The sequence below is a fragment of the Elaeis guineensis genome, chromosome 4 (genome assembly GCF_000442705.2).
Source record: "Elaeis guineensis isolate ETL-2024a chromosome 4, EG11, whole genome shotgun sequence".
Classification (NCBI taxonomy): domain Eukaryota; kingdom Viridiplantae; phylum Streptophyta; class Magnoliopsida; order Arecales; family Arecaceae; genus Elaeis; species Elaeis guineensis.
In genome coordinates, this window is record NC_025996.2 from 4,518,198 (window position 1) to 4,579,523 (window position 61,326).

Here is a 61,326-nt window from a genome sequence, read left to right on the forward strand (position 1 = left end):
ACTCCACCCGGACTCCTACGGGAGCCGGGTTTCGTCCTCAACTCCAACAGCTACAAGCAGACTTCGTCCGGATTTCTACGGGAGCCGGACTCCGTCAACAACTTCAACCGCAAGTGGACTCCGCCCGGACTCCTATGGGAGCCGGGCTCCGTCCTCGACGTCAGCTGCCGGTAAGCCTTGTCTGGACTCCTATGGGAGCCGGACTTTGCATCTGATTTTGATTGCAGGGGATTCCACCCGGACTCCCACGGGAGCCGGGCTCCACCCACTACCCCAACCGCAAGGAGGACTCCGCCCGGACCCCTACGTGGGGTCAGACTCCGACCACAGCCAAACTTCAGCCGACAAATCTGCACTCCCAGGCCACAGTCACGGCCACGATTCTGCTACACTTCCTGCGGCGGATTCCGCGCAGCTCCACCACTCCCTGACAGGCCGCAGTAACGATCGCAGCACTGCTCCACTCCCTACGACGGATCCCACGCGGCTCCATTACTACCTGACAGGCCACGATAAACGGCCGCGATCCTGCTCCACCTCCTGCAATGGATACCGCGCGATTCTCCCATCCGCTGGCAAGTCACGACAACAAACACCGCCCCACTTCACGCGGCAGACTCCACGTGGCACGCCCCAGTGATAGCCACGGGTCCATTCCACTACTCTTCGCAGCAAACTCCGTCTGACCCTGGGCAGCCCAATGCCAGACGATTACAGATACCGCCATCAATCCGTTATCTCCCCCGTCTATAAAAGAGGACCCAGATACGTTATTCTATAAGCTCATTTCTTATCTCAAAACTCTGCTAAATTCTCCGTTCGAGCGCTCCATTCTTGTTGAGGCAGAGAACTGACTTGAGCGTCGGAGGGTCTTGCCGGAGCAACCCCACCTCCGGTTTAGACTTTCCTTGCAGGTCCCTGCGGCGATCGTGACTTCCCCGACTTCAGCTTCTCCGACGCAAGCGAATTTTGCACCAACACTGACAAAATCGGTTAAAGATTAAATGTCCATAAGTACCGACAATCACAGCTGAGCAACAATCTTGATGTGGATAACGAATGGCGATGTACCTTCAGAGAAGAACGGAAGGCTTCTTGAAGATCTTTAAAGCAAGCACCGAAGTGAGGTGTAGAAGACACCATCCAGCAACTCATATCATCATTGTATGCTGCATAATGCTTATCCCTCAATAAGAAAATAATAGTACCGAAGTTGATGCCCTTATAGAAACTGCATTTTGTGAATTTGTTGAGGAAAATGTCAGCATTGAGTCCAGAAGATAGTTATGGCTTGAAATTTCAGGAATGCAAGTTGTACCACTGACAAGATCCTTGTTGCACAAGTGCAGAAAAAAATAGAACCTTGGAAAGCACAATGTCAGCAGACATGACAGATTGGAAATATGTCACCGCAAGAAGAACAGTCTACAGAAGGAAAATGACAATAGTTTAAAGTAAACCAGCCATAGAAGAACAAACCTACAGAGTGTGAGGCTTTATTAAGATTCCCAACATAAATTGAGTATAAAATTCCTGTAATTGTATTCTCAGATTTTTCAGAAAAATTTCATGGTCCAACAGGATATACAGATTGAGTGATAGTTATGCCAGCGAACTGCGTAATCAAAACCACTGATATTATTCCATGTATCCACTTAATGAAGCATGCCCGCATGATTATCACCAACGCTGATTGCTAAGGTTACTTTAAACTTTACACCAACAGCTTTGACCAGTCCACATACATAAATGTAATGCTGATTTTCCACTTCATGTAATTACCATGAGGATCGAATAAAGAAACAGAATACAGACAGAAGAACAGTAGCAGAATAACTACTGCACAACCAAGCTCTTAGGACATACATTAGGTATCATCCTCTCAAGCAAATGAATGCAACCTCCACAATGATCAGAACCCATACTACATGAGGTAGGAGTGCCTGCCCTTCCCTTTATCTAACCTCGTCTTGATGCTTGGAGTATCAGAGAGACAGAAATGCTAAATTCTTTGATAATTTACTAGGCCTCTTACACAAAATTTACGCACCGCATGGTTAGAGTTGAAATTATATATATTGAAGCTAATTAGTAGAAAAACAGGATTCTAGTTGTGCTAAATTTTGATTATACAATGGAAACAATCCAACAATGAAGCATATAGTCCTTCGAGTCAAGCTTCAACTAACCGAAGCATCCAACTGAAACATGTAGTTCTAGGACCTTGATCTGGAATGCATCTTATGCCTTGAACTATTAAGACATATGTCCAAAATAAATAAATAAATAAATAATATAATTAAGGTATAGGGAAACAGATGCACCAGATCCAGTAACTACTCACATAAATAGGAAAATTCCAGACAGTTGGAAAAAAATGGTCTACCTTGCCCCACAAACAAGTTAAACAGATGCATACTAACAGCAACTCCTGATGGACTTTTCATGTACACACAAACAGTATGTAATTGATAGAATAAAATGGGCACAATACATGTTTGGACGGATAAATTAGCAAACCTGGGAATTGCCAGTGATACTTTATTTGCAATTTAAACGTTATGCAATACCCAGAGCCAACAAAATAGCCATCAGCAAAATGACATAAATATCAATCAAACCAGCTGATTTAAGTATATGAGAAGGAAAAATGGAAACGAACTTTAACAATCAAGCGGGGAATTGGTGAGCTGCACTCTATGAATTACTATTTTCATGTATTATTTAGGAATCCGTATTGGTTATTTTGACCATGATCATTAAGTATAAGTCTTGCATGTTCAGATTACGATTTAGGAACTCAAAGCATATAGAAATTTTTAGGTCACCCTTTGACCGGCCACTACAAAACATTTTCATCATGAGTTACAGTGTAGATCGATATTTATCTATTCTAATATATATATTGTTGCTGCAGGCAACCAGTCTAACGCTAGAGCTGGTGAATCTAGGATGGCTGGAGTTTGATCTAGCACCGATAGAAAGAACCTGCAAACCAAGTCCCTTACCAGAGTTATTTCCAGTGGGAACCCTTTGATGCTCAAGTCAATCACCAAAAAATAATGGAAAGGAGAAAGAATGTTTGTCTAGAGAGCATACTTAGAGGTTCCCCATGCCCCCTATTTATAGGTGGCGGAGTGGACCATACTGCTCCTGCCTTATCTGGCCGAGGTGGACCATTATCCATTAGTTTTAGGACACATTTAAAATGTGACGTAGATAAGCTAGGTATTCAGCACGAAAATGCTGCCGCAAATCTCGGATCATCACCTCGGCTCAGTTCCAACTGGACCAACCAAGTCGCCATATCACCGAGGTTCTGAGATTGTTGGTCTCAACCGAGGTAAACTGTTATCCCGTATCATATACTATAAAGAATGCACGGACAGAACTCTAGACAGTTCATAAACCTAAATATATTAAATAAAATCTTACAGAATCCTAAAACACATGAAATGGGTAGCAGGAAGAGCTGTTCAACCTTTCTACTAGATAAATAACGAGTATCAGGAAGTAAAAACGTATTTGCCAAAAATAAAAGTGTAAAACTAATAAAAAATACATAAATGGAACGTGTGAATTAAAACCTGGTTGAAAAACTTCAAAAGTCAGATGCCAAAGAGGATCGGATGACTTGGAAATATTGGAGTCATAACCTTAATTCAAACTAAAAAGAGCATATTGCCGTGAAATTAAAATTTCCAAAGAAAGACCTAATGTTAATCTAGAGCAGAACTTAGGTAGTTCAACTTCAAAAGAAAGGCTATCATCACATTAATTCAATAACGAAAATAAAATTTTTCCAATGGTTAGACCCTGAAGGGATCTCACACATCTTATATAGTGCAAACGAGTACAACAAATTTGGTTTTCTAGGGTTAGAAGCAAGAGGATTTCAGAAATCGCACATCTTGACAAAAAGAAGAATTATACACGTCCTTCTGCGGTTATAACAAAAATAATCTCAAAATCTCAGGTCTATGGTTTCTCACGTTGTCAAAGTGGGTTTCTAGGGTTTTATCTATGGATCTTGGGTCAATCCAAGAAAAAGGAGTGGAAATAAGAAAGAGTGGGAGGTCATACCAAGAATCATTCAATAGTTGCTTGGCTTGGCAGGAGATGACACGGCAAAGCTTCTCTGCTCAGGAATCAGTGGATCTTTTCTAAGGAGGAGAAGAAATTGTGCAAAGGAGTAATAATTGTTTTTTAGGTGGAACCGTAAAGGGTCATAGAAATCAGAAACAGTTCGCAAGAACCCTAGATCAGTTCAAGAAGAAAAAGAAAGAAAAAAGGAGAAAAAGAGGTATCAAGAAACCTTCATCTACTTGAAGGAATCAGCAGTGGCTTCAGACCTTCGAGGAGATCGATATCGGAAATTTTCTCGACCAAGAACCCGACCGATCTTTCAAATAGATACAAAAAAATCAACACGTTCCTCAACGACGAGATCTGTCGAACTGGAACAAGAGAAAGGATTAGGATCGAAGCTTACCCTGGGGAAGATCGGCGGCACCTGTTGAGCCCTAGCTCGGCCTCGAGGGTTTCGACAAGAAGGCGAAAGCGGGGAGAAGAAAGTCGAGGAGGAAAGGAAACGAGGTTTTCTCCCAAAAGGGAGGAGCGGGCTGGGAAAGATTCAAAGGAAGGGTGGGTCCCGGTCGCTCATGGGGGCGGGAGGAATTGGTTGTTCTTAACGCGGTGCTTTAGATTAACGCGGGAGGGCCGGGCATGCATCAGATTGTGAGAAAAATTTTATCCGTTGAATCGAATTAGATTGCAAAAATTACAGCTCGCCACCGGTTGTTTAATATGTATATATCATTTGAAATCGAGATCAACGATTTATAATAAATTCAGATAAATTATATTGATTTGGACTCAATATTAACACAATATTAATTTTAAATTTAATATTAATTTATTTAAATTTATTTATTTTTTTATTAATTTAATATAAAAAATTAAATCTTATAAATTATAAATTTTAGATTTATTTTAAATATATATAAAATAAAATAAAAAAATAAAAAATTTATTTATCTAAAAATAACTAGACGTGCTTCCATCAACAATTCAATATTAATATTCTCATGAATCCAAATAAATGATGGGATATTTTTTACAATGAAAAATTGAAGTCTAAACGATATCGTTCCAAAATGAGAATGAGTTTGAAAAATATTACATCGGTTAGATTCGATTTCATACAGATTAAAAATGTAAGAATCGAATAGATCGTAAATAACTGATTCTTTTTATAAATTCCAATCTGATTTCATCCGATTTATATCTTTCAACTGATCGAAATCAATATTTATTGGATCGAATTGGATGAATTTTTTTGGATTTTGGTTATTTGCTCAACTAACCATTATAACACTTTCGAGTTTTTTTTCGTTATGTCATCATGGGAAAAAAAAGTTATTTTTTTAAGTAAGGTAATGGTGAAAACACCCAAATGATCACAAATTATGTTGGACCAACAACTCTATGTAAGTTGTTGGAGCTGGGCCTCCAACTACTGTAGCTAGCTAAGCATGATCACCGACACTAGGCGCCCAGGACACCTTGCAACATTTCAACCTAGCCAACGTTACGTCGAATATTATAAATATAGCAAAATTCTTTGTGCACCGTGGGTAGTATAAAAAATCTGACGTGAAGCACACCATCTTGTCTGATTAGTCTACACAGTCATCATTTTTCAATATGCATTTAATGCATGTAGATCAACTTTTTCATTTAAAATTTTGTATGACGAAAATAATTCTGTTTTTTGAAAAAAATTATGATATTCTATATCCATATTATGACATCCTGCATCCAGAAAGTCATAATTTTTATCTACAACATGTCACAATATAACATAAGATGTCATAATATGCACAGGATGTCATAATTTTTTTCAAAGAATAGGAGCATTTTCGTCATTCAAAATTTTTAAAAGAAAAAACCGACCTGCAAGCATTAAATATGCATTAGAAAGTGATTGGACAAAAAATACTTCTTTCATATTATAATATCTTAGGCCATATTATGATATCCTGGGATATATTATGCTATAGGATATCATAATTTTTTTCAAAAGATAGGAGTATTTTTATCATATAAAATTTTTAAGCGAAAAAGTCAACCTGCAGGTATTAAATATGTGTTAAAAAATGGTGACTACGTGGACCAATCGAACAAGACGGTATGCTCCACGTCAGATTTTCTACACCGCCTATGGTGCACAAAAAATATATATATATATATATATACATGCCCGATGTTAGCCATATCTTGTCAAGGTACTAGTCGAGGAATCGGACCAAGATTCTCGATAGCAGCTATGCATCGAATAATTGTCTTATCCACTCCATATCCCATATATGCTATAGATCGAATGGATAACAACTCACCTCGACTAGATGAGACAGAAGCAATGTTATTCTCTCAACCACTCATATTCTTCTCTTCAAAGATGACCAACCATCCCATCTATATATAAATAAAAAAGAATAGGAGACCTCCAGATAAGTTCTTAGGCTCCACTCTCTTCCTCCTTTCCATTATTCTCGGATGACCAACTTGAGCATTGGAAGGGTCCCATCGAAGACAACTATAATAAAAAACTTGATTTGCAGGTTCTTCTCCATCCGGTGTAGTATCAAACTTCATCCACTCCAAGTCTGCTCGCTTCAGCACTAGGTTGGCCATCAACAACAACAACCACAATATATATAGATATATATATAATGTGGTGTATGGCTACATTGATACACGTGATACAGTATATAATTTCTTTTAAGTGAGCCTATCCGAACTAAATGATGATATTGATGGAGTAAGATCCGAAAACAAATAAGGTTATTGTTGTGGGATGGGCATCGGAGACATCGAGTCCGAAAATCTCATACCGGATACAATCAAGAGAGCCTACTGCTTATTAGTACGAGTTCTCCCTCTCCCACGTGAGGCACCTTTTGCGGGGCAAAATCGTGAGGGTAGGGTGCTAACCGGATCAGAGGCCCGGGCTCCGCTCCAGAGCGGACAATACCTCACGATTAGGTGGAGGAGATAGTTCCGTACTGGTGGACAGTATATCTCAACAATTGGCACCGTCTGTGGGAACCCGTCCCCTACCTGCAGCAGTACGCTCCTTTGCTGGGGGACTGTTGTAGGATGGCATCGGGGACATCAAGCCCGAAAGTCCCATATCGGATACAATCAAGAAAGTCTACTGCTTATTAGTACGAGTTCCCCCTCTTCCACGTGAAACATCTTTTGCGGGGCAAACCGTGAGGGATGGGGTGCTGACCGGGTCAGAGGCCCGGGCCCTGCTCCAGAGCGAATAATACCTCATGATTGGGTGGAGGAGATGATTCTATACTAGTGGACAGTAGATCTCATTATCAAGAAAATACCAATAACCCCATGCCGGTTGTATCGGTTGTTATTAATAATTTCTTTTTTTTTTAAAGTCCTCTTGATCTGCACCTTGCCATACAATTGGATGATATCTCAAGCTTGCTCAACTATATAGCAGATTATGGAACATAGGATCTGAACAAATCTAATAATATATTTATTAAATACATTTTATTTATAATATATTTTTTATTATATTTGTTGAAAATTTATTTATTCTTCTATTCCATAATTTTATATTTGAATTTTTATTATCTTCTTTGCATGTCGCGTGGATATCATTCTTGCATCTCTCTTTGTTGGATGAATACTCCTGTTTGCTCGAAACCATCAGACCTTCCAAGCATCTAGCCGTACCAATTTTCAAATCCGGTGCTTTGCTTGTTACTTGGCCAAAGAATTGGTGTGTGGACAACACTCAGAACGGTTCACCGGCGGAATGGCTGGCTGGGCGAAGTGCCAACGTTGATTTCTCCGATTACTGCTTTCTTCCACCACAATATTAATAGCTGATAATGTAAGTTGTAATTTTGCTCGTCTCTAAACCTTTTTGAGGCCTCTGGCCTCCCGCTTTCACCAAAAATAGAAGTAGTGCGCCGAGTATAAATGGATGCAAAGCAAGTTTGGTTGATTAATCCCCACCTCTTCGTCACTGGACCAAATAGAACACCGTTGTTTCCTTTGATCCAACCAAGTGTAAACGATAATATGTATTGCAAAACTGAATTTGTGATCTTGAGGCGTGTATAATCACTATCCTTAAGGTGATTATTTCCCCCACTATAAACAGTTTATCGTGGGACTTTCAAATTGTAATTCACCTCCAGGATACAACAAGATCACCAGAAATCTGTTGACGACAAAACTAAAGATTTCTTCTCCTTGAACTTTGAAAGAAATTTGATTATAAGTGAAAGAAGAATGGAGAGAAGAAAAAAAAACTCTGAATTTTCTTATATCTGATGGAAGGTCGTAATTGCACTAATATAGAAGACTTATCTACCAACAGACGTGATTCGTCGAAAAATCATTTTCAAACAGATGTGATTTTGAAAAGTCATGACTGTTGAAAACCAACGGCCATTAACCGCAATCATTCATCCCCTTCAAATTTTGGAGGTTCCCTCTAAAACATTTTAAATAAGTAAAGTGAGTTCTTACTTTTAAACCAAAGAAAAATCTTATAATTTTTTAAAGTGAGACAAAAGAAGATAAGCTCTATCCACATCTCTCTTCTCTATACTTATGCTCGCTTTTCCTTTAATGCACAATCTACGTATATAAATTCCAACAATCCCCCACTTAGATAGTGTCATTAAAGTATCATGACAATCTCATGCATATAAGAATGTATCTTTCGATTTAAACCCTCAAGTAGTGTAAGTATTTCAAAATTTAAATGGAATCAATGGTGACCAACTGCTTAAATCAAGATTCCTTGTATCCGAACTGGAAATACCACACACACGGTCTCATCCAATTCCAATAATAAGTTCACCAAGAATTTTAGCACTATTATGGTCTTGTGCTACATCCTAGTTTCCTGAACATTTACAAAACCACACTTTTACTGGAAGCAGCACCACTTCTTATGTTCACATACATGAGATTCCTGTTTAAGCCCCTGTTAATAGTAATTTTATTTTACCTTATTAAGAGCATGAATACTCATCCTCCTTAAACATAACAGTTTTCACTAGCTAATCTGGAATGGCTATAAATAATTATTTCAATGCTAGTTCAATCACTTATCAGTAATTTGTTGTTACCCTTTAAACCTTTCGACTAGTTTTAACGCTAGAGAGAGGTTGGGTTCTCATTACTGGTGACCCTTAAATAAATGGTTTTAAACCCATTCCAATTGAGGTTGAATTTCCTATGTCTCTCGTAAGATCTTTTGTAAACGAATCCGCTAATTAAATTCTTACTTGATCTTACATACACAATGGTAATTACTCCCTCCAAAAGTAATTATCTAATGTACTCATGTGTAAAACGAATATGTCTAGATTTATTATTATATACTTTACTTAATGCTCTAGACATAGTAACTTAACTTTATATCTGACAAGAGATTTTTCAGCCATTCTATCTCTTTGCATGCTATGATCAATGCCACAAATTTAGGTTCCATGGTTGAATGAGTAATACACATCTATTTCTTGAAGGCCCATAAAATTGCATCTCCTCTTAAGTTAAACACCCATCCAGACATAATTTATTATCACTTACACTAGTTACCCAACTAGCATCAATGAATCCTTCCAAAATAGTAGAAAAATCACCATAGAAAAGTCCTATGTTGATAGTCCTCTTTAAGTATCCAAGCACCCTTCCAATTGCCTTCCAAATGAAAAACACCGAGGTTGCTTGTGTATCTAGAAAGTTTGCACACAGCAAATATTATGTCAGATCTAGTGCAATGCATAATATACATTAAGCTTTCAATCACACTAGCATATTCTAACTGAGAATTTGATTGCCCTTCATTTTCAGTTAGCTTACATAAAACACTATAAGGAGTGCTAGCTTCTTTGATTCCTAAATGCTTGAATTTAGTCAATACTTTTTCAATATAATGTGATTGACCAAGAGCATAAGCCCCACTATGTTTCCTAACTTTAATACCTAAAATAGTATCTACCTCACCCAGGTCTTTCATTTGAAATTGCGAAGATAGGTACTTCTTGGTTTCATTCACACCTTATATGTTGGTCCCAATTATAAACATGTCATCCACATAAAGGCATATAATCACTCCATATTCATTTGTAAATCTGGAGTACACACATTTGTCAGTATTATTATTGTAATAACCAGCCTATTGGGCCCTGGATCAAGCCCATCTAGATTTAGGTCCACTAAGCCCGCCAAAAAAAAAAAAATAGAACGAGAAGACTCCTAACGAGAGTCTTCTTCTTCCTCTTGCCGACTAGAATAAAGACTCCTAGGGCCATTAGGAACCCTAGGAAGACCTCTATAAAATCTTCCCTTTCTCCTCCATGGTCGGCCACGACGAGCACTATTTTCTTCCTCTTCTTCATTTCGGATTTTTTCGTTGAAGCCGTCCATGTCCTTCTCGTGTTTGCCTCAAATTCTAGTCGGAGATCTCATCGGAGTTTGAGGTAAGCCCCAGCCCTCCTTCCTCTCTTCCTTTCCCTCCTTTTCATGGCTTCGTGCATCCTCACCGGCCATCAGAATCACCAAAAAATCCATGAAAATGGTGAACCCCTATTCGGTTGGTCCACCTTCCTTTCTTTTTCGGTCACCGACACTGTCGGTTGCGGCGTCTCACCTCTAGGATAGGACCCTCATCCCTTTATCTCTCTTTCCTGAAGGTATTGGCCGTCGGTGACTGATCAATGATCAAAAAATAAAAGAAAAATAGTGATACCTTATTTTTTTGATTTTTCTTAATTTCTTGCCCATCGAACCTTGCCCCTGGCCATCCCTTGCCTCACCGTCATCGACCGTCACTGTCGGACATCTGGCCAAGCCACCGCCCCTCGTCAGAGCCAAGCCATCGAGTTCCCCTTGGTCCATCCTCTGTTTGGTCAGGAAAAGAAAAAAGAAAAGAAAAAGAAAGAAAGAAGAAGAAGAAAAGAAAAAAAAAGATAGAGAAAAGAAAAAGAGAAAGAGAAAAATAGAAAAAAAAATGAAAGAATTTTCTCTCTCTCCTCTCCCTCCTTTCTTTCTCTTTCCTCTCTCCTCTCTCCATCTTATCTCTCCATCTTCTCTTTCTAGATTTTTTCTCTATTTTCTCTCTCTAGATATTTTCTCTCTTTATGGATTTTATCTCTCTAGGATCATTCTCTTTTTTGATTGCATTATGGATCCTAGGATAAACTTAAGATGAAAATATGATGACCTGAGATTGCTTCAAAATTCGTGCAGTAGGTTGGATCCCAGTCCGACCCTTATTTGAAATTTATAATATCTACTCATAGTTAATCCATATTGAATCACTCTGATATGATCTCTGATAATCTCGATCATGATTACCTCATCTAAAGGATACGAAGACACTCTCTCCATTTTCTCTCTACTTTCTCTCTTCATGGATTTTCTCTCTCTTCATAGATTTTCTCTCTCTAGAAGTTTTATGAATCAATGCAGGGTCCAGATACTTAGACAAATCTCAATTTTGACTAATTCTAGGAGAGGTCCTGAATTTATATTATTAGGATCATTTATTCGTAATTTCTCCATAGGTGATTTTTATATTTAATCCTGATCATGTAAAGATGTAATTATTGTACAAGAAGATATGAAGCAAAATATTTTGATTTCGGATTCGTAGATTGAGGAGCTCATCAATTTTTATATTTAGATTAGTCATCGATAAAGATAAGAATCCCTATACATAATCACCATTATACATGCTATTTTATCATTTGTCCTGTATCGTTGATTTTATATCGTTGAATTTGTGATTGATGAATTTGTCATGTTTAAGACACCATTATTTGCTTATATGATTTTTAAGCACGAGTATGTTATGTCAATATATATATATGTATCAATAGTTAATGGTATGATTATATAGATATGACATATCTAATTTGATTACAGTGTAAATCAGAATTCATTTGGTGAAATCAACATATAATAATTAAATGAAAAAGAAATATGGTTTGGACTAGCCTTGTCATGTGGAACAACCCATCAAGAGCGTATGCCTGGGACAGCCTCCACTGGCTTATACGTAGATCAGCCGGCCAGGAGCTCATGCTTGGGACAGTCCACCAGGAGCTTATACCTGGGACAGCCTCCCCACGGGCTTTCATACGTGGGACAGCCGTCAGGAGCTCATCTTGGGACAGTCTTGAAAGGCTTATAAGAGAAAAATTATTCGAATAGTGACTGAAGTATAGACTTAGTTAGTCCAAAGCTAGAAAGAAAAAGGTTAAAGATCATATGATTATGAAAAGAAAAATGGAAGACAAGACATGAAACAAATGCTGAATAAAAGTGTTTCACCCATTAACATATGATGATGCATCTATTTTAACAAGACAAAAAATTTATGGATATTTGCATTATTCTGGATATTAGACATGAGATTTTATATTTTATTGCTTATCTTTATTTTTAGATTATATTATTATATTGGTGTGATATGAAAATTTTTACTGAACTGTAAAGCTCACACCCCTCCATCTTTTTTTTCTTCTCAGAGTTACAGGATGCTTATGATTGACTATGGTTTGGATTTGCGGGTGAACAGATATATAGATAGAGTGTCATGATACCTAATCAGAGGATTGAAAAAAATTTATTTGTAATTATATAAATTTTATAAGTTATTATTAAAATTAAATATTATGGATGTTGAGATTGTAAGAAATTATTTTTGACCTTGTATATTCTTTAAGACTTGCTCTAAGGAGTGTGCGGCCATCACGTATCCGAACCGACTGTTGGATTTGGGGTGTGATGGAATGGTATCAGAGCCTAGGTTATGATCATTTGGGAACTAGGATATACGTAATTAGGATATGATAGAATGATATCAGAGCTCAGGTTATGATTATTTGGGGATTATAATATAAGTGATTAGAATATGATAAAATAATATTAGAGCTTAAGCTTAAGTCATTAGGGATTATGAAGTAATATCAAAACTTTATGTAAGATCACTAGGATGTGACAGAATGGTATCAGAGCATAGGTTTAAGATCACTAGGTATTATGAAGTGATATCAAAACTTTATGTATAATCAATAGGATGTGACAGAATGGTATCAGAGCTCAGGTTATGATCATTTGGGGATTATGATATAAGTGATTAGGATATGCCAAAATGATATTAGAGCTTAAGTTTAAGTCATTAAAATTATGAAGTGATATCAAAACTTTATGTAAGATCAATAGGATATGACAGAGTGGTATCTGAGCTTAGAGCTTAGGTTACGTTCATTTGGAGACTATGATACAAGTGATTAGGATATGACAGAATAGTATGAGAGCTCAGGTTTAAGGTCACTAGAGATTGTGACATATGTGATATCAAAATTTTGAGATCATGATCAATAGAGTATGATTGATAATATCAGAGTTTAAGGTTATAATCATTAAGATATGATAGAATAATTTTAGAGTTTATTAGGTTATGATTACTAGAGAATATAACTTAAAGTATTTGATCTTAAAGTTATAATTATTCAGGATTGTGACTTTAGTGATATTTAAACTTAGGTTATGATCATAAGAAACATGATAGATATAAAAGAAAAGATTCAATATTTAGATTTTGAATCAATAGATACTATGATAAAATTTATGCATAAGTAGCATATGATGTCTATAATAGAATTAACAAGTTATATCTTAGATTTTAATTAGTGGGATTGATCTAAGTATGAGAAGTGTTGATCCTGAAATGAAGTGGGAGATATTGATATGTTATGTTGAGTATACTTGATGATTTTGAAATGCTAAACTTATATGGTTGAAGATCATGATAATTTTTTTAATTTCGATGATAATTGTCTGAGTATTATAAATTTTAGATTTATCAAAAAAAATTAATTAAGATATGATCTAAGAAGAAATTACATCATGTGAGAAAGAAATATTTTTGAGTATTAAATCTATAAGAGGATCATATATGAAACTCGAATTTAGATGAAAAATATGCTTGAATTTTATTATGAAAATATGAGCTACACATCTTGATAAAATTTTTGATTATTCAAAATATCATGTTGCATTAAATTTTAAGTCAAAAATTTGCTTTTAAGTGGATCAAAGGTATTTTGATATTGTTGTTAAATTGAAGAAAAAAATTTATTTTAGTATGATATATAAGTTATAATAAAATCTTTAATAATTCGTATTACCACCTTTGGATTAGATTCTTTAATTTTTTTTATAATTGTTGAAGATAGCGGAGTGTATTAATTATTTAAGTCAGAGTTCGAATTTCTGAGCTGATTTAAGGTATCTTGTTATTATTAAATTTTGAATGACTTATATAAAGGACAAGAATTTATATGGATTTATCTATTGATGCTACGGATTGTGATGAAGGGAGCTTTACAAAAAATAACTAAGTTAATTCTACTTACAAAGATGTTGGCTTGAGTTCTTCTAGTTTATTCGAATTGGAATTAATTTTTTTAAAAAGAAAAATTGATTTGAGAATTATCTAAATGATTGTAAGATAAATCTAAGGTTAACTTCAATTGATTCTAGACATATTGGATTCTTGAACAGTGATGAAACTTATGCAACAATTTCAAACATAGGAAGTGGATCAAGATTTAATTTTGATATGCTATACCCAAGGGATAGTAAAGATAAAAAATTTAAAATTTTGCTCTAAGATCTATATAAAAATTTGAAGGTTGGATCTATCTTTGATTGATCTAACATACAAAGATATTCTTATCTTTCGATAAACCTATATAATTTGATAAGTTGAGATCAGAGTGCACAGCAAAAGTATGATGGTTTAAAATTGATTAAAAATATTAATTCTTAAATTCAAAAGATATTATGGAATACATTAGTTATAAATAAGGAATGATTTTATTAATAATGAAAGGATACTACAGATTTTGATCTAATCTGATCATAGCCGAATAATTTTTATCGATAGATCATTTTATTGTAGATAATGCTAAGAAGAACTCTAGATATCTCAAGTTTATTATTAATAGCTCGATAGTTATGTTATTAGTGCAAACCAAGAATGACTTGACACAGATATTATTTTTTTCAAAATTTAACATTGTTACTCGAAATGACATAGAAGGGTGAGGTTTTCTTAAGATGAAAGTCTACTTATTAAATTTATTGAAAGGTCAAGAGAAGAAAGAAATCGATGATTGTGAAGACCTTTCTTTATTTTCAATCATAGGTAGTCTGAGATAATTATGAATTTCGAGTAGAATGTATTGGACAAATAACTGTGGTATGTTAATACAAGGTCAAAATATTACTGTTGTTCGAAAAAATATTGAGAAATCAATATAAAAAGAAATAAATTTGAGATTTTATATAATTTTGTTAAATCAAGATCATGAGAAATAAATAATATGTAAAATATTATCGGAAGAGAGAAAATGACATGATGAGTGTATATTTTCAAGTACGTATCTCAATAATATAACTTAATTTCGAGGACGAAATTATTTTAAGGATGGGAGAATGTAATAACCCAGCCTATTGGGCCCTGGATCAAGCCCATCTAGATTTAGGTCCACTAAGCCCGCCTAAAAAAAAATGGAACGAGAAGACTCCCAACGAGAGTCTTCTTCTTCCTCCTCTTGCCAACTAGAATAAGGACTCCTAAGGCCACTAGAAACCCTAAAAATACCTCTATAAAATTCTCTCTTCCTCTTCCATGGTCGGCCACGAGGAGCACTAGTTTCTTCCTCTTCTTTATTTTAGATTTTTTCATTGAAGCTGTCCACGCCCTTCTCGTGTTTGCCTCAAATTCTCGTCGGAGATCTCATCGGAGTTTGAGGTAAGCCCCAATCCTCCTTCCTCTCTTCCTTCCCCTCCTTTTCATGGCTTCGTGCACCCTCACCGGCCATCAGGATCATCAGAAAATCTATGAAAAGGGTGAACCCCTGTTCGGCCGGGCCACCTTCCTTTCTTCTCCGGCCACCAACACCGTCGGTTGCGGCGTCTCACCCCTAGGATAGGATCCTCGTCCCTTTTTCTTTCTTCTCTGAAGGTATTGACTGTTGGTGACCGACCAATGATCGAAAAATAAAAGAAAAATGGTGGTATCCTATTTTTTCAATTTTTCTTAATTTCTTGTCGGCCAAACCTTACCGTCGGCCATCCCTTGCCTCATCGCCATCAACCGTCACTGCCGGACATCCGGCCAAGCCGCCGCCCCTCGTCGAAGCCAAGCCACCGAGTTTCCCTTGGTCCATCCTCTGTTCGGTCGGGAAGAGAAAGAAGAAAAGAAAAAAAAAGAAAGAAGAAGAAAAAAGAAAAAAAAAGAAAAAAAGAAAAATAAAAAAAAGAGACAATTTTCTCTCTCTCCTCTCCCTTCTTTCTCTCTCTTTCTTCTCTCCTCTCTCTACCTTCTCTCTCCATCTTCTCTCTCTATTTTCTCTCTCTAGACCTTTTCTCTCTCTTTTTGGATTTTGTCTCTCTAGGATCATTCTCTCTATTTGATTGCATCACGGACCCTAGGATAAACTTGAGATGAAAATATAATGATCTGAGATTGCTTCGAAATTCATGTAGTAGGTTGGATCCTAGTCCGATCCTTATTTGAAATTTATAATATCTACTCATAGTTAATCCATATTGAATCACTCTGATATGATCTCTGATAATCTCGATCATGATTATCTCATCTGAAGAATACGAAGATACTCTCTTCACTTTCTCTCTACTTTCTCTCTCTAAATTTTTTTTTCTCTAAAATTTTCTTTCTCTTCATGGATTTTCTCTCTCTAAAAGTTTTGTGGATCAATGGAGGGTTCAGATACTTAGACAAATCCCAAATTTGACTAATTCTAGGAGAGGTCCTGGATTTATGTTATTAGGATCATTTATTCATAATTTTTTCATATGTGATTTTTATATTTATTCCTGATCATGTAGAGATATAATTATTGTACAAAAAAATATGGAGCAAAATATCTTGATTTCAGATTCATAGATTGAGGAGCTCATCAATTTCTGTATTTAGATTGGTCATCGATAAAAGTAAGAATCCCTATATATGATCATCATTACATATGCTATTTTATCGTTAGCCTTGTATCGTTGGTTTTGCATTGTTGAATTTGTGATTGACGAATTTGCTATGTTTAAGACACTATTATTTGCTTATATGATTTTTAAGCACGAGTATGTTATGTCAATATATATATGTATCAATGGTTGATGGCATGATTATATGGATATGACATATCTAATTTGATCACAGTGTAAATCGAAATTGATTTGGTAAAATCAACATATAATAATTAAATAAAAAAGAGATATGGTTTGGACTAGTCTTGTCATATGGAACAATCCGTCAGGAGCTTATACCTGGGACAGCTCCCACTGGCTTATACGTGGATCAGCCAGTTAGGAGCTCATGCCTGGGACAGCCTCCCACGGACTTTCGTACGTAGGACAGCCGGTCAGGAGCTCATCCTGGGACAGCCTTAAAAGGCTTATAAGAGAAAAATTATTCGGATGGTGATTGAAGTATAGATTTGGTTAGTCCAAAGCCAGAAAGAAAAAGGTTAAAGATCATGTAATTATGAAAAAAAAAATAGAAGACGAGACATGAAACAAATGCTGAATAAAAGTATTTCATCCATTAACATACGATGATGCATCTATTTTAACAAGACAGAAAATTTATAGATAATTGTATTATTCTGGATATTAGACATGAGATTTTATATTTTATTGCTTATCCTTATTTTCAGATTATATTATTATATTGGTGTGATATAAAAATTCTTACTGAACTGTAAAGCTCACACATCTCCATCTTTTTCTTTTTCTTCTCAGAGTTACAGGATGCTCATAATTGGCTATGGTTTGAATTTACGGGTGAGCAGATGTATAGATAGAGTGTCATGATACTTAATTAGAGGAATGAAAAAATTTTATTTGTAATTATATAAATTTTACAAGTTATTATTGAAATTAGATATTATGGATGTTAAGATTGTAAGAAATTATTTTTGACCTTGCATATTCTTTAGGACTTGTTCTAAGGAGTGTACGGCCATCACGTATCCAAACCGGCTATTAGGTTCGGGGCATAACAATTATATTTAAAGCTATGAGATAAAATTATCAAATTAAATTTTTCGTGCCACTGCTTAGGTGCTTGCTTTAAGCTATATAACAACTTTCTACAAACTTTTTTTCTCATTTCCAGGCAATACAAATCCTTAAATTGATTCATGTAAACCTCTTCCTCTAAATTATCATTTAAAAATATAATTTTAACATCTATTTGGTGTATCTCCAATTCATAAATTGATGCTAATGCTATTAGCACTCTAATAGATGTTATCCGAGCAACGGTGTATGTGTATCAAAATAATCTTTATCCTCTTTTTGTCTGAATCTTTTTGTGACCAATTTAATCTTAAAAGTTTGAATAGACCCATCGGAGTAATATTTTCTCCTAAATACCCACTTATATCCAATAGGCTCGACGGAGGCAAATCAATTAATGTCCAAGTATTATCAAGTATTATTGAATCCATCTCATCATTAATTGCCTCTTTTCAGAAGGCTGCATCTCTTGATGCCATTGCCTCACAAAAGGTTTTTAGATCATCTTCGATAACAACATGGGTATTTTATTAGTAATAGCACCTCTATTGCCTTCAACAAGAAGAACAGTAGAATCAGGAGAAATAAAACCTGGGTCTAAGCCCTTTTCTTTTCTAACTCTCTGACTTCTTCTAGGTTCACTAGGAAGCTCAATAATTTTCCTTTTGCCATTCAATAAAGCAACAAGATCGGCATTCACTTCAGGTATAGAAGTGGGTTCTACAGTAGGATTAGAATCACAATTATTAATGAATTTATTTTCAATAAATTCAACATCACTTGATTCAATAACTACATTTGAATCCAGATCCAATAACCTATAGGCCATTGAATTTTCTGTGTAACTCACAAAAACACTTCTCATAGCCCTTGGTCCTAATTTTGTTCTTTTAGGATCAGAAACTTTGTAGAATGCTAAACAACCCCTTACTCTAAAATAATTTATGTTGGGTTTTCTTCCTCTCCATAGTTCATATGGAGAAACTTTTGACTTCCTTGAGGGTATTCTGTTATGCACATGACAAGCCGTGAGTAGAGCCTCACCCCACAAATTAATAGAAAGTTTTGCATTTAAAATCATAGCATTTGTCATGTCAACCAAAGTTTGATTTTTTTTCTTTTGGCCGGTCCATTTTGTTGAGGATTATATGGAGCACTTGTTTGATGCATAATTTCATTTTTTTCATAATATGTGAAAAATTTCATGAAAAAATATTCATCATCTCTATCACTCCTCAAAATTTTAATTTTCTTTCCCATTTGATTCTCAACAATAAATTTGTAGCATTTAAATATATCAAAAGCTTGATCTTTGTATTTATCAAATAAACATAAATATATCTAAAGAAGTCATCAATGTAAATAATAAAATACCTATTTCCTCCTCTAGTCAACATGCTATTTAACTCACATATATCTGAATGAATCAATTCTAACAACTCAAAATTTCTTTCTGCCTTAGAAAAAGGTTTTCTTGTCATTTTCGTTTGAATACAAATTTCACATTTTTTTCTCATCAATTTTATTACAAACAATTAAACCATGATTCGATAACAATTTCAAAAAATAAAAAATAACATGTGCAAGTCTATTATGCCATAAAGTGAAAAGAGAATCGGCAATAAAAGCAAAAACTTGTAGCTTATTATTATTGATGTTACTCATACAGAGCTTGAACATACCATCACAACTATACTCTTTCCCAACAAACACTCCATTCTTAGATAAGATTAACTTATCGGACTCCAAAACAGCTTTAACACCCTTCTTACACAATAGAAAAGCAGAAACAAGATTCTTCCAAATTTTCAGGATATACAACGCATTAATTAATCTTAATTTCTTCCCATAAGTGAATTAAAGTTCCACGGTGCCTCTGCCAAGAACTTTAGCGGTATTCTGATTTTCCATCAATACGACTTCATCCTCGGCCGCATCTTCAAATTTCTTGAATTGAGATTTGTTATAACAAACGTGAACAGATGCGCTCGAATCATACCACCAGTCCGGTGATTTTATTACACCAGCCATGTGGACTTCAATAATATCAGAAATCATAGCCATAATTTTTTCATCATCTTTCTCAACAGTGTTCACGTTATTGGCATCATCTTGTTTCTGTCTCTTCCTAAACTCGCAATCACGTTGGAGATGATCCTTCTTTCCACGGTGATAATAAGTCATTCCTTTTTTATTCTTGTGAAGGAAGTTTTCAGCAAAATTAGAGAATTTTCTCTTATTTCCTTCCCTTTGAAATCTGGGACTTATTGTTTGTAGCAATGAAGTTTAATTTAGAACTAGATGCAGCAAATATTTTTGAATCTATTCTATAGCGAAATCTTCTGCGGTATGTAGTAATTTCTTTCTATAGTCATGCCAACTGAGAGGCAATTTTGCAATTATTTCTCCCACTTGCATTGACTCAGAAACATCCACCTTGAAATCCTTCAATTTAGAGACCAACACGAGCAAATCATGCACTTGATCCATCACAAGCACATTATCAATCATTTTAAAATCAAAGAACTTTATGATCAAAAACTTATCTGCACCTTGTTTTTCTGTATTATATTTGAATTCGAGGGCCTGCCAAATTTTCCTTGGGTACTTGATCGATGTGAATAGATCATAAAGTCGATCCGAAAGAGTGTTGAGAATGTGACCTCTGCACGGCACTTCATCGTCCTCTCACTTCTCTCTACTTGCTGCATGCTCTGTCTTGATAACATTGGTATCATCATCTCGGGATGCGGAAATTTCTGGTAATGCATTATCCAGCACGTAAGAGATCTTTAATGCCGTGAGGAAGAACATCATCCTGTCCTTCCAACGCAAATAATTAGTTCCATCAAATCTATCCATCTTGATGAAATCCTGGTTCATCATTTTGAATGCAGTCTCTGACCCGAACTCCATTGTCATGAATAATCACCTTAAGATTGTAAACAATAATGTATATTGCCAAACTGAATTTATGATCTCGAGGAGTGTATGTTGGGTGGATGTCTGATCAGGACACCACCTTCCAAGATCCTTTCAGTACCACGCGATGCAGCAGGAAGAAAGAAGAAACAAAACAAAAGGAAAAACAATCAAAATACGTGGATCAGCCATAAAAGGGCTCGTCTCCACGGGGCATGCAAACTTTACTATGAAAAGAAAATTTTACAAGAGGAGACCTCACCCTCAACCCTTGTTCACCCAATTCTCTCTCACATAAAGTTTCCCTCACAAAAGCTCTCTCTCTCTTGGAGACCCCCTGAACCCCTGAAGAGCCTGGCGACCGCTGTCCAGGAGCCTCCTGCTCCTTCTCTCACAGCACGCCCGCGTCTCTCTCTCTTCACGCTGGCTCGTATGGCTGTACGATGAGAATCCCGAGCACACCACTCTCTGTTTCAAGCACAGCCCTTTTAAAGGGTTAATCGGACTTTAAACCTTGATTAGAGAGGGATTAGGACTCCTTAACAAAGCCAAGAAACCCTCCTGACCGTCGGATCAAGATCGGGAGCGTCCTCGGCCCTTAGATCGCGCTCCGGTCCATGAAATAGGGCCGTGGACCGCGAGAAACGCGTGGGAATCGCCCACGCGGTCCACAGACCGCACGTGGACCACCCGGTCCACGGTGGACTGGGGCAAGGGCCAGCAGGCCTGCTGGCCTGGGCCGGCCCGCGCGCGCAGGCCTGGGCCGCGCCTGCGCGCGCCTGGGCCGCGCGCCCGCGTGCGCCTGGGCCGCGCTCCCCACTGGGCCGCGCGCCCGCCTGGGCCGCAGGCCCCCCCGCGCGCGGGCCTGGGTCGCGCGTCCCGCGCGCCGCCGTCTGCGGCCGCGCCGCTGCCGTCCGCCGCCGGTCGCCGGCGATCCTCCGCCGCCTCGATTTTCGTGCCGACTTCGAAAGCTCGTATCTCCTCCATCCGAGCTCCGTTTCAGGTGATCTTGGTCTCGTTGGACTCCGTTTTTCGCCGCGAACCTCGCTGTGGGCTCAATGTGGGCTGAATCTCGAGGCATCAAATCCTAACAGTGTATAATCACTATCCTTAAGATGATTATTGCCCTCATTATAAACAGTTTGTCGTGGGATTTTCAATATTGCAATTCACCTCTGAGATATAACAAGATCACCAGAAATCTGTAGGTGACAAAACTAAATATTTCTCTACCTTAAACTTTGAAAAAAATTTGATTGTAAATGAAAGAAAAATAAAGAGAAAAAAAAACTCTAAATTTTTTTTTATGTCCGATGGAAGGTCACAATTGCACTTATATAGGAAACTTATCTAGCAACAGATGTGACTCTTCGAAAAATCATCTTCAAAAAGATGTGATTTTGAAAAATCATGGCTATTGAAAATCAACTATCATTAATCATAATTTATTTTATTTTTTAAATAAAAATAAAATAAATTAATAATATAAATGTACACCTTCAATTTCACCGTGCAGTCCCACGGTGTCCCTGCCATAAGTGCCCAAGTACCCATCTAAATGATTATATATATAAATATACAATCATTCATCTCTTCAAATTTTGGATATTCCTTCCGAAACATTTTAAATAAGTAAACTAAGTTCTTACTTTTAAACCAAAGTAAAATCTTACAACTTTCTAACGTGGGACAAAAGGGTATAAGCTCTTTCCACATCTCTCATCTCTACACTTATGCTCACTTTTTCTTTAATACACAATCTACATAAATAAATTTCAACATCAAGCATCAGCTATTTATTGGTTGAGGCATGAGCAGTTAGTGAAGTTTTATTTTTAACTATCCCAAACCAAATATATATATATATATATATATATATATATATATATATATATATATATATTACTGAAACTAGCAAATGAACAAGCTACAAAACAAATTATGTTTTCTTATATTTTTTATCAAGTTAGTTTTCGGATATATTTTTTAAGTTGTCAATGATCAGTAATACTTAATAATCAAGAGATTGGAATATTAGTGGCACAGTGAAAATGATACTAGCTATAACTCATATATTTTTTTTTCATTGCGGGCATCTTCTCTGCTATCAATTTCGATTGGATCTGTCGGGTTGGCCCGTCCTGCGATGTGAATGAAATAGGTCGGATTCATATTTTAGAACTCATTTAAAAATGGATCAAATGACCCGTTCTGTTTGGATCGAGACGGACTGATCCACCTCTTTATATATATATATATATGTGTGTGTATTAAAATTACTATCGACCTCAAATCCAAATCTCCTTTTTTCTTAATCTCTTATCCCCTTTCATATTTCAACGAGAAAGAGAGGAGAGATCGAGAGAAGCCATTGCCGTCGCCGCATTTGGTGCCGTCTCCCAGTTTTCATCGCCCATGGTGGCATGGTGAGTCTCTTCTTTTTTTTTTGTATAACCTTGGTGAGCTCCTTCATGCTCCCCAGCGTCCGCATCACGGCCCCCGACCCCCCGTGAGCTCCTTCGCAACCCTCCACCTCCCTCCCCCGACCACCAACGCCCGCATCCCAGGCCCTGTGAGCTCCTCCGTACTCTCCGACACTTGTATCCGACTCCTCTCCACACCCACTCTTGGACGAGCTCCTCCTCCCAGCGCGGCGCTCCCATCCCCCCATGGGTGCAGGCGCATGCACCCCACCCCGGCGCTGCACCCCACCCTCCACGCCCTTTTTCTATGATGCTCCCCACTACCGCCACGCTCACATCCCCCCGCCTCCCTCTCCCAGTCTCCGACGGGCTCCTCCGCTCTCGCCCCTCACTCCCTCCCAACCCCTCCATCTGGCGCGCTCATGAGTCCACCCCACCTCTCCATCCGAGCTTCTCTGTGCTCATCAATTCCATCCGCAGAATTTTAATAATTTTTTTTAAAAAAAATTTTGATGAATTTATCCGTTTAACCTGTGGCTCATGGTGAATCAGATCAGATTAAATTTTTTTCAATTCATCAGTTAAATTGATCAGTCTATCTGAAACTGTTCAGAAGCAGGTCAGGGTAGATCGAATCAAAATGATCTGTCGTGACAGCTCTATATCTCTAAAGTAAATTCAATTGATTCGTAAAATCTTTTCCAAGTGAAGTGACAACCTCCAAGCTCGGGTTCTTATGAGTGGTGGTGTCTAAAAAATAGGAATTGGGATGTTCTTGTCACGACCATTGGCTCGATGACCTCACAAGAAAGAAATAATTAGAGAGACGGTATATATAGCCAGTCTTTGTGATCTTTTTATTTTTTTATTCGGCTTGTTTTTTATCCTTTGATGTTTCGTCTTCAGCTTTGACCGGTGCTTTGGTAGTCTTTTTCATCTATATATATATATATATATATATATATATATATATATATATATATATATATATTATTTTTAATTTTTTTTGGTTATTGTTTGAAGTCCCTGGCCCTCCCATCTGCATTTTTTTTTTTTTTTAGAGAAATCTGAAAAGTCTGATGGTTCTTTGGAAGCTTGATTGATTCTTTCTTTCTTTTTGTTTGTTGTTTCTTGTCTCTGTTTACCTTGATTGCATTTCATATGACTAATAAAAATGATTGATGAAGGTCTATCCCATGGTCATTTTAAGAAACAAAATTTATTAGATACATTGAATTTAGTAGGTGATGATGTAAAGTTTTTTCTTTTGACGATGGTAGTTGATGTTATAAAGTAAAACCACAAGAGATGACAATCACTAGGAGTGGCCGCATGCCTATAAGAAGGCGGTGCAACAAATGCTACAAAACCCATGCTACGGTTGGCTGTACAAGGCCGTCAACCAGAGGGTTGGGACTGCGATCTCTACAGATAATGACAGTTCAGACGGCTCTGCTTTCGTTTTGCTCAATGACATGACATGTCTTATTGATGGCGACGTACGCTTAGGACCACTCGATATGACATGCCTTGTTTCATTTTATTTTCTAAGATAAATGCTTGTTACCATGCAGGATCTACTTCATGGATTCTTAGGCGGATCTTTCTATCCAATTTTATAATATTTAATTTTAAACTTATATAAATATATCTATTCACGTTTAATTTAAATACTCTAATTTTTCAAAAAAACATTTGCTGGATATTAAACTATGCAAGTGTCACTTGAAATCTCACTAGATTATTGGATGATAATAAGCGTAAAGAATCATTAGAGCGCTACAAATACACATGTTTGTTTAAAGTACATGAACGTGGAAAACAGGAAAAGAGAAGAGGGCTTGAGGAAAGGGTGAGGCCAACACCAAACGAGAAAATTGGAGAGAAAAATCTTGTTATTGGGATAATTAGCAATAGAATCTAGAATATATCATCTTTAAATGGTAAGGAATTCATGAACAAAGCCATGGTGTGTACATGCATGGGCTTTTGAGAGTACATGAGAATGAAACTTGGTACCTCCATCGGTTAAGGTTTTTTTGTTAAAAAAAACTTTTTGAGAAAAAAAATACAATGGGGACACTTCTATTGAATTCAAGTGGAGAGGATAACCAATTAAAATTTGATTGATTGAATTTAATACCTGATTTTTTTTTTTGTCAGATTTAATACATGATGCCCTGACCATTATCATTTAATTTTTAGTACTGTACATATTTATATAAGAACTGTACACACTTACATAGTACGTACACTTATAGCAATTATTGGACACGATTTTATTATCTTTGTAAACAATTATGTTGTCTCTCCATATACTTATATTCGTGTATATATAGTTATTTATAACTATATACATATTAGATATAAGTACATATGATCGATAGAGATCGAGAATTAAAAAAAAATTTTAAATTTAAAATAATATTTTAATATTGAAACTAAAATTTATAATCCATTCAATTGAGAGACGCGTTATCGATTTAATTTAAAATATATGCTAGCCCTTATCACACGATCACCATTGTTCGGCTCCATGACAAAGCCTCTTCAAACCATGCACATCTGGATCTACATATTCTGACCGATCGGCTCTATACAAAGATTCAAAGCTTCTATCTACACCTACTATCTTAGTCTTATGATTTGATCAATACTTTCCTTCTATGTCAAATTTTTTGATTATTGCAAATGCAATCAATAAGACTTATTTATTTGTAATCCCCTCCAATCAGCCCCAAAGAAGAAGAAGGAGAAGAAGAAGAAGGCGTGCATGCTGTGATTTACTGGGCAGAGCAATCACTTCTGCTGAAAAGGTTAAAAAAACTTCTTTTTCATTTTTGTCCTACTTCGAATAAAAAGGGCATCGCATATATAAAAAAAATGCACTATCTGCTTTCATGTTGATGTAGCTTATAAAGGTACTCTGGAGGTGCAACAAATGGATAGGGGAATTTAAAAAAAAAAAAAAAAAAAACAGATATGTCAACTCTTGGAGCTCAAGCACTGTCCAAGTGCAATGATCTTACGGCCAATGTAATAAATAACCCGACCTATACTCGAAGCCTTTGAAGCAAATAAGATGCGAGTCGGAGTTGCCTGATCGCCACCTACATTGGCGGCACTGCATGCCAAGTGGGCCATGGGTTGGACCAAAGACCCCATGAATCAATCCTGCTGCATTTGGGATAAAATAGTGCAGTTTACAAGAACCAAGGGAATTATTCAGCGGGCCCCATCAGAATTATTCATAGTCCTCGAAGCAAAGTACTCATCTTCCCGTTATATTTTCTCTTCCTAAAAACTTTTATCTTTTGACAAAGTTCTAAAAAAACATGAATCTTAGGATAAGTATAAGGGGAAATCACGTCTTGTTAATTTGCACTCCACTCCACACGGTCGCTCGTCTTGTGGTCCGTGTGATGCCGCCAAAGACTTCAGGGACATCCATTAAATTAGCAGCTCAAGCTACCAGCTGCAAAACCAACCACTGCACAACCACATGCTGCATTCATGACACTGCCATACTGATTTAAAGAATAAGGAGTACTGCAGCCTCACACGGGCGCCATTCTGTCGCCTTTGCTGCATGAGTAGCCACTTTGTTAGGAAGGGATGGTTAATGTCATCCGCCCATGTTCTTTGGGAGCACAGAGTAAATCGTTTGGAAGCTTCTTTACATGACAACAGCACGTATCCAATTAACATATATTTTACTGCTGCTCTCAAATCCCTGTGAGAGTTGGAGCACGCATCGTACTTGCTCATTCCGCACACTTCTGAGCATAGTTATTAAACCCTATCCGGTCCGGTCGATCGGACCAAAATCCGATGATCCGATTATGAAATCGGATCATTTATCTAATTGATTCATTTATATATAAAATCTAATTAAATTTATTTAAATCGGTTGATTAGATCATGAATCATTTGTTCCGATCTAATCCGATTGAGCTAAAATTATTTAATCAAATTTTTTACTTATTATCGATCCATCTTTTCGACTTTTCGAGTTCAAGATTGAAGACTCTGTCAGCCCATCCGACTTCTTCGTCTTCCCCTTCCTTGGTGACGAAATCGACAGCGGCGGCAGCAAAGGAGAAGGACCGAGCAACCGATGGTGTTGACTGATGGGGACTGAGGATGAGCCGATGAAGACGATCGGAGCCTCCTTCTCCAGTGAATAATCGCAAACCTTTTTTTTTTTTTTGCAAATCTCCGATGAATAGGGCCAGGATCAGCCCCTCCGCCTTCTCTTCCTCCATCCGTGATCTCCTCCCTCCACTCGACTCCCTTCTCCCTCTGCCTCGCCGCCGTCCGAGATCTTCCTTTGCTCGACCCCCTCCACCCTCCACCTCCTCCTCCTCCACTGTCCGATCGGACATCCTTCCTCCGCCTCCTTCTCCGCCATCCAAAACATCCTCCTTCTACCTCCTCCTCCGCTTGGCTCCCCTCTCCTCCACCTCCTCCTCCTTTTTCGCATGGGATCTCCTCCCTCCGCCTTCTCCACCTCCGGTCGGCTCCCTCCCCTCTCCGCCTCCTCCTCCTCTGTTTGTGCATTGATCTGTTGGTTCAACCATTGATCCGACGGTTAGACCGCTGACCCACTGACCCAATGCTTTGTCTGGGTCTAGGCCCAGACCGGGCTTAATCACTTTGCTTCTGGGCTTTAATCCCACAATGTAATTAATTCTCAGGGTTGTAAGTTTCTTATAGTGTTTTTTTTTTCTACTGTTCCAATCTCCAAGTGCCATGACAATCCGTGTAGTCCATCATTGAAGCCTCGACGTAATTAACCCTTGTTTATATTGCAGTTTGAGCTTATTCGTTGCCCTTAAATTCTCAGTAAAGCTCATCTGCAAAAGGCCAAGTCTTGCACAGATATAACTTCTAAATTAGTTCTAAATTAGAACTATGAGGATGCTTCTTTAGAAGGTGAAGGGGGATTTCATCTAGAGGATCTAACTGGTGTATCTTTGGGTGTTTTAAGTAAATACCGTGGTTTTTTTATACTGATCTTGACCAAAAAAGAAGATGAGTTCCAAGTAATTAGAAAGGCCAAAATGCACGAGTAAGAAAAAGGCATTTTAACTTTTTCAAGTTCTTCTTTTTAGGGGTTTCATTAAGGCGGTTTTTTTTTTTTTTTGTGTGTGTGTGTGTGCCCCCGTGCGTGTGCGCGCGCGTGCGTGCATGCGTGCGTGTGTTTCCTTCATCAAATTTATCTTGGTCATTCTTCATGATTGGATCATAAATTGAATCCAACTCCCCGCTCTTCCCTTTTTAAAATCTAACCAGAAAAGTTACAAGGGTAATAATTATTTTTCATCCTTTGATTTAGCTGATAAAATCGTAAACATGGCCTACGTTTATCATTGAATTCATTGTTGCGTCCGCGCACCGAATGCCCCCACTTCATTAAAGCTAATTAGCCAGGAGGGGTGTGATGACTGTAAATAATTTTTGTTCATTTGGTAAATTATTTTTCCTATTTAACATTTTTCCATCATAAATATTGCTATTATCATTGAAATCATTCTTGCGTTCAACGAGTCCGCCACTCTGACTCCCGTTCCCTTCCTCTTTTTGGTAGAACCTTTCTCCCGCTTATTTACCCTTCCACTGTAATTGTGTACGTGTTTGCAACACTGCTCATGTCGTCATCGCCCATCCTATTTGACTTTTTATTAATTACTTTTGTTATATTATATATTACTTCTGGGCAGGGCATGAATGGGTTCGACTAGCTCTAGATAAGCTACAAGGCAACAAAAAGGAACTAAGATAAAGAGGGTCGGTTAATCGTAATGGGGCCAGCCTCCAAGGCGCATGGCCTTCACCCATATATAGTAGCCCAACCACAATAAATTTGGTGCTTGCTTAATTACCTTGTTTTTCTAGGGTTATCCATGGGTAACGTCGTCCATTCCATTATTTTCACTTTTATTTAACATGACATTGGATGTAATTAGATATATAGGCACCTAATCAAGTAAGTCCAAATTATCTGGGACATCGTTGGGCAAGCGCATGATCAAGATAATGGATGGTTAGAGTTGGTAATTATAATTTAAATCTTGATTGCCAAGGAGCAATAGCACATCATTTTGAATTCCCTGAGTAAACTATATATGCCTGAGAAATACAAACTAGATAGGTATCTGCTCGTTTGGAATAAGAGCAATGAGTAAATGCATGAAGATATAATCTAGAATATTGTACATAATGACCTTCTACTTAATTGATACATCCGCCATGTGATATCCTAGGAATTAACAGAATCCCCTTGAAATAATGTACAACACCATGCCTTTCTTTTTTGGGGCAGTTTATTGAAAATACCATTAATGTAGTCATGATAGAAATTAAATTAGTGTCATGATCATCTATTTCACACCAATACAATCTAACGTTGCATCAGCCCGGAGACTTGATCAACAATTGCGATGATGCTCGTCTATTATGGTAGAGGATACTGTGATGTGACGATCGGTTGATGTACGTGAAAGCTAAGGTTAACATGAAATTCATTAATTCTACAAGCAATATTAATGTCCATAAAATATATCTAAAGTTGTAATGCTAATTCATGCATAGCAAATATTTAATTAAGTTGATGTGCTTGTTTGCAATGGAACAGGATTAATGAATGGATGAAGGAATATGGGTGCAAATTGATCGCTGAGTGTGACAGGAAAATAAAGGATTCATTTATGAAATTTCTTTTTGCTGCTTTCATGACGACTCCTTTTTATAATGATGATTTTTTTTTCCCCCCCGCAAGATCCCTTAAGTATTCAATGGTTTTGTGATACGATTAGGATGTGAGATGATGACCTTCTTTCTCCCACTTTGTCATATATCACATTAGAGTGTATGCCCACATTAAAAACCACCTACTCAATGTTTTCTAAAATACAAAAGGCCACTTACTTTACCACGAGGACCATGCCAAGCGAAGGCGACGACCTAAACAAAGAGATGCCGGATTTATGAGCCATGTGGGGAGCATGTGAGCTGGCTCGTACACCAGTGGATGCGATCGATGCCAACCTGCAAAGGGCTTCAAAAAGCTTCGAAGTGCCTTCTGCCCCTCTACCCCTCATTAAATCAAGCTGGTCGCAACCTTGGCGTCCCTCTCATGGCCAACCACTAAAACGCGTGGCCTTCAATACGCTCGGTCCTTGACCTCAACGAGGGAGCCACGCACCGTTGGGTTCATTTAGTGTGCCCCGGCCTATAAGAGGAGGGCTCGAGGCCTCCGGTTTGGCCAGACGCAATTGGGTAGCAAGCAACAAATCGTAAGAATATGGGTAGAGGGAGTAGGTGGGCGGTGTTCTTGGTGGTGCTGCTCTGTTTGAGTGGCCTGGTGGTGAGTGCACTGGGGAGGGAATTGGCGAGTGGTGATGGAGAGGAGAAGTTTTTGTGGAAGAAAAAGCGTGGGAAGCTTGGGTTCGGTAAGGGCGGCGGTGTAGGTGGTGGATTTGGAAAGGGTGGTGGGCTTGGCGGTGGTGAAGGTGGTGGGTTTGGTGGGGGAGGTGGATTTGGCGGCGGTGGCGGTGCTGGTGGTGGTGCCGGCGGAGGTGCAGGTGGTGGGTTTGGAAAAGGTGGCGGTTTCGGTGGCGGGATTGGAAAGGGTGGTGGACTTGGTGGTGGTGCTGGTGGTGGGTTTGGAAAAGGTGGTGGTTTAGGTGGCGGGATTGGAAAGGGAGGTGGACTTGGCGGTGGTGCTGGTGGTGGTTATGGAAAAGGTGGTGGTCTAGGTGGCGGAATCGGAAAGGGCGGTGGACTTGGCGGTGGTGCCGGTGGTGGTTTTGGAAAAGGTGGTGGGATAGGTGGTGGAATCGGAAAGGGTGGTGGACTTGGCGGTGGTGAAGGTGGTGGACTCGGCGGTGGTGCTGGCGGTGGCGAAGGAGGTTGTGGAGGTGGTGGACTTGGAGGGGGTGAGGGCGGTGGACATGGTTTCGGTGAGGGAGGTGGCGCTGGTGGAGGATTCGGCAAAGGTGGGGGAATAGGTGGAGGAGGAGGAGGCGGTGGTGGTGGAGGTTTCGGCGGTGGCGGTGGTGTTGGTGGAGGCTTTGGCAAGGGTGGCGGCTTTGGGAAGGGTGGCGGGATCGGAGGAGGATTTGGAGGTGGCGGAGGCTTTGGTGGAGGGGTCATTGGAGGAGCACATTAAAGCGGACCGTTCGTACGTTGCATGGCCATCTTAATTTGGCCACTTTATCGTTATTAAGTAGCTATTATGTCGTCTCTTTCTCCTTTCTTACCTTTTTTCGGGGAAAAATAGTATGTTTCTAATAATATAATAATTCGTTAACCAGTAATGTCATATGTAGTGATGTTTCGGAGCATTTATATAAAATACCCCATTTTGGGCGGTAAATTCAATCTCTTCAATGTCTAACTGGCTAACAATCTTACTTGATTTCAGTTTCTATCCCAAGAACTTCACAGTAACAAATCACCGCGGTATCTTACTCTTTGTAACCAAGCACGTGTGAACATCTCCCAAGTACTAGCGACGGATAATTGCAAAAGTATTAAATGCGACCAACTGGGCATGATTTTTGTTTGATCGATTTATGATGTTTTGGCTGTTTGTCGAGACTGAAGCTGTGCGAATTTACATTTTATGATTGAAAAAAAAAAAAAGCTAAAGAAAGCATCGATAATTAACATCATTGAACTTGTTGGCCATCTTGTTGCAACCAATGCTGGAGAACGGTATTGATGCACCAATTGGATCGGAATTTTTTGCAGTGCAATTTTTGTATCGTAAAATATGATGTCACGGTGGATAGCTGCCAAATTATCCATTTAGAAAATACACAGCGTTCTTTTATCTCTGTAATGCATCATATATTGCACTAATAAGTATTTAAATATATTTTTAAGGTATACTAGAGTTTTCAGATTTTAAAATAGATGACATGATAGCTATCCATAATAACGTAGAATTGTGGTGTCAAGATTGAAGTGCAGGAAATTCAAACACTTGACCAATAATTTTGAACTAAAATTGAAAATACTTTTAGAGCACTATTGCTGCACGCACAAAAAAACTCTTTATTTCTAATAATGAATGCTTTCCCATCAAACATATCCTATTATATTAATTTTTATAAGTTATATTTAATTATCAAAATTATCAACAACTTTACGTTTCCTTGTCAAAAATTAATTTTTCAATTACTATCTATTATTTTTCTAATGCTGTCAATCTATCATCAATACATCACCTTTCCAACCCAGGAATAGAATTTATGAGGAAATAAATAGGGAATGAGTCTTTGATGTAGGGGAAAAATGTATGTAAACCTTCGAATAACCAGAAGCGATGGTCCTCAATTGAAGTACCAAGCAAATGACATTTATTTCCGGTTGAAAAGGGCCAGATGACCACAATTGTGATCATCATCATTTATTGTAATTGAAAAAAAAAGTACTACGATACTTTTATTCATTATGTGCAGTTTCTTTGTACATGAGAGGTGTACGTAGTCTCTCTTATATCACATGCCGGAGTAGCTGATCAAATTGCAGGGCTTGCACATATAAAGTCGAGCATGAAACAACATCTATTCTATGGCTCCCACAGTGGAAACCAAGATGATCAAAAAGTAAATATTTGAATGGATTGGGCTTGAAAGTATCTTTATGCATAAGATTGTATTTTTTTTAATTTTTTTCCCAAAATTTTTGCTTTTTATTCTATTATAAAAAAAACTTAAAATCAAACTACTCTCATGTATTGCATCAATCTTGACTGCTATACAAGACTATATAGCATTCTCAGCAGTGACTAGGGGACAAACCTAGAAGTACAGCATTAAAAATAAGATTTAATCTAAATATTCAATCCATTGATGGTGATTGATGTTCGCAAAGAAACATTGAAGGGCTTTGACCCTCATTGTTTTCTAAAGCTATAATTTGTAGAAGGGATGACTTCTGAAGGGCTATGACCTCTACTACTGAAGGAATAGTCTAATTCGTGGGATAAGATCTTTTCTAATGAATTCATTGAAAAGTAGAGAAAATAAGTGAATGCATCAATAATTTGAATTTTGATTATGACAAGAACAAATTTGCCTCATTTTTTTTTTTCTCACTCCTAGGAGTGTTTAAAAGGTGAATAGAGACAAAATCAAAACTAAGGGCAAATAAGTTCTTTCTTTCTACATGATAATTCAATTTAGCCAATTCATTGAAATAAAATTATCTGAATAATTTATTTTTCACACTTATCCAACAAAGCTATTCCATGGTTGTTGGGTAGAGATATCCTGCCCCATATCCCCACTACAGCATGCACCGTAGACCGTAAAAAATTAATGGATGGATTGGGTCCGCCATGGATCTATCATGAAATCATCCTAGATAGATTCAAATTATTTCATCCTAAGATTGTGTTTGGTGTATTACCAGATAATCTAAATTTAGATTATTTGGTAATCTAGATTACCTACAATTTGGATAGATTGTCAGTAATATTGATTACTGTGCTGGGTATACGCAGATAATATTGTAGTAAAATTACTAAGAATCTTAATTGACATGTTTGATATGACAATTAGATTACTGATAATGTAACAACAAATTCTCAAAATACTCTTAAATCAAATTATTAGTTTAGTATTTTAAACTATTTATTTATTTTTTTTAATGATAAAAATTATTTTAATATTTATTATTATTTTTATTACTTTTATTTTTATTTTTTAATTTTTTTCTCCTTTCTTCTCCTTCTCCCGCACGTCACACCCCGACACCCTCTCCCCCTGCCCCCCCTCTCGCGGCACCTATCCGTCGTGCCTCGGACACCGCCCTCTGACTGTCCGCGCCTCCTCCCATCCTCCCGCACCGCCCTCTGGCCCCCTGGTGAACCCACACACCGTGCCCCCATGGCCGCCTCCATTGCCGCCCTCATCCACCCGTGCTCCTTTTCTACGCTGCATCCTCCTCCACCCCCAGCTACATGGCCGACCCCGACCTCCATGCCGCCGCACCCCCTGCAACCTCCTCATCTTCGGCCTTGACCACGAGTCCTCCCTCTAGCTCGCCCTCAACCACGATGGCCTCATCATCTTCATTGACCACAGCGACCTTCGCACCTCCCACTTTGAGGACCAGCGCCCCAGCTTCCTGGGCCTCGATGTCTATGCTACCACCTTCTCCACCTGTGTCTCTGACCTCCGCCCTTCTCGCTGCCGTCCGCCCCGAGGAGACGAGCCCTGCGGGTGCTGCCGCCCCGTCCAGGACCTCCTATTCTTCAATTGCCTCCTCACGCTCTCCGACCTCCCCAACCATCTCTACCGCCTCGCCTGGGACGTCGTCTTCATCGATAGGCCCCCAGGCTACCACTCGAAGGCGTCGGGGAGGGCCATGGCCATCTTCACTATAGGCAGCAGTGTTGGCGAGGTCCGTTAGCAGAGAGGGGACGACGGAGGTGCTGGTCTACGATCACGACAAGGAGGTGGAGAAGGTGTGCAGTGAAGAGTTTCTTTACCAGGAGAACATGGTGGGCTCCATCGAGGAGGAGGATGACGAAGGATGATGGTTTCGTCCAAATATTTTATTTCAGATTATCAAATATTTGATAATCTGGATAAACACTTTTCTTTAGATAATTCAGATTACCTTCTGGGAGATAATTTGGATTGCGTTGACAATCTAGATTATCATCAAAAAAATATACCAAATATAGTAATCTGTTGAGATTTTTTTAAATTACCAGCAATCTGTATAGATTGCCGGCTAGCAAATGCATTCTAAAGGTAAAATTATTAGATAGATTCATCTCTCTCTCAAAACTGGTCCTCCTTGAGATCACATTAGCAAACCTAGGAGTGAGTTGGTGCCACATGTCCTTAGCCACTCCGCGTTCTCTATGTCAGCGTTCTTCTGGAGAAGGATATATCAGCTTTCCAGAGACTGCAACTCCATCTCCCATCTCAAACAACTCCTCACGCAAATCATCCAATCCCACGCCTCCAACCACGCTTCCTCTCTCGCCGCGCTCATCTCCTTCTCGGCCACCTCTCCCCACGGCGACTTGCGTATCGCCTCTTTGCTGTTCGCCCATTTACCCAATCCCAACTCTTTCGCCTACAACTCTATGATACAAGGCCTCGTCAATGGCCGCCTAACAGACCACGCGTTCCTCCTTTATATACGAATGAATCGAGAGAGTTTGGCCTCGGACAACTTCACCTTCCCTTTTCTCCTCAAAGCTTGCTCGCTTCTGTCGGCGGTGAGCACCGGCAAAGCCATCCATGCAAGAATTCTGCGGCTCGGGTTTTCCATCGACCCCTACATCCAGAGTGGATTGGTCAGGATGTACTCGGAGTTTGACGAGGTCGAGACCGCTCGTCACTTGTTCGATGGAATTCCAGACAGAGATGTGGTTCTATGGAATTCAATGATCGGGGGTTACGTCAAGTGTGGGAATTTAGAATCGGCTCGCGTGTTGTTTGAGGAGATGCCTGCTAAAAATGTTGGCACATATAATGCACTGATCGGGGGGTATGTGAAGTTTGGATGCATGGATGATGCTTCTATATTGTTCGAGGATATGCCTGAGAGAGATATTGTGTCATGGAACACGATGGTCGGTGCTCATGCGAGATCCGGCTCTGTGGCAGTTGCAAGGGGGCTGTTTAGTCGTGCACCAAAGAAGAATGTTGCTACATGGAGTGCAATCATTTCAGGTTTTGCGCAGAGTAGTCGATTTGTCGATGCTCTCAACATGTTCAAATACATGTTAGTCGAGGGACCAAGACCTAAGCAATCTATTTTGGTGAGTGTTTTGTCATGCTGTGCACACCTTGGGGCTCTAGAGCAAGGGATATGGATTCATGGCTATATAGATAGGCAAGGAATTGAGGTGGATGACTTGCTTGGTTCATCTCTTATAGACATGTACTCTAAGTGTGGGATGCTACAGGGGGCAATATCGGTGTTTGATAAATTAGAGAAAAGAGAAGCCTGCTCATGGACTTCAATGATTCATGGGTTAGCCATACATGGGCATGCCCATGAAGCATTAGAAGCATTTGAAGAAATGGAGAGGTTTAAAATTAAACCCAATGCTATTACGTTCATAGCCATCCTAAGCGCTTGTTCTCATGCAGGAATGGTAGTCAAAGGACGAGAACTTTTTTATCAAATGCATCAAGTTTATGGACTTATCCCTATGATAGAGCATTATACTTGCATGGTCGATCTTCTAAGCAGAGGAAACTATATAAAAGAAGCTCGGGAGCTCATCAAGTCAATGCCAATGAAACCGGATGTGTTCGTGTGGGGTGCGTTGCTTGGAGGGCTAAGGATACATGGCCAACAGGGTCTGATCTACGAACAAGAGTTGGGTAGAGAGATTGTGAAGTTGGAGCCGAGGGACAGTGGGGCATACATGCTAGTGTCAAACATATATGCATCAATTGATCAGTGGGATGATGCGGTAAGGATGAGGGGGATGATGGAGAGGTTTGGAATTAAGAAGAACCCAGGGTGTAGCTTGATTGAGGTCGAAGGTGAGGTTCATGAGTTCTTAGCTAGTGGAAGATTGAGTACCAAGTCTGAACAAGCATATGAGATGTTGGATCGGATATATAAAGTAATGGAGATGGATAATCTGCGATGAACTTGTCTGAGTTTGGTTGTGGGTCACCAAAACTAACACTGTAGGTTCAGGTGCCTGCTGATCATGGCCTAAACTTGTCCCCATAACTATTTTGTTTTACCAAATACTGAGGGATTCCTTATGTCCAAACCTGCACCTGTTAAACCTTAGATACTCAGACAGACATGAATGGATTTGCTATTTTAGCTAGGCTCCACAGAATCCCATGAGGGCCTGGTTGGAGATTCAGTTTGTAGGGCCAAGAAAAAGATCAGGTTGGATAAAGAATTTTTGCATGCTTTTCCTGTTTTAGAGTATCAGAATCATGTTTGCTCAACAAGATGAAGAAAAAAGGTATAAGAATCATAACAAAGTAGATTCCTAATGTTGGCACAGGGTTAAAGTCTTCAACTGTTCCTCGAAAAATAACATAGAATAAAGGTATTTTTCTTCTTTATTTTTTGGGGGGTTACAAAAGGGAAGCTGAAAAGCTGGAAACGAGACAAAGCAAAGCAATTACAGGTATGATGGTGTACATCTCTGCTATGGAATATGTAATAACATTGAAAGGTGTTCAGGAGAATTGCCTTGGTATGAATATGATAGTGTACATCTCTGCTATGGATATAATAAGATATGCTACCAAAGTATTTCTCCCATAATTGTGGTTTCTAATGCCCTTGAATGCTATATGTTGATAGCTTGGTGATTGAAAGATAAATTGGAATGTGGCAGTAAACCCACTGTTCTCTACCCTGTGGCATGTGAGTTTAATCATGTATTCCCTGCATATCATGATTGGAATCCAACGAACCTTTTGTGATCTAATTGGAAAAGAACTTTCATCATTTAGCAGGATATCAAAGTTCTAATATGCATTTTGTTGTCCTATCGTAATTATTACATAGATTGCAGGATTTGAAAACTCTTGATTATTTTTGTTGCCACCTCTTACTTCCACAGTTGCTTTTCTTGAGTACCTGACTCATCATGCTAAAAAATATAAACAGTATGATTCAGTTTCAGATCAAACACAAAAATACTAAAAATTTGGATTCTAGACTTTAGCTATGTGTCCTTACGGTTTCTTTTTTTTTTTTTTTTTTTAATAAATACAAGGAGACCATCATTTTTTCAAAAAAAAAAAGTGGCAAATTTTTGATTTTATTTTATCTTATAGTTCCTTCATAGATGAGCATGGGCAACACAATAAGGATTAGCTTTCTCCGAACAATAAATAGTGTAGGCTGATGCAATCTCACACGCTTGCCTGTTGTTCCATCCATGTGAAATTTCGTGGAAGCCACTTTATGCTATAAACCACCTTCATATCATCTAGAATATGCTTTCTGATAATGTCACTCGTGTTTGCTGGAAAAAGAGAATTTTGCTGTTGTGGTGAGCCATAAACTTGATTCTATTGACTGAAGTTAAGGCTTATCTTGGAGTGAGAACATATCATCAACAATTTGAATTGCTTTTTTTTTTCTTCCCGTATATTAATTATACATCGGTATCATAATCTCTCTAATTAGAGAACGCACCTTATCATATTGGTGTTGTCAATTTCTGATGGCATGCAGCACAAAAATGGGCATCATTTCGGTTCGCTACACTCCTGTTCCATTTGCATTATGTTTTAAGATTCGTGCTGAGGACTATGGTATATGGTGCATGAATTTCAAGTAGCATTGTAAACAATATCATAGTGTACTGCAGACTAATTATCCTGAAAGAGACTAATTACAACCCAAGACCCACAGAAGGATGATTCTCCACGGAACTTTTAAGGGAGGGCTGCCAAAATTCTTCAATTGGTCCAAACTCTTCCAACATTTTCACCGTTGTTGTTGTCACCATGTCCACCAAATGTGTTCTCTCTATTCTTCTTCTTGGAAAGAAGATGGTCCTTCTCCCAAAAAAATGGTTGCATTAAAACACTTCCCTGTTAACAAAAAACTTGGATCCGTAATAAAGATAAAGATTATTTTATTTTCCTTTACGAAGTGACAAGATCGTCCTGCACAAAGTTGCCAATGGGACTGTGAATCTGATGAACATTTTTCATGCAGAAGAACACATAAGTTTTTGCTGCCGATTATATTATTCTAAAACGACAATAAAATAAAGTTAAAAGACTTAGCTTCATAATGAAGCCACGTTATTTATGTCTATTGCTTGTGGCTATCGGATTGCTTGCTTTGTTAAAATTAAAAATTTATCCTTCTAAATGAAAAGATGAAACCTCATCTGATAACTAATTATCACCATTGATTATGATGCAATTAATGCCTGCACTATTCTCTTAATAAAGATTATTTTATTTTCTTTTTCCAAGTGATAGGATCGTCATGCACAAAGGCGTCAAGGGGACCTTGAATCTAATGAACATGTTTCATGCAGAAGAACACATTATTTTTTGTTGCCAGTTATAATTATTCTGAAACGACAATAAAATAAAGTTAAAAAACTTACTTTGATTATGAAGCCGATTTATTTACGATGTGCATTGCCAGTGGTTGTTGGATTGGTTGCTTTGTTAAATTAAAATTTTCATCCTTCTAAATAAAAAGATAAAATCTTATCTCATAACTAATTACCACCATTGTTTGTGATACAACTAATGCCGGCTCCACTCTCCGCAAATCCCTACTTCAAGATTTTTCCATGCATTTTCACATCACTAATATAAGAAATTTCCCAAAAGATCTAATTTATCATTTCTTCGAATATGGGACCATTTTTAGCAAGACTTTTACAATCATTTTCTAGTTGATAGGTAAATTACGTTTCGCCATCCAAGGTCTTATGGTCCATGGTATTTACCTTTTGTAAAATCTTTGTCCATTAACTTTTTTAAAATATTTTTAATAAATTACACCTCCTCTTGTTGCTCAAGGTAATTGCAAGAAAACGGCATACATATTTCATATTATATATAGAGATGGTAATGAATCAGGTATAGATCGGATCGATCAATATTTATATCTATCTTATAATTTAAAATTTTATAATCAGATTCATTTCATATCGGATCAAATAAAAATATATATTTGATCGAATTGGATAGATAAAAAAGATCAAATGGGATTGGATAACAAATTTATTATATAAATATTATAAAATAATTATAATTTTGAAAAAAAATAAATTAAAATTATATCAAATTAGTTCGTATGATATATGTGTCCAATCCGACACTATCTCGGATATTTTTTAAAATTTTTATCTATCTCATATTCTAATTAGGTTGAATAAAATTTATTTTATTTAAATTGAGTTAGATCAAATATTCAATGGACTGGTTAAAATTATCACATCTGATGTCACGGTTGGCTGCACTGGATCAAAACCGGCACGTGTCAACTGCCAAAAAAAGTGGGCCCCACACTCCAATGACCGGCCGGGATAATTTGGTTGGACCCCAGGAACACTCACTCGACCTACCAGGTCATAAATTATTCTTTAATATTTAGGGGCGTTTTAGTCAGTTTACAAAAGAGGGCCAATACGAGGAAGCGAGCCGAGAGGGGAGCTTACACCGTACCCCAAGGACCCCAAGGACGAATCGCGTTTCTCCCCCAGCCTTCGTTCCCACCCGACATCGTGCGACACGAGGACCGTGGTCTCCGCACGTGGCGCAATCACACACTAGCTTTGGACCGCCATCACGTTCCGGTGTACCCCAGCCCACCGCCCTCCAGATTCTCCTCCCCGTTCCACACGCGCGGCCATCCGTCCATCGAGTTCGAATGACCATTTTACCCCTGAGTAATTTGATCCATTACCCGTTGCGGTCGTTGGTCCCCCACTCCAAATTAAGAGGCTACTCATCGCCGTCGCTACCTCCAGTCGCTGGAATTTTCTAGATACCAAAGCAGCCCGATGTCCTGCCATTAATTACGAAACTGCCCTCTCCCATCGTTTCAAGTGATGCCACCCGGACCCACCACCAGCGAGCGTCCAATGTCCATCAGTCCATCAGACGGATACTATTCACCTAATAGATCCACATCGGCGAACAAAAACAAAATGACCAGAATACCCGGCCATTATCCAAGGGGAATTCTTTGTGGCCAGCAAAAGATGTACACTAGCTAATGGGGGTCATGCATGACATGACATGGAGGCACATATATGAATAGATCACCTAACATGCGGACTACCAATCACATCAACTGGCTAAAGCCATAAAGCCACGCGCAATGTTCATTGGTATTTGGTAAGCATGGAAGTTTTAAATTATTGATTGCAGTGCACTTTTTTATATTCGCAAAAACTAGTTACCAATATCATTTATCCGTAAGAAAAAGAAGTCATGGAATAGCGTCGAGGGACAGCGCGTCCCAACAGTTGCAAAAATAAATTCGGTAAAGACTTAAGGTTATTTTCGTCAATTCGACAAAAGTTGGATGGCAATCTAGATATTGTCCTAAACAATAGGGACATTACTAATCTCCCTCACTATATAAATATATGGCTTCACCTCTTTCTCAGGAAATCCCCTCCTCTCAAATCTCTGCCCCTCTTCTCCTCTGCCTCCCTCCCTCCCTTTCTCCTCTCTCTTTTCCCCTTCCCCTCTCCGGTCTCCGGCGGTGAGCTCCGTCCGTCTTCCGTCGTAACGGCGGGTGGCGGATTCCGATCATCCTCTTAACTTTCTGCCAAGTGGTTGCTCCTGTCCTTGCCTTTTTACGATTTTACCCCTGAGCATTTCGTCTTTTGACACCCTCATCCCGTTTGTTTTGGTCTTTGTCGTTTTTTTGTTTTTCCTTTTTTTTTTTTATTGCTTGATTGATTTCTCTTTGGCCGTTCCTCGTAAAAGTGCTTTGGCTCGGATGTGGAGCCACGCGTCTCCCGTATCGCCACTTGGGGCGTCCAGGAAGCGGAAGGACCGGGACTGGTCCGACTCCCATCGGACCCAGATGCCACCAAAAGCCGAGCCGAACTCCTTGGCGGCGGCTCACCCGGCTCCGTCCAGCAACCAGCTTCTAGCCGGTTACCTGGCCCACGAGTTCCTCACCAAAGGGACCCTCTTCGGCCAGCGGTGGGAGCCGGCCCGGTCCGAACCGGAGAAAAGCCTGGAGACGGTTCGACCGGCTGTCCGGGACGAGCCGGAGCGGGCCAAGCCGCAGAGGGCGTACGTGGAGGTGTCGCACTTGGTGAAGATGGGAGGGGTCCACATTCCGGGAGTCGTCAACCCGACACAGTTGGCTCGGTGGCTCCAGATGTGAGAAAGGAGGAGAGTCCGCGGGGCACCACACCGTTCCGAGACGATACGTGGCGTGGATCTCTTGGTGGTCGGACGGCGTTCGACTCGTGTGGAAACAAAATCTTCGGCCGCTGCTGTTGCTGCTGCGCTGGCTGCATGCATGAGTCTCGAGGTGGTGGTAAGTGAACCGAGACGCAAAAAGATCAAAGGAAAAGAAAGAAGGAAAAAAAATGGTACAGAAAGAAATGGAGCTTTCCCTTTTTCTTTCTTTCTCAGCTCTGAAACTAGCTTTTTAATTTGTTTGTTTGGTATGATATTTATGGGTGGAATGGTGATTATCGTCTAAGTTTGCATTTGTGAATCTTTTGGTGTTCAGATGCGCTCTTATCATCTGTTATATACTTTGTTTGATAGAGATTAATATTCCAAAAAGAATATTTGTCTAAGATGGTACTAGGATACATTCAAAATAAAACCTGGACTGATAGAGACTAATGTTTGATAGAGATTATTTTCCTCTTGCACTCGAGCTGCATGATCTGCGTAACAAATGGGACGTGAATTTGTAAAAATCTCGACATATACGATGCATGTAGTTTACATGATTTATCTAAGAATATGTATTTCATGGGCGGCTATGACCCTGTCAACCAATGATCATTTGCAGCAAATTTGATCACAATTCTTTTTTTTTTTTAAATATATTATATGCTCTTACTTTATAGTAATCACTTAATTAAGCGACTGCGTGTGTGTACAGTGAGAAAAGAGTTGATCAGTTCATCTAATGGAGACAAAGGATAGATTTTACACCATAGCAATAAATATTCAAATAATAATACCAAGAGTTAATCTTATCAGAGCATTTTGGCCCTAATATTTGAGTGCCATCTACCTTCCTTCTATGGCATCCTCTCTAGCATAGGGGACTAAATATATTGTTCTTAATACACTGGAGAATAACGATCATGTAAATGTTTATAGATTTCGATTTGGATCCTTTGCAATATACGTTTTGCTCCACAAAAAGCTATATAGTCTTATATAGCTGCCACATCGTCTATCTTAGAGATGAACAGCTAATATTTGTCTCAAGAATTCAAGCAATTATACTCAATGCCAAAAATGGCATGCACAAAAAATCAACGACAATTGTCCATCTCCAATATAGATGATGTGGTAGCTATTCAAGATGATACATTTTTATGCAGTGCAAACATGCAACGTAGAGGATTCCAACTCTATAGATCCATATTTTTTAGCAATGTATGTTAGTAGTAATTTGCTTGTATCCATGCAAATGGCATGAAACCAATGCTAGGCTAGTGATGCCATCAAATCAAGTAGAGTCCATGTTTTTGCAAAACGTGATCCAGTTTTGATAAAGTTAGGGGTCTGAATTTTGTATCATACTCGGCCTTTTATATGAAGGACTGGATTAAGTCCATGTTTGAATAACAAAAAATGCATTTAGTTTATAGTCAAATACAAATACCAAATATGATGTAAGAAATACAAGGAACTGCCTCCAATTCTGAATTATCTTTCCAAAAATATAGTCCTAAACCAAGAGAACCCAGATAGTTTGGGATCAAGTCTTAGCCGAGTTGAGTCACTATCGGTACTAATGACTCGGGTCCGCGTTCTACTTGGGCCGCTTTAAAATTTGTTAGCTCAATATATCAGGTAGCAAGTACTGGAAAATCCTCTAATTTTAGCAATATGATAAGGCTAGGAAGAAAGAAATTTAAATAAGCAACATGAGATCCATACATACACATTTGATTGATTTATAGAAGTCCGTTTGTATTACAGCAGCTATTCCAATGATTCATAGTGGAAACATAAAAAAGATGCCTCATGGCTGGAAATTTCCCAGAATATTTGGTACCTATAATGGTGCTCACAAGAAAATTAAAAAAACTCTAAAGTATACTCTGGCAGGATGCAATTATCATTGAAAACTATGAACTTAATTTTATTCATGCATGCTTGACAGCTGCGGCGCCGTCCTTGATATTCTCCTTGGCATCTTCGGCTTGCCAACAACCCCGTCCTTACTTTTTGGATGGCTTCTTTAGCCGACCACCGCACAGCATAAAATAGGCCGAGTCAAGTTGAATAATTAGAAGTTCAAATTTGATTGGTTCAAAATATTAAAAATTAAAATTTTATTTAAGATCAATTAAGATTTAATATTTTAAATTCAAATTTAATTAGATAAAAAATAAATAAAATTCGAGATTGATTCGAGTAGGCTCAAATATCAATCGAACCATACTAAAATTCAAATTCAAATTTTATTTATTAATATATATATTACAAATAAAAATAATAATATTATATATATATATATATATATTTTATTTTTTTTTTTTGAATAGGCTTACGAACTTTTGAATCAAGTATTTTGCTATTCGAGCTCGATTCAAAAAATTATTCGAGCTCAGTTCAAGCTCCAGTTCATGAATAGCACAACTCATTTGCAATCCTAAATGTACATACACATACACGATCTTCCCCATTTTTTACCTCCATCTTGTGCTACGTCAACTACCTTGCCAGCTGCTTTGATGGTTTTCTAAATCACTTTCAATGGTTACAAGGATACATCACATTAAGTGCAACTAGACAAGATCTTGGTTATAGTTGGAAACTAGACTACAGCATGTAATTATTGTTTTTTTTCAATTTTAAAAATATGACACAAACGTTGGGTGGATTACCCTCTCTTTCCTTTTCCTTTTGGGTGATTGATACTTTGACCTTCTATTTCATCAAAAAAAGAAAAAAGAAAAGAAAAAACCTCTCTTTCTTTTAAGAAAACCAATGACAAGTTACAAGTATTAGGATCCCATTTTCAAACCAGAAGAATGAAAGAAAGAATTGACAAGAAGTTGGTGTAAGTTGTCCGAAATTTCATTATTATTATGAATAATAATTTATTATCAATCAGGACAAGAAAAGAAATCTTGATTATATTTTTCAAAACATGGGAAAACTGGATCACTGATCCAATCAATGTCTGGAGTAGTTTATGCAGTTTAAACATTGAAGTCTCTCAAATCTCCAGTCAGAGCATGCACACAAGAAGCCAACGTTGTAATGATGTTACAAACAAACTTTTTTATTGACTTCGCTATGTTAGGGATAACTTGAAGCTGTGATTTAAGAGTAGATGTTCAGGGGCTTGTTCCTAATACCTTGATAAATGAAACAACGTGGACCTGTCATCTTTTTGCCGTGGATTTTTAAAAAAAAAAAAAAAAAACAAGCCGTCCTAAATTAAATACTTGAATTTGTTAATCCTTTGTTTGACCACTTGACTCTTAGTATTTCTTTAATGTAACTTAACAACGTTTTCGTCAAAAAAAAAAAAAAGTAACTTAGTGATGTGATCAACATGTTGGGTTCTGTAACCAGTCTTGTTGTAGATTGCTTTCACACGTTCTAAGACACAAGAAGTGGCAAAAAAAAAAAAAAAGAAGCTAAGAATAGGAACTTTAGTGCACCATTTATGTGGACGAGGAAGACAACTCTCCGTTGGGCGGGGAGTGTCCAGGGTCGCATCATCATGGGAACCGTTATCCGCGGCTCAGTTCTTCGTTCCGTGCCTTCGACTTGCTGCTCTTGGCTTCTCTACCAAATGCAATGAGAAGAGCGAGAACTGAAAAAATCAAAATAAAAATAATATAAAAATATATAAAAATAAATCTTATATTTTGGAAACTTCTGATAAGATTCTTACTCGTTTTCAAACTAATAAATGATATTTTTTTAATAAAATCCCTTCACAGGTTAGCATGTCATGTATCAGGAGAGGATTGAATCCCTTCTCTCTCTCTCTCCCCCTCTCCCTCTCTCTAATTTCGATACAAAGGTTTGATCTCATGGTTTTTTTTTTCAACCTTTATCCTCAGCCTCTTAGCTGAAGTAGTAAGTTTATTAGTTTATGTTAAATTGGATCATCCACATCTTGTACCTCAATTAAGAATAAGTTACTGGAGAAAAAAAGAAAGAGAGACAATAGTCTTACCAATAACTTACACAAAAACTTGTCATCACGTACTCTTATCAATAACTCATACATTTTGGATCATGACCCCTCTTCTTCCCTTATCGGTGCAATGAGTACAGGAACCAATCACCATCAGTTGGAGAAGAGGATTTATAAAGTTAACTTCGTTGTGGAAGTTTAATTTCTCAAGAAAATTTGTTCTCATGACCTACTTGGATGAATTATATCTAAGCAACCACGTTTCTTAAAAAATAAAAGCTGGCCGGTGGTCGTAATTGTAAGATTCCTTTTTCCAAATAGATCACCGGAGGATTTGCAAACAAGAAAAACATTAAGCCAAAATAAATTATGCCCATTCCATCCAGACGCAGTGAGGATAAACAAAATCCCAACATGCCAGAAGTTTTACAACAAACAAAGTTTGATAAGACAAATTATCCATGTACATCAATATGAATTTATGAAAAAAGGAAAAGAACTATGACCTGTTTTCTTTTGATACAACCTAAGGCCATTACACCAAATTTGTCGTTTTGATTTTATTGCCCCCAAAATCCCCAACTAATTGACAAACAAACAGAAAAAACAACACTGCCTATCATCCCCTCTTCCTTTTTCACTTTTCTGGCTGCTGACGAAGTGCTACCATAAGGAAGTCCAGTCACCAACTTAGCCTATTTCCATATCTTAACACATATGTCATGACTCACAGAGGCAACAATTCCAGTGAAAGGTGATTGTACCAAATATGCAACCGTGCCTTCACGTGCCTGAACCATCATGTACCGGTTCTCAGCCGTGTCCCACAGCTCCAAAGTCTGCAATTATTTGAAAATACATTAGGATCAGCAAAAAAACATATTCAAGCCTTACAGATGCCTCTTCTGAAGTCTGCAAGTGAAAACTACACAACATATGACTGACATTGATAAAAAAAATATTGATATTTCAAACGTCACAAGGGATCTATGTCATGGGTAATAGCATTGAGACCAATTCTCGGAAACAATTCATCCATGCTTCCAAGACCATCTTCTGGAGCATCCAGGAAGTAGGGCAACCACATTAGATGTGTGGAGAAAGCTAAAAGAAAATGAAAATGGAAATGATAAATTCACCAATTTCGCATTGATTTTTGTTTTTCCTTCACGTAAAGAGATTCCAATAATAGCAAAAGAAGTGTGACGGTTGAAAGGCGCATTTCTTTTCTAGTTGATAGAAACAGCTTCAGACTTTTTGACCAACAGGTGCCAGTGCGCCGATGGTCCTTGCTCCTCTTCTGGGGACATTATGAGCTCATGGTGCAGTATGATGAGCCCACCCACCAGCACATGCACACATATCCACACATATCCAAGAGGATCGTGGTGGGTACAACAAGCATGGACGAGTCGCAGTTGGTGTGCCAGGCATTCTTTTGCGGCTGCAGACAGATCTGCTAGTGCAGATGACAAGCTTACGAGCTTTATGCTTGGAGGCACCCTGAAACTGAACCAGGACACCACGTTGTGTGGCTCATTTCAAGACCACACATTGATCTAATAAAAACTACCAAAAAAAACACTAAAAACTTGAGAACTCCCGAAGTTAGAAGTTCATTTTAACTCCACCAACAGAGAATGTGTTCCTATGATATTCTAAACTGCAGAACATGATACAGGTAAGCTGAAAAAGCAGAAGAACAATCAAATAATGCAGATATTTTTGCTAATGCCAGCAAAGATTTTATAGCCATGCCAGACAAGTTCTTAACAGGTGTACTCAGCTTTCTTAGTGCTGAACCATAAAGAAATGCTATGTTTCACTTTCTATGGCCAGACAATTGTAAAAAAAGAAGAGTTTTGTATGAGACAGATGCGAGAGGGATAATGTACAATAAAATAGTCCCACTACAGAATGATGCCTTTAGATGGCAACTTAATGATGGCAGATTTTGATCCATATGTTTTTCTCCCAAAAAGGAAAAGACATAAAACTTTCATATGACAGCCAATAAGTTAACATTTTAGATTCTCTGGAATGGTAAAAAGTTCATCTTTGTCGGGCCAGAAACAAGCAGGACAGAGGAGCAGCCAAAAACTATCCAACCAGGTAGGATAAACATATAATAGGATTTTAGCCTTACACTGTGTTCCAACAACCTAATAGCTAGGTTCACCATCTCAGTACCCAACCCCGCACTGGTACCATCCTATTACAGTGTGGTATGCAATTTGGTATGGTACAGCTTGGCATATGGAGTGTTGATATAGTATGGTACAATATACTGATTTGGCACCGGTATGGTACTGACCGGTACAACAAACCTAAGTAATAACCTTCCAAAATTCCACAGATGGCTATCGCAAGAAAGAACTAGGAATTTTCCTCCAACAAGATAACAACATGATGAGAAGAATCATATTTACCTGATAAGCTCCAATGATCGGAAGTTTAGGGTATCTTGGATGGAATATGCATGAACTGAACTGGTTCCTATTGGAGCTTAGCTCATGAATGCATTCTCCTGATGTCAGAGACCAGATTTTAACAGAATCCTGACCAACAGATGCCAGATGATCTCCATTAGAATCCCAACAAATGGAGTGTACCTCCTTGTTATGACCCTGCAATTTAACAAGAAAAATCATGCATAATAAACAGAAATAAAGATAGTATAAATGGTTCACCATGAATATTCTATCATATGGGAAAGTATCAAAGATGTCCATTTTTATTTCCAAGAAAGTACAACTTAGAAGCAATTGTATTACATAACAACACCTGTAATGCGAGTGTCTTCACATTTGTCTCAACATCAATAATCGACACCACATTTTCCACAGCCGCAGCCAAAAGATGTCCAATTCTGGGCTGAAATCTTACTTGCGCTGTACCACCCTGTTTTCACAATAGATCATTAATTTGAAGAACACAGTATGTCAAATTAAAATTACATTTGAAGCAGTGAGTCCAACCTTAGAAACACAAAAGCATGAGTACCGGCTGGCATTCCAGTACCAAATTTCACCATTGTCATCACAAGAGCAGAAAAGATCTGTCTTCTTAGGATGAAAATCTAGTGACCTCACTTCGGAGTTGTGCCCAGCAAACATGTGCAAACTGAAGTTTGGTTACAAAACCAACAAAATAATTGCAGATTGAGGAAGGAAAGGCAATGGTTGGACAAGAAGATAACTGAACTATATTTCAAGCTAAAAATTAGAAGTACATTTGCAAATTAAAAATGCTAGAATTATAATATTAAATGATAACGAAAATGTGAAGTATTATATCAAGCAATGATAATGGGAAGTACTGGGACTATATGATCTCGTAGATACAGGCTAGTCTACCAGTCATTCTGAATTTGGATTTTTATGAAGATTTTTTAATAAGAACACAAAATTGACATAAAACAGACATGTTCTAAGCATCTTCCTCCTACCACCACTATTTCATATCACCAACATAGAAGATAAATCCGAGTTACCAATGGCACACCTCTATCAGTTTGTGTTATTCTACAAGAAGAATAGCCTCCAACTGTCACCGATGTTGGATAACTCATCAGCATGTGACAGAACTCTTGCTTCCTTTGCTATTTAGTTAATTAGCATAAGGCAACTTCAGCTTGAATAAAATTCCAAACTGCTATCGAGTTAGCCTATATGACACGATGAACTTTCATAATTTATTACTAATGCTGAACAGAGGGCAGCTCTAGGGTAGATGCAGAAGCATTCATTGAGCCCAATGAATTCATCCCAAATGCATGAGCCATAAGTCAGTCAAGTCTATGATGTTATCCTCAGGATTCACCTCCTACATCCTGAAAAGCAAAGAAGTAACTCACAAATAGGATGTTGATCTTGGAACCTATGAGGATTGAGTAAAAGAAATAGAGTTAGGATGACTCAACATGACATATACTACGGTAATAGAGTTGGGCTGTTGATCCAGGAATCTGTGGATCAAGGAAAAACAACATTGTTAGGATGAATTAACATGACATATACTACTATAATCGTACACACGTCCATCCCCAAGTTCCACTCCATGATGGGACCCAGCCCTCTTCAACTCCACCTGCAATTTTGATTTTTGGCTGTCCCTCTCTTCTGTCTGTTTCTTTTCCTCCAGCTCCACCCAATTTATCTTCCCTATTCAACACCACCTGTTTGCATGGACATCACACATGCTAGCAAAAACTAGTAATTAAGTGAACTACGAGGTGGAGTACAGTCCACCTGGACTATATGCAAACTGGGTTGTTTTAAGCACACAAGGCTATTCTCCATTTCCATTGTCTTGTTGGGCAAAAGGATGATGCCGATGTCATTCTCCTGAACCATGCTTCTTTCAGATCATTCAGAGATCCAAATCAGTCCAGGATTCTGGTGGGATTCGTGTTCCTGAAATCCAGGACAAGATCCAGACTGATCAAAAATTCCATTGAGACTCACTCCAGCTCTAACCAAATGGGTGTTTTAGCATACATGCATTTTCAGAGCAGATATACTTTGAAAAGAGTACTAGAGATCACAGCTCAACTCACCACACAATTCACACCAGTCCCATGAGGCAGTTGGGATTGGCGTTATACACAGGAGGTTGGTGGAATAGGCAGGGTAGGTGGAATTCCCAATAATTGATTGCCACTTAGGACGGATTAACCAAGTAGTGACAGCACTGGTGACCTTTACCATTTTTCTTTTGGGAATAAAACATGAAAATTTCCACACAACAGAAATATTCATGCTTCTATATGTAGTAGCAGGATATGCAACCAACAAATATATGATCTACTTTATGTCTACATATAATCATAAAGCAAGTATTAACTCGAAAATAACAAAATATAAACACCATTAGGAGTTTAAAGTAGAGATTCTTTACTTCAGCAGCATTCGAAAGTCGCAAAGTTCTATCAAAAGATGATGTAACCAGCTGAGTCGAGTTTGGCCTAAAACATGTAACTCTAATAATAAAAGAGTGTTCCTTGGGAGTGCTCTCTGTTTGTTGAGTATCCATGTTCCAGAGAACAACCTATAACATTAAAGATAAGATGGTAAATCTTAGAATACCAAGTATCAATTAAATAGAAGATAAATTCTAGCGGATAAATGCATGCAACTTTAAGATGGATACATATATCACATAAAGCCACATATGATAACCAATAGCACAATACAAATGACGGTAATATACAAACAAAGATAGCATATTATCATATAATAGTTTACAAACAGAGTTATAAAATAGATGATGCACAGAAATAGAAAAAGATGGACACCCTTTCTCTCTTGCTTGCGCATCTGCATACACCAATCCACACCTCTCCTCTCCCAACAAACCCGAGGACCAACCACTTCCTGGGTGTGGTTCTGGAATTTTCAAAATTTTATTTCTTTACAGCATGGTATCTAAGTCCTATGTTTGTTATGGAAATATTATGGTTTAAAGAATAAAATGATTTGGATGTTCCTTCCCTCCTTTGAGGCTTCTATTGCTTTGCTTTCTCCTTTTCACATTTAATCTCTTCAATCCTATCTTCTTCCGCTTTCTTTCCCTTCATATGCCCTTCTCTTCTACCACAGCAAATAATTTGAGATTGGATCTAAAATTATATCAAAGAAATTCTTAAAAGCAGGTCCAAACTATAAAGGGACAATGACAAATTGAGGCACAAAAGCCCATTGCATGGGCAACCTTGTGACAAGATACAAACTATATAGAGAATCTAATGAAACTGCAAGTTTTAAAGTTCCATATTCACTCCAGCACATGCAAGACCCAACAACTTGTGTGTCCTAGAACTTTTTTAATTTATGATTTATTTGGCAGCACTTTATATTTGTGCAGGTATGTCATAAAAAATCTATGACCATGTTCACCTCCTTAATAGAACATGCGAAATCTAAACATAGGCATAACTTAGTGGTGCAGTGCATTCTTTAGAGGATTTAATTCATAACGAAATACAAACTGAAGCATACTTTCTATAATTGACTGAAAATATTGAACTCTGCTGCTAACAAAATGTAGCCAAATCCTTGAATTCCGCTTTGCTCAATATAACACAGTACCCATGCCATATTTGACACTTTTACTGGTACTTACGCAACACAAATCCTTCAATATATATATATATATATATTAGTATTGACGGAAGTGTCTTTTATTGTGAACGCTATTTAGTTCACCTTCTTCTCATGCCCAGCACTGGTCACTAGCTTCCTGTCTGAAGAGAAGTGGCAGCAAACAACTTTACTGTTGCTTGTATGGATAGAACTGACTTCAGTAAAGGCAAAATCTGAAAGAAAGTGTGAACATGTTAATGGTTATCTAGCAGAAGTTCTGACATGATAAGGAAAATTACTCTTTAAAGACTCTGTGTTGTGTTGTGCAGGACTTCTTTTCAATGCAGCAAATATGTCTCTTGCATCTCCATCTTCTTCTGACAGAAATGATTCCACATTATCATCCAAAGAAACATCCCCAAAATGCTCCAAGTCTCTTGTTGTTTAAAGATGCATATAGTTTAAGCTGGATGAATTGGAAAGGACTTCCCTAGCTTGCTTGCAAATGACATTGAAAGAATTGTACCAGGAGATACCATTTGATTTGATGAAGAAGCAAGTCCACCTGTTCCATCTGTATCATACGTCACCAAACTTTTTGACATGTTGGTTACGCGTTGCAAACTAAACAGCCACTGCAACCCCATCACCAGGTGTATGAGTGGATGGAGTTGATGGAGGGGAGTTGGGAGAAGGTCCAACAGTATTTCCTGTACCAGTACTGTTTGCAGCTCCAGAAGAAGTAGGCTGTTTCCTTCTAACATTCTGGATGTTAAAGCATGTGATTTACAATTAAGGAAATGAGAATGAATGAACTTGGACTCAAGAAAACTAGCTTATGTAGCATAAGCCGACCATCATTGCTGAACAGCTACCAGACTGGACAAAGAAAACAAAATATTTCCTTGAGAGAAGAAATCAAGAGTGATAGATAAATCTGAGCCTATTTGGTACTTGTCGCAGCTGTTGTTGCTGTTGCAGTTCCGATTGTTGCTGATTAGAGGATTGCTGCATCTGGGCCACCTTCAACTAAGAAATTTTAGTCAGTACAAAAGAAGAGATGCAGGGATAACATATAAATAAATATATATAATGCATTTCAAAACAATCTAAAGGCCAAAAGATCCAGCACGAGAACTAAAAGTTCCACAGGAATCAAGATGATACATCTGATTCAAAAAAAAAAAAGCAGAAAGAAAATTTTCATGTAAAAGTAGACAGAAGCGGCACTTGCAAGTGACTGGCATAGACAGAAGCAGTGTAAGAACCAGAGGGGGGAAGAGAGATTAGACTCACAACATTACTGGTATTAGGTGACCCTTTAGAGAACTGACCTTCATTAGACATTCAGCTTGATCCTGTCTAACCATTGGTGAATTTGATTGAATTTGGGAACCGATCGATCCATCATTTCCACTGAGTTGACCATCTTTACCATCCAAACCACCCCTAGGCAAGGCCCTGAATCTTTGTGGATCCAGGGGCATTAGTATCATCAAGAAACAAACACTATCCATGATGTGTTTAAGTACGTCCAAAGAGCCAACAGAAGCAACACCAAATAGGCTCCCACAGAGTATTTGACTTATTGGATGGAAAACATATCCACAAAAACATTGTCTTCTGTTGCAAGCATAAAACTAGCAATTTTTATAAAATTTTTATAAAACACTTCAACTATTGGGCATCATAACCCTCAACCCCTCTCCCCATAATTTTGATTCAGCTTTATGAATCCTCATTTGATAAGCATTCTAATTTAGTGTTATCTCTGATGTTATTTCAAGCTTTTTCCATATTTTTCTTCTAATTTCTAAGCATGTTATCATTAGCCTCTTACTAAAACCTTCAATTTTAGTTAAAATATCATTTTTACTAAATTCACCTCAAAATTTCATTTACATGCCCATACCATTAATTAGAAGCCTAGTTCCTTTATTAGCTTTACCCTAGGATCACAACGTTTGTAGCTAAACTATGTTGCTTATGCAGGCTCTAATGATGAGTTCAAGTAGATTGCAGTCTTTGCTTTTACCCCCATGGGATCCCCTAACTTTTGAAAATCCTAAATTCCTAAAATGCATATAGTTTCTGTATCTTCTGGAATTAAGAGTTTCACCTCTTAGTTGTCCTGCATCATTTAATGTAGCTAACTTTATCAAGACTCTAGTACACAATTTATGTGAAAGGTTACATTCAAGGAGTAGCCAAGCATTCATGCTTTGAAAAGGATTTGGATAAGGTACTAAGCTGAAAGAATAACCTAATTAAAGTTCAAAAACATCCTTATCCCCTTTCTTCTTGTGCGCGGCAATCCTAGTCCATCAAAACATTGAAGGAAGAAAGTTCTCCCCTCCAAAAATATCCAAATTTTCATATAAAATGTGAAGAAAAGTATCATCCTCCATTTAGCTACATGATCATAACTAATACCTAAACAAGCAGAGTTAGAATAGAAGGAGAAAGGACAAATTTCAGAGAGGAAGAGAAACCTAATTAAATTTGCGAATTAGTCCTGCTATCTCGCGTACTCTTTACTCAATTACTGCTATCCCCTCACTCTCCTCTCATCAGTTTCTCAATCAACCTCAAGGTTTACAATAGAGGATGTTATAATGCTTCCGCTATGTAACAGGAATTACAACTTTGACTTTACATTCTTGTGATTCAACCCAATAAAATTATTATTTTTTCAATTAATATCCACATTGTAGGTGTAAAAAATAATTTTCTAAAACACCATCACTTTATCCGGTTACTTGCCACCATATCTTTTTATGATAATCAATAACTGCTTCCATAACAGCCAATGTTTTATTCCCTAACAAACTCAGGCCAACCTAATCTAAGCAAATAAGTGTTGCTATTTCCATTATAACAGGAAATAAGAGTTTCTAAGGGGGCAATTATTTGGAGATATCAGCATCTTGAAACCCTATTGTCCCCCTATCAATTCCCTTTCTATTATTGCTTACTTGCAGACATGCTTTCTCCTTAATAGCTGTCATTCTCCTCTCATCTCCTTCAAATTAATAAATTTTATCATTAAATAAATTTCCTAATTAGCAATGGATTTAGTAGGGAGGACGAATGAGAAAAGAATGGCCATAAAGGGGATAAGAACTCTAATTATCTTTCATAATCAGCCTCCCATGCCCTTCTTTCTCTTTCCTTAATTATCATCTCCTTTCTCTCATCCATTTTTCACCTCACCCTAATAAATACATTTTTTTTAGTTTTCCTGTCATTGCTTTCATGCAATCTTTACTCTGGCTGCCCATTCACCAGCCAAAATCTCTCCCATATGTCGAATTCATGTTTATTTTTTCTTTCTTGCTTACTAGCAGTCCTCTCTCCCCTTAGATTTATTTCTCTCCACTATCTAAAAGTGGAACCTTCCAGGGTTCCAGCCCTTGGTCTCTCTCTCATGTAAAGCAGATTATGTGTTTCTCATTCTAGAGTTCATAAAATAAATAACTACAGGATCTACTTAATGCCTATAATTAATAGGAAAAAATAAAAGCAATATAGGATCTGCCAATTTCCACTTTTGAAGTTTCTATGTAATTTTAGCTCTCTTATCATCCTTGGAAGTTTAAACTGCATGATCAGACTAAATAAAACATTAGATCTTGGGAATCAAGAATTTTAACTATTAGAGTCTGATAAGGCCAAGGATGACAGTCTTATGCCAACATATATTTTTCTCATGTTTTTTGTTTCATGATGCTTCATTCAGCAAATGGTATTACCATCTTATTCTTTTCTCTAGGTTGACTCCATTCTTACAACTCCATGTCATTTCCTCACCTTTTAACTTGATATATACTACTTTCCTTCCTCCGACCAACTTCATCCTTGATGTTCATACAAGCAGAGAATGGCCCTTTGGTTGGTTGGGGTATGTGATAGTGTTAGGATTTATACTCCCCTAACAAGAGTCTCAAATTAAGCTAGATTTGTGACCAATCAAAGTTGCCATTGTAATAGATAGAGGCAACAGTTCTAGTCAAGGTTTTACGTCCCGACGAGACAAGAGGTGTCTCGGCCGTCCCATCCCATTCCCGTGAGAAAACGGGACCGGGATGGAGTCGAGACTCCGAAACCCATCCATGTAGGGAAAGAAGAAGAAAAAGGAAAGAACGAACGGAAGATGAAAAAAGCAAAAAGCGAAAGGAAGGAAAAAGAAGAAAAATAAAAGAAAGAAAGGAAGGGAGAGGAAAAAGAAAGGTAGGAAAGAAGGAAGAAAAGAAAGAGAAAGAAGAAAAAAGGAAAAAAAGGAAGAAAGGGATGATGAAAAGAAAGGAAAAAAAGGAAAGGAAAAAAGGTAGAAGAAAAAGAAAGAAAAAAAGGAACAAAAAAAAAGAAAGAAAGGAGAAAAGAAAAGGAGAGACATGGAGTATATTTATCACGATGCATGATTGGGACGGCTGTCAGGACGGGACGGGATAGCAGGGCATCCCATTCCATGGAGATATCAGGACACCTTTGTCCCACAGGATTTAAAACCTTAGTTCTATCCCTTAAGTAATCCAATTCATGAATATATTTATAATATAATAAATTAATTATCAAATTGAGTTTTCTGTTCCTCTTCAGCACTTATTTTTGCTTTTGGTTTATTGATTTGATAATATATATGAGCTAAAGGTTTATTTTCTTATTCTATGTGTTCCTTAAGGTTTGTTATTTTGTTAATGAAGTTATGTGGGTGACCATGCCCAAATGAGCCATCAACCATGAGCATGTGATTCCTCTTAAACTTTAAACTCTTGTTATTAAGATCTAACAATTAATTTAATCTTGAGATCAAGAAACCAAGGGATTTATCTTGCCTTTGAGAAAAGAAACTAAGGGACCATACATTACACTTTCATTATAAGAATATTAAAACATGAATTTTTATGTCAGCAAGCTTGAGCTACTATAAGACCTAGTAATCTGAAATGAATTTGGAGAAGCACTAAAATTTTCTTTATCGCAGACATGGGTCGAGCTGCTAGATTTCAGCCAACTTAACTTCTATGAACTTCAATGATGGTCACTCTAAACTGAACCAAATCCATAAAAAAATATAAAAAGGTGTAACAAATAATAGTATTACCATGCAATTTTCAGTAAAATGAAACTTTATGCATAATGGCATGTTGTGTGTGTTGGCAAAAGCTTGTCAAAGAGAAACCAATGCAAACCGATGTTGAGCTGACAAATTTAGACAGATTGGACGCTGAAGCAATCAAAGGGAAGGAGAGAGAAACATAGAAGGGGACAAGAGTCACATATTACGTGGTTCAGGCTTCTTTGATGTTCTATTTTATAAGACTCCTTAAAACACATATGGTATTCCTTTTGCAATCCCTTTACTTATTTTGCCTGAAACTGCTAAAGCCCAAATGAGAAGGTTGGAGAATTGACATTAACTTGACAATCAATTATAAGAAATATACCAAACTATGAAATGATCCAAATTCAATATACACAAATACTAAGGCATCCCTCTTATGCAACTAGCCACAACCTAACCAGCCATAATTAGAAGTAAGCAATGGTTGACTAGGTCATCTGCCATAAGTGACACCACAGCATTACCCACTAGTGGTGAGAAATGACCATGGATTTGACTAGCTCAACACTTTTTTATGTAGCTACCCAAGGTTTGCGGACTTGATACTGAAACCCGTACCGATTGCCGGCCCATACAGTATGGTACCATACCATATTGTACTATACCATACCAGACATTAAAAAATCAAAAAAAATCTCACCCAACAGCACACAAAAAAAAAAAAAAAAACAAACCAAACCGGCCCTAAATCATACCGAACCAACTGGTTCGGTCTAGTTCAAGCCATTTTCCGAAAATCCGGCCTGAATTGGATCGGTTCCCCGTCGATATGGTACGGGATGTACCGACTGATTCGGACCGATACAGAATACCATATAGCTACCTCTTTGGTTCTACTAAAAGTATTGTGCAAGTGCACCATACCATCCAAACACAATGATGGTTGAGGCCTTAACTAACACCAGAGATGTCCCTTTAGTTGGCCCTTACTCTACCAAGACACTAAGTGATGCTTTAATTAAGGGTCCTAATCGTCAATTCTAGGTGACTATGTTTTGACTAACAACTTCTAGTTTCCTATGAAACATTTCGTATTATGTGTTGCCTTTTAGCATTTTCTAGTGGCTTTTCATATATTCAGCATTCATCCCTTCTACTCATAGATGAATCGATAGTCTTATTTATTGCATAACCCCACATGCAGGACCATTTTATAGGTAAAGGAGACTTTTTTGAAATTTAGAATACTCTCTTTGAATTTAGACCTTTGATCTTCAAGAATTAGCTTGCTCTTATCTCCCTAGATGAGTTCTTGTGGGTGGCGAGCCTATATTATAATTGCCCTTGTATCCCTTTCACTTATTTACAGTCCAGCATCAATTTGGTATCAAAGCCAAGAAGATGGCCAACCATTGACGTCTGGATGGACAGCTGAAAACCCTTCAATGCGTGAATTAGACTTCCATGGCATCTGGATGAGTAAACAAAAGGAGAGGTGAAACAAGTAGAAGAGCATCTAGCATTGTTATGAACAAGGTTCGCCGTCTCGGTACCGATGACCGTTTCGGCCGACCAGCGGTGCAGTTCGATATCGTTCAGTACTGTATCGAACCGGCAGTGAACCGACGAAGGCACCAAACCCGAATCGGAAGAAGAAAAAGAGAGAAAGAGAGGGAAATAAAGAGAGGGAAGAAGAAAGAAAAAGAGGGAGGGGAAGGAGGAGGGGGCGGGGCCGTCAGACGGCGCAGTCCATGCGCGCAGTGCCGTAGGCATGAAACAAGGGCAACGCCTCTGTTTCACGATTTTTTTTTTAAATCAAAACTTAAGTGAAACTGGTAAATAGTTTGCCGGCTTCATTGATTTTAATTTTTTTAAAAAATTTTTTAAACAGTGAAGCTGGCAAATGGTTTGTCGGCTTCACTGTTGATCTTCATTTTTAAAAAAAGAGGTCGTGTGAACAGAGATGACAGCCCCTATTCCGCGACTGCGACGCCGCCCATGCTGCTTCAGCCACCCCCTCCCCTGACCTCGATGAAACCCGCATCGCTACCGCGACGCTGTCTGCTCCCATCTTCAGTGATCTCTGCCCTTCTCTCTCTCTTTCTTGCTCGTTTCAAAGACCTATCGGGCGAACCGACGAGCCACGGATGCTTTCGCGGCCCTTCGATGGCCGCAGCAGGCCACCGCCGGCCTTCAGCGGCTCCCGCCTCTCTCTCTCTCCCCATCTCTCTCTTTCTCACTTTCCCTCTCTTTCCCTCCACCGGTATACTGTTTGAACCAGCCGAACCATACTGGTACCCCGTCGATCCGGCTCAGTACGAGGTGTACCGGCCAGTTCAGCACGGTACTGCATTCCATGGTTATGAAGCTTTGGGACATGATAAATCTCATCAAGTTTCAAAGCATCGACTTCTCAGAAATGATGAGAAGGTTAACCACTTTTCATTATGCTACCAACGGCTTTTGAATGAAGAGGTCCCCTCCCCAATCATGATACAAAAGAAAGCAAAGATAAACATCATTTCTTCTACAATGAGACTCAAAACAACAAACTATCGGCAGTGATTTACCTCCGATATTTGACATTTATTTGGATAAAGCTGCCTATGATTCACGAGATCTCATCTTTGTTAGTGATTTGTCTTTTAGCAAAGATGAATCTATCTTAATTGATGACGGCAAAATTCATAATGGAGATAATCTCTAGGGCTTTTCTAATGTTCCATCCATTTCCAAGAACCCTTTATTGAAGTACCAATTTTTGACCATGGACTACAAGCATCGAAGGAGAAAGGACTAAACAATTGATTCATTCAAGAATTTGGTTGAATCATCGGTATCAATTTCAAGAAGAAAATTTGGCTATCATACTTTCCCTTTATTTCTTCTATTCAAAGAAGTATGTGGATCCTATTTTTACTTGATTCAGAAGAAGAAGAATGAAAGAACTATTTGCAGGTTTTCTTTGAATAAAAGGCTACCGAGTTACATCACCTATTACTAGTGAAGATGTTTGTCACGAAGTGTAAGGACAAAATTAGAGCAGCATGGAGGAAGGCATTCATAGAATTTCACCCTCAAATTCTCAAGAATACTTGAACTTGAGGACAGGTTCTAAAAAGGAGTTTGATACCAGAAGTGTCCCTTGAGTTGGCCTTTGAGCTTCTTCAAGATATTAAGCCATACTTTAATGATGATTCATGTTCATCAATTATAGGTAATTAAGTTTTTGACTAATGTCCTTTAGTTTCTGGTGTTTGTAATGGCTTTTTGTAATATTTTGCATCCGCTGCCTCTTGTCAGGAATGAATAAATTGTCTTATTTATTTCAGGGGACATGTCCCATGCTATGCCTATGTATAGGAGTATTTTGTAGGGAAAAGGACAAGTTATTTGATTAGAATCTCGATCTCCATTTCCATTCAGATGTTTGAATTTTTAAGAATTTCGCATGTTATCCCCTTTGAGGAGTCCTTGTGGTAGGCCAGCCTATATTTTAATTGTTTTGTTAGTCCCTCCACTTCTCCATCATCCAACATCATCAAACAAACTAATCACACTCCAACAAAAACATCCCAAAACTTTCACCTGTCCTAAAATTCCTACTCAATCGAATCTAAACTGATTAACAAAGCCCAACCCAATCAATCCAAAATTAGATTAACAAAGGGTTGAGTTGGATTAAGTTAGAGAAATCACAACCCAAAGCTGGGTCAGGTTGGGCTAGGGTTTGGAAATCTAGCTATTAGGTTGGGTTATGATTATTAGCCCTCAACCCTTCCCTAGTTGCTAACCCTAGTAGATTTCTGATAAATATTTCCACAATCAACGTTCTGTT

General features: G+C 38.1%; 3 protein-coding genes and 2 pseudogenes across 4 annotated transcripts; 4 read left to right on the top strand and 1 right to left on the bottom strand.

Moving 5' to 3' along the window:
- The first annotated feature begins 30,692 nt into the window (after positions 1-30,692).
- On the top strand, positions 30,693-31,893 carry LOC114914095 (uncharacterized). Its single transcript, XM_029264278.2, has one exon. It carries the CDS (start codon positions 30,820-30,822, stop codon positions 31,684-31,686), a length of 867 nt encoding a protein of 288 aa, XP_029120111.2. The 5' UTR covers positions 30,693-30,819; the 3' UTR covers positions 31,687-31,893.
- A 2,520-nt stretch (positions 31,894-34,413) lies between these two features.
- Positions 34,414-35,067, top strand: LOC114914121 (protein IRREGULAR XYLEM 15-like; annotated as a pseudogene).
- A 333-nt stretch (positions 35,068-35,400) lies between these two features.
- On the top strand, positions 35,401-37,155 carry LOC105044258 (pentatricopeptide repeat-containing protein At3g29230-like). The gene has a single exon (XM_010922079.4). The coding sequence runs from the start codon at positions 35,401-35,403 to the stop codon at positions 37,153-37,155; it is 1,755 nt and encodes a 584-aa protein (XP_010920381.2).
- Positions 37,156-41,636: 4,481 nt separating this feature from the next.
- On the top strand, positions 41,637-42,704 carry LOC109505730 (uncharacterized). 2 transcript variants are annotated; one of them, XM_073255350.1, is made up of 2 exons: positions 41,637-41,802; positions 41,957-42,704. In XM_073255350.1, exon 2 carries the CDS (start codon positions 41,970-41,972, stop codon positions 42,363-42,365), a length of 396 nt encoding a protein of 131 aa, XP_073111451.1. In that variant the 5' UTR covers positions 41,637-41,802; positions 41,957-41,969; the 3' UTR covers positions 42,366-42,704. The 2 variants fall into 2 exon arrangements, with proteins under 2 accessions (XP_073111451.1, XP_019705418.2); XM_019849859.3 differs by having other exon boundaries at positions 41,637-41,799.
- A 4,051-nt stretch (positions 42,705-46,755) lies between these two features.
- Positions 46,756-59,919, bottom strand: LOC140857074 (transcriptional corepressor LEUNIG_HOMOLOG-like; annotated as a pseudogene).
- Positions 59,920-61,326: the final 1,407 nt, after the last annotated feature.

Excerpts from the sequence above, each read along its gene's own strand:
- LOC114914095 (XM_029264278.2), top strand. The coding sequence starts at position 30,820 with ATGGGTAGAGGGAGTAGGTGGGCGGTGTTCTTGGTGGTGCTGCTCTGT.
- LOC105044258 (XM_010922079.4), top strand. The coding sequence starts at position 35,401 with ATGTCAGCGTTCTTCTGGAGAAGGATATATCAGCTTTCCAGAGACTGC.
- LOC109505730 (XM_073255350.1), top strand. The coding sequence starts at position 41,970 with ATGTGGAGCCACGCGTCTCCCGTATCGCCACTTGGGGCGTCCAGGAAG.